This window comes from Quercus lobata, chromosome 8 (genome assembly GCF_001633185.2).
Source record: "Quercus lobata isolate SW786 chromosome 8, ValleyOak3.0 Primary Assembly, whole genome shotgun sequence".
Taxonomy (NCBI): Eukaryota; Viridiplantae; Streptophyta; class Magnoliopsida; order Fagales; family Fagaceae; genus Quercus; species Quercus lobata.
This window is the reverse complement of record NC_044911.1, coordinates 24,197,181-24,269,269: the sequence shown is the minus strand read 5'-3', so window position 1 is coordinate 24,269,269 and position 72,089 is coordinate 24,197,181. Positions and strand designations below refer to the sequence as shown.

The window sequence follows — 72,089 nt, the reverse complement described above, 5'->3', positions numbered from 1 at the left end:
TCATATTTATGAAATCTAATTTCATAAAATATGAACTTTAGTAACTCTTTACTAAAGTGGCCAGTCCTGAATAACCTGTTCCCATTAAACTTATCTCAAGGGGATATTTCATGTCTCTATAAAAAGATATTATGGATTCTATCTTGAAAATATGTGTTTTCTCAACACTACTTGTGATTGACCAACATATTGAGATTTTGACTGTTAAACTAGATCTCACTTCTGATATATCAAAGTAACCTACATTTTATGATCGAGTTTACTATCCTCTCAGGATTGAGAGTCTATAAAATTAGAAGTCGTGAGATTAATTATTCATGTGATAGTTGTTAATTGAATAATTAATCTCACAGCGGTTCAGTTCAATATGTCTTACACACTTAAGACATATCAACACATCAACCAGAAGTCTCCACTTTCATGATCAAGACAAACCATCTTAGTTGATGTATTATAGTCTTCACAAATGAAACACCCAATTTCATCACCGACTACGAACTATATTTTGAGTTTACAAGGAACTTGTAATTTATATCTTTTGTGACTAAATCATATAAATCACATACAATGCATTTCAAGGACTATGATAATGTCCCATTAGTTCATTTATAAATGGTCTCATATAATTAAACAATTTAATTATTTATAACATGCCAATAAATTGGATTTTATGGCACAAACCCGAACAGTCTTAATAAAATTTATTTTATAACTCAACTAAAATTCATACGAAGGATGATCTTAGTCAGATGATTTAACAATAAAAACTCAAGAATTAATTGTCTAAGATAGTTTCATGAAATTGATTGATTTTAGGCAAAACAAAACTAGTGAATTAGTTTGCAAGGAATACTAAGTATTTAACATGCCCGGAGCCTACGATAAACCAAAGAATTATACAAAACTAAACATTTTTCTAGATGAGTAAATCAATCAAAAACATAATAACATAAGCATTAAAACCATAAAATAATTATTAAGAACATACCAATAAACGATTGGGTTTCACCCCTTTCCTTAGCAAGGCCTCTAGGAAGACAACACAAATAAAACTCTAAAAATTGTAAAGACATTTTAAGAAAACCTAAATTACATTCTATGGAATCTCCCTCCTTAATTTTTCCCTAAAGAACCTTTAAATACATCAAGGGATCCTATTACAAGCTGAATTCCTGTTTGGAGAAAATCCCAGGTTTTTGGGCTTCACTTAACCGACGTTTTCGGCCCATTTCAAAATTCGGACTTTTGGTAAACTACAAAGTTGTATCCCTTTAAGTTAAATTTCTAGCCCAACTTGAATAATCTTGAGTGGATATCTGAGCCGAATGTTATGCTTCAAATACTAATTGGTGCACAGGCTGGAATCCTAATTTGAATTAGACTTAGATTTGGTGCAAATTTCCTTTGATTCCTTGCTCCAATTGGCCTCATATTTAATTGGGTTGGCCTTTTTGACATCATCATGGCCTTAGTAAAAGTAAAGTCCATTAGCTTTTTTCTTTGCACAAATCTACTTATTTAATTTCATTTTCCTACAAAAGACAAATTCACACATTAAAATTCAATTAATTACAAAATTGATTATTCAGTATTATTCCAAAACCAACTATAAAATGCATGAATTAACTCAAAATAAGTATGATAATTCTTTCTAATAATGATATAAATATGCAAAATTAAGCTATTATCCAAAAACTTGTTGTGACTTAAATAATGCTCCTAAGTGCAGGATTATCACGAAGTAATAACTCGGTAAGTTCAAGGTCAAATCCACAAGGAAAAGGGAATTGATTAGCAAACCACGAGAGAATAAAACTAAAATAATAAAGTTTAAATATTTTTGATGGTTTAGTAAAGTTAATTTAAATTGAGAGAAAATAACAATATATTAAGACGCTAAGGTTTAGGGATCCACATACAACACATCTATTAGTAGTCTTAACAATATTTATTTTATAACTCAACTAAATTTCATATGAAGGATGATCTAACTCGGGTAATTTAACAATAAAAACTCAAGAATTAATTGTCTAAGGTAGTTTCATGAAATTGATTGATTTTAGGCAAAACAAAACTAGTGAATTAGTTCGCAGGGAATACTAAGCATTTAACGTGCCCAGAGTCCATGATAAATCAAAGAATTATACAGAACTAAACACTTTTCTCTATGAGTAAATCAATTAAAAATAATAATAACATAAGCATTAAAACCATAAAATAATTGTTAAGAACATACCAATAAACGGTTGGGTTTCACTCCTTACCTTAGCAAGGCTTCTAGTAAGCCATAACACAAATAAAACTCTAAAAATTGTAAAGAATCTTTAAGAAAACCTAAATTACGTTCTACTGCCGATCGGCATTTCCTGAGTGCCAATTGGCACCTAGTCCCCCTGTGGGCATTTCATCTAATTTTGTATTTTGTGCACATTTTTGGTCCGTTTTGCCTCTATTTTTGCACTCCAAAAGGGAGTTGTGCAATGAAATTCCTCAGAAGTTCACATTGATTATCAAACTAGGGCATTTGGCAAAAAAAAAGAAAAGGAAATTAACCAACTCAAAATTTTTCAAAATTATGCATTCATTTTCTAAACTAGGGGCATTTGGCCATACCTGATCCCCTTTTCTAAAACAAATCAAATCAATCATCTCTTTTCCTTAAAAAAAAGAAAGAAAAAAAATTCAAAGAAATCATCATGCATAAATTTTCAAACTAGGGGCATTCAGTAATGCCTCATTCAGGTGGGCACAATCATATCAAAAGTGGTCAGATAAGTTCAAATTGTACACTATAGATCTTCATCAGGTGAATTCTAAACTTGTCTCATCTAAATCCTAGCAAGGCTAAAGTCATCTAAGGACAAGGAGCTAAAAGTGGAAATTAATTCAAATTATCTGACTAAGGAATATTTTGGTCTCTTGCAAGAAAATTAAAATATAAGTCAAGCATCATTCAGACTTCAAGTCTGCCTATGGGAAGATCTTCTAGACCAACCCCTAGTAGAACCACCCTCTGTGTCTCCTTCTCACTCTTGACTTGAATAAAATCAAGATTCTTGTTGCCTGTTCTGAAATTCAAGGTTTCTGATTCTTTCTTCCAAAGATTTTGTGTTGGCCTCAGCGTTCACAATTTGATTGCTCTACAAAATCATTAAATAAAGGTGTTCAGTTCATTACTATGAATTTCAAGCAAAAATTAGTAAGGGAGTGTCATCCTTTACCTAATTCACTTCATTAAGCACATATTGGGAAGACTGCGTGCATGCCACTAGCTACAAGCCTCCAATCATCTGAATGCTTTCTTCCACAAGATCAACACCCACCTGGATTAAAAGGCCACAAATTTAGAAACAACTGAATAGACAAAGAATGAGACAAGAGATTAAAGGATTTGGAAATGTACCAAGCCAGTCCAAGGGACTTTCGAGGTATACTCTAGCCAGTCTAGATCCACAAAGCTGAAAGATCCATCAGAATTCATTACCTTATATTACCATGTCAAGAAATGGGGATATGTCTCCATGAAAGAACTAGAAGGACCACCAACATTGCTAGAAGGAGGACTCTCACCTCTAGAAGATGAAGCCTAAAAATGCAACATTCAGAAATTTTCACAAAAGGAAAAACAAAGAAAATGAAAGTTGATGATGTGAGTCATGATGCAAATTGATTTGGAAAAGAAAGAAAGTCACTGATGCTCCTGAGATGTCAACTAAGCAACACTGCAAGTGAACCTGGACAAATTCAAGATAGTCTCTTGGTACCTTGGGAACAGTGCGGCCAATCTAAGCACGAGCAATTTCTTTATTAGTCAGAAGGCCTACTAGCCGAATAGAAGGACAAGGATGGCAGGAATCGTTTCAAGAGGGTATATGTGTTGAACCTGAACCAGTACCCGGTCAGCAAGATACCAATACCTCCCATGGCCACATTCGAACAACACCTGACATTTATTCAACACCTGAGCTCACGCACACTTATCATGCTCCTCACATCCAAGCCAAGGATTTAAGGACATCTAAACATCACAAAGAACCCAAAAAAGAAAAAAAAAAGTCATACCCAAACAAAGAAAAAAAAACAAAAAAAAATAAAATAAAAATAAAAAACTCACCTCATTGGCATCTAAGCCATCAATCACCATTCGCCAAGCCTGCAAAGAATGCTTGGGAGGTGTTGACAGACGATACTTAGGCATCTAGCAAAGAAACCTTAGAAACATATCATCAACATCTTCCAAAAGTTGTGGACTAACCCCAAAATATTCATACATCCAAACCTGCGGAAAAAAAAAATAGTACGCATCAATAATAACACAAATAATCTTTGCAAAAAAACACCTGACTAAGAATTTAAATCTCACCTGTCAAACAAATGGTGCCCCTCCTAAGCTTAAAAGACTACGCCGAGAAAGTTGAGTCATAAAGTGCAAAAGGGTCGCATAAGTCATGCCACCCCAATCATAATTTTTGATCCAACTAATATCCCTCAAACTCCACAAGTAACGTAAACTCACAGTGCTCCCAAGTCAGGACACAAGAACAGTTCCAATGAAAAGAAGCATAAACATCCAGGTGCCAGTTGCCACGGTCTCACATTTGTCAATATTGGAATACAGCCACACTAAGGACACATTGTTGTTGCTGACTCATGGAGGGATCACACCTAAAAAGCTCATAATCTCCACTAGTGAAATGGAATCATTACCCTCAATTCTCTCACTGCCTAGTTTCAAGCCAGTAATGGTTGAAAAGACATACGGTCTCAACATCACCTCACTAATTCGAGAAAAATGAAAGGTACAAGTGGTATCCCAGAATCACTCTGACAATGTGACAAGCAGCTGAACATCCTTGTACTCAGTGGTGTCATAATCCAACAGAGCTTGGAAGAAGGTTTTAAAGCTGGCTTCGTTGATGAAATTTCTAATGTATGGAGATAATGCCACCCACCTATGTTTTAGTAACCGTAGACTACCCTGACTCTTGAGATTCTACAATTAACCAAAATATCCCACATGAGAAACATAAACAAACAACAACAACAACACACACACACAAAAAGACAAAAGGAGCTTAGCCAATCGTCATCATGACTTCCACAAAAATACCCTGTTCCAAAAATACTTACCTCAAAATCCCAATAAACAAATAAAGATGCCCCTCAAAAAAATTAGCTGCAACACCCTAACAATACCCCAATCAACCAAAATAAAATCCTTCATCTCCATAAAATCATTCAAAAATCACTCAAACATATACCCATGAAAAACAATACCCAAAGAAAATTCCATACCCATGAAAACTAATACCCACAAAGAAAATTCCATACCCATGAAAAGTAATACCTAAAGAAAATTCCATACCTATGAAAAATAATACCTAAAGAAAATTTCATACCCATGAAATAATACCCACAAAAAATTGACATACCCATGAAAAATAATGCCCAAACATCCCAACAAAATTTTCATACCCATATAAAATGAGCTTTCCCAATTTTGTCTACATATCAAATTCACAATCAATCAAAAATTGTCCAAAAATCATATCCAACAAAAAATTCAACCAATGACCAACATTGTCCAAACTTCACAATACCCAACACCTTAACAATTCAAAAATATCCCAAAATCAGAAATGACCACACAATGATTTCCATCCAAATCATACAATATCCACACACACACACACACACACACACACACACACAAAATCCACAAGAGCAAATGACAACAAAGATAACAATGGCCACCATAAAGTTCCCAACAAAACAAGAGATCAACAAATTTACCAAAAAAAAACAAAAAATGAGCTCACCTTGTAAGAAAGGTGGTCTAGAAGGAAATGCCATGGAGATGCAAAGAGAAAAAAATGCAAATGGGTTTCAAAAATGGGTTTTTCAAGGATACTCAAAAGCTCAAAGATTTGAAGAAATATTCAAGGGAATGGTAGAAATAGAGCTTAGAAGCTTGAAGAAGTGATTTTCTAAGAAAAAATTGGTGTGGGAAAAGAGAAAATGCAAGGGGAATAGAGTTTGGAATAGTAACAATGGAGGAAGAGGAAGGAAGAAGAAGTAAAAAAGATGAAGGAGTAATGTTGATATCATATTTTGTCCGCCCTCGATTTGTGTGTTGGACCCCGAAAAATCCAAAAAATATTATTTTCTTCCCATGGGGCTGTGAGAACATCTAGAATGACGTGGCGCACCCCATTCGGACAACGAAGCACCCAAAGTGTCTTTTTTCAACTAAAATGACCAAAATGCCCCTAGTTAACCAAGGATTGAACGAAGGTCAAACAAGGTCAAAATCCACAAAAAATAACACCTTTCATATTTTTTTTCATCAAACTTGAGCTTCTCGGAGATTTTTAGCCACCTTGACCAAATTTGACCAAAAGTTGACTCCGAGTGGGCCCAAAAACCCTAATTTTGATCCGGCCGTCGGAATAGGTTGAAACCAATTTCATTAAGAATATTATCAAATTCTTATTCCAACGACTATTCATAGGTCAAAATCGGAGTTAGAACGGCCGAGATATCACGAAAGCTAGGTTAACACACCGATTGATGCACCACTAACTTTTCGGAGCCATAACTTTTGATCCGACTGTAGGCTTTTTGAGTTCCATACCTTTTTAGAAACTGAAAATAAAGATCTTTCCAAGGGTGTCAAGATCAACCTGATCAGATGACTTTTAAGGCCGGCAGTCCTTGAAGAGTCGCTAACAACCTTCCAAGGGCCGCCGCCTCGTAACGCATGCCGGGGCTATAAATAGCCTCAAGCACCACTCAGACCAAAAAAGGAACACATTTTCATAAATTTTTGCTCTCTGCCTGGTTTCCTTACATGTTTTTCTCTCTTCAAAACACCAAAAAACACCTGAAAAACACATCAAAGCTTATTGATTCTTCTCTCTTCACCAACAACACAAGGTATTGTTCTCATACCCAATCTTCCTTCCCTTGGTTCTACACTTTGGATTTGGGGTTTTGGGATGTGGGTGTAGCTTTTTTAGCTATCATCCACACCCCTAATCTTCTAAATCTTTTCCTAGCATTTATCTTGCTCTTTTTGCTTGAATAACATGATTTATTGCTTTTTTTAGCATGTTTCTTGCTTTATTTGTGTTTCAAGCTTAAATTTCTTTGTTGTTATGTCTTATGCCATGTTTTGTGCTTAGATCTATGTTCTCACATGTTCATATGTTTAGATCTACATGCTTAGGGTTTTATGCCATGTTTTTCTATGTTTTGTTCCTCTTTTTGCTCTATGTTGATGATAGGGTTACATGCTTACATGCTTGATATCATGTCTATGGTTATTTCTTGCTTAGATCTACATGTTTGTATGCATGCTCTATGCTCTTATGCCTATATCTGAGTCTTCGCATGCTTGTATGCTTGGATTCATGTCCTTCCATGTCTATATGCTAGATTTCTATATGTTTACATGCATGTTTCTATGCCTATATGCCTATATCTGTTCTTCCACATGCTTGTATGCTTGGATTCATGTCCTTCCATGTGCTTATGCGCTCCATGCCATGTTTGTGCACCTAGACCTAGGCTATGTTTGCCATGCTATGTGCTATTGTTGCCCTTTTGTTGCTTTATCTTTCTTTCTTGTATTTTGGCCTGATGGTTAGGACCTGATCTAGACCCTATGGTTTTTGTCATCGTCCATACACCTTGGCCCATATCAAAGGGTTTGGATCATCCTATTTTCACGTCTATGTTTGCTTGCTTTGATGCTTTATGCTTGTGTTGGCCTCTCTTGTTCTAGGCTTTGTCACACTCGACGCCCTTAGCAGGCATGTGGTTACATCCGACGCCCATGAGGCCTTGTTTGGATGCAACCACTTGGGATGCATTGCCATGATGTCGGTTGCTTCGTGCATAGCTTCCCCCTTTTCCACTTCGTGCAATGATATGTTTGTCATGCTTGTTTGTGCCACCCGTTGGCTTTATATGCATCTTTACACGCTTGCTTACATGTCCGTGCATGAGTCTTGCTTGCTAGTATGTCGTCCATGCTTCAACACAATGAAGTTATGGACATTCAATCCAAACCTACATTTGTCCTTTGCGGACACCACCTTTTGTTTGCTTTCCTACTTGTTTACGTTCTCGCTTATTTGCTTGCTTTCTTGTTTCTTTGCTTGCCATGTCTATCCTGCTTATCTACTTTATGCCTCTTTCATATGCTCTTTGCATCTTTTCCTTCCATTGCTCATTTGCTGGTTTCTTGTCTTTGCTTTTGCTTGTATACACATGGAGCGAGGATGCTTAGAGCTAGGGCATAGTCTCCCAAGCGCAAGTAAAAAGGGCGAGGACGCGAGCATGTAGAGATAAGTCAAGCGGCTATGTTCAGTAGGTTTAGGAGTTTAGCCTTTCCCTTTTGTTATGTACTCTTTTAAACCCCTTCCTTCCTCCTCCCTTACTCTTTTAGATGGTTTGTATTAGGTATATCATGCCTTGTACCATTCGTCCTCATCTCTAAAGTATAGTGACCCCTATTTACTTTCTTGCACTTATATTTTGGGCCATGCTTTAGGGATGTAGGCATTTACTTTCCTATCTGTGTGCTTGCATTGTGCATGATGTATGTATATATACCTGCTCCCCCCGTTTCGGTGTGATCGTCACAGTCCATGTCACCTAAGGCAAAGTGATACCTAATTTCCACTGTGAAAGTAAGGTGATACATCGCCGGATTTTCATCGTGGAAATCTAGTGCTCGGCTTAAATGCCACAGGAAAGCATAGATTGGGACCATGCCCTTTCAAAAGCCAAACGTTAAAGCCCCCATGTATGCAAAGCCCCAAAAGTCAATGCCAAAATCATGTTTTTACTACCAATTTCTGAAAATTAAGGTTTTATCAAAACAAATGACTGTTCTTGGACAGGCGTTGTGGGGTGCCTAGCACCTTCCCCACACATAACCAAACTTCCAGAACTAAGAATCCAGATTTTTTGCCATCCACATTAGATTAGGAAAAATGCCATTTTTCTTAACCTAGGATCGGTAATAAAATCAACTAGAAATAGGTGACCAATCACACCTTAGAAAAACCCAATGATTAGTGGCAACTCCACTTACCTTTAGTAATTCCTTAAAATTTGGCCTAGATTCCTGCCATAACGCCAAAGGTAGACTTACCTTCCTCCACCAAGAGAGAGAGCACCTGAAGCTCCGCACAAACCACGTCACACACTACACACACGCGGTACTTCGATAGAGAGAGGCCCTTCAATGGGGCCCCCGCGCACACGAGAGCGTCGCCATGGCGGGTGGTCGAATGAAGGCCCACGATGGCGGTTTTCCGCCCCAATTAAGGCCGAGCGTCGTCAAGTAAAACAATAAAAGGGGGCCAAAATTTAAGCCCCCCTTGACCCTTTTTACTTGAGTTCGTCAACTTAGGTTTGACCGAGTTGACTCGGTCAAACTTGAGTTAACTCATCCATTAAAAAATAAAAATGATAATGAAATGAAGAAAAATGAGTGAAAAAAAAATGATGAATGAAAACATGAGTGAAAAAAAAAAGATGAATGAAAAGATGAGTGAATAAAAATAAATAAATAAAAATGATGAATAAAAAAATGAATAAAATGAAATGAAAAATTGAAAAAGAAATTTTTTTGATAAAAGAGGAGGGAAAAATGGTCTTTAAAGTTTTTAAAAATGATTTCAAAATTTGTGAGATCAATTTTGTTGAAAAAAAAAAAGAATTTCATAAGGATAAAATTGATCATTTTCAGTGAAACAAAAGGAATGGAAAATTCCCTAAATTGAGCAGATAAAGTCTCAATCATCAAAATTCTATTTTGATTTTTTATTACAAATTTTCAAAACAAGACAAATATAGTTCTCAATCGCCTTTGGATTTTAGATTGAGCGGAATATAGTCGCCTCCAGATTTTTAGATTAAAGCGAATAAAGTTCTCAGTCACCTCCAGATTTTCAGACTGAGCCGAATATAGTCGCCTCTAGATTTTCAGATTAAAGCGAATAAAGTTCTCAGTCACCTTCAGATTTTTAGACCAAGCCGAAAATAGTTCTTAGTCGCTTTCAGATTTTTAGACCAAGTCGAATATAGTTCTCAGTCACCTCCAGATCTTCAGATTAGGCAAATATAATTCTTAGTCTACTTTCAAATTAGGCAAATATAGTTCTCAGTCTACTTCTAGATTGGGCGAATACAGCTCCTAGTTACCTTACTTCAAATTAAGCGAATATAGTTCTCAATCTACTTCCAGATTAGGCGAATATAATTCCTGGTCATCTCAATCCAGATTGGGCGAATATAGTTCCTAGTCATCTCATTCCAAATCGAGCTAATATAGTTCTCGATTGCCTCATCAACATTCAAGATTTTATTCAGGTTTATCAATTATCAAGTAGATTAGGTGTCCATAGTATTCATTTTTTGTAAAACAATAAAACACTAGTTCTACATCCAAAGGTTCTAGGTTCGAGGGCTAGGAAATCCTTGAAAAGTCAACCTTGATTATATCATTGTTGCTAAAATCAGTGTCTTTGTTTTACATTGACATTCACTTTTTAAGTTTTGTCAATGATGGGCATTCTGTAGACACTTGATTTTGCACCCATAATTTCATTTTGGAATATGACAAAAATGACCATTTCAAATACCCAAAAATCATAACTACATTACATGCATTAAATCATTCATTGCATATCATAAAAATGATTTAGAGATTCTAATGGTCACAACGGTATGCTTGATTCCTAAATTGGACCATCCGATTGAAAGATACCACAAGATCAAGTTTTCACAGTCTGCATGCATTGTCTAAGGGTGAAGCTGCTCACATGTGATTAATTGGAATTAATTTTGATTGGTTAAACAATTAAGATTAATTAAATAATCGTATGATTGGTTGTTGGTTTTTATCAGAAATAGGCTTGGTGGCATAGGAATAAAATGGATAATAAGATAACAACAAGAATTATTGATAATTAAGTCTTTTTAGAATATTTATCTATTAGATAATTATTGTTTTAAGGACTTGATTATCAAAATAAAAGGGATTTATTTGGGAATACGAGTTAAAAATACATCCAGGTGCAATTCCCGACTTATAAAATCCTAAAAAAAAAGTCCAAATCGAACCAAAGTTGGGAATTGGGCTCAGCACTTGAAAGTGCCAATTGGCACTCTTGGAGTGCCGATCGGCATTTTCCTTTTGAATTGGAGCATCTTAGGAAAGGAAGACATGTCCATTTCTACCAAAAAATTATGTCCAAGGAGATGGAACTGAAAATTTTCAATTCCATGTTTGACTGCAAGAATTTTTTTGAAAGTAGAGTGGTAGTGATCGGCACTTGCCATGTTCTGATCGGTACTCCAAGAGTGTGCCGATCAACACTTCCCTAGTGTCGATTCGCACAACTTCGAGGCCTAGCCTAGAAACATTCTAATCAATATAAAATACATCCAAGTCAAATTTTTAGGGATAAGAATTCGACCTAATTCGTATCTAATCCAACCTAGCTTATTTTCTAAGCACCAAACCTCTATAAATAGGAAACTAAAATTAGAAATTAGGACCCTTTTTTTTTTCTGACTCCTCTCTCCCTTTACGTTAAAGAAATTATGGAAGCTTTGCTTTAAGAATTTCTTTTCTGTTAAGAGGCTTCACTTAAATCCTTAGAAATTCATTCTCTTTGATCTCTAGGATAGTTCTCTATTTGTGGAATACGTTCATGCAAGTATGATTCTAACTTTACATTCCATAACATGATTTTATTTTAATTTCAAAAACATGCTCTTATCTATGCTTTATTTTCCATGAATGTGATGTTGTTTTTTGTGTTTAAATAACCGTGTAGGTCATATGTTATTGCATACTCTAATTCTTGCTTTTGAAAAATTCACACGAGTAGTTGATGAACATGCCTAGATCTAGGGTTAAATTTCTTCTTAAGAAATTAGATCCGCAAGAGAATCCGTGTTTCTTTAAAAACTAAAATCATATCCGCATTTTTCTCCATGTTTTTCAAAACTAAAATCAGATCTACATTTTTCTCCATGTTTCTTTTTCAAAACTAAAATCCGATCTGCATTTTTATCCGTGTTTCTTTTTCAAAACTAAAACCAGATCTGTATTTATAAAATCTTATCTTTATTGTATTTATAAAATCTAATCTGTATTTTGTTTCTAAAATCTTATCTGTATTTTGTTTATAAAATTTGGTCTGTTTTTTAATAAAAATCTTTTCTGTATTTTTTTACAAAATCTATTTTGCATTTTTCAAAACAAAATCTGACCTTTTTTTTTAAAAGTAAAAACCAGATTTCCATTTTTTCACATAAAATTGGTATATATATATATATATATATATATATTTACATTTAAAAAATCTAAACCAGATCTGAATTTTTATTAAAAAATCATTCTTTTTCTTTTATGGTAACTCAGTTTTGAATTTTTCCCCAAGCATTCTCATCAAACCTTTTTTACACAAAATAAAGTTGCAAATCTAAGGTTCTTAAATAGCATTTTAACCCTAGTTCTAGGATTTGACATGTCATTTTTTGTACATCATTTGACATTCTGAATATGGGTATTTAATGGTCATTTAAAGTCTAGAAGACCAGATTCTGTCTGGGCAAGGTGGGTGCCTAACACCTTCCATCCTGTAACTTAGCCCTTAAATCTTAGAATCTTAGGTTGGTGGATTTAGTGTCTTATTTTATTTTGGGTAGATTGTAACTAGGAAACAAGATTTTGTATTTTTCCTTTTTTTTACTAGATTCTACCTAGGAATCAAAGCAGTGTAAAGTTCTTTCTTCCAAGATGTAATTATTTCCAATTAATGAGACTGCATACTATTCAATATATATATATATATATATATATATATATTATAGTTTGTAAAGTTTTCTTATTTTGCTTATAAAATAAATGGCGACTCCATATAATTCTGAAAAGGGAAGGTGCCGATGCCTACACCCTTTTCAAAGAGCACCCAAAATTTTCCCGGTCTCTCACACCCCTATTTTGTGGTGAAGGTAGTCTTGGTCATATCCCTTGAAGCCATCTTGATTTGGTTGCATCCCGAGAAACCATCCATGAAAGACATTAAGGCATTACTAACTGTGTTGTCCACTAAGATATCAATGTGAGGAAGAGGGAAGTCATCCTTATGGCAAGCTTTGTTCAAATCCCTAAAATCCACACACATTCTTACCTTTCCTTCTTTCTTAGGTACAGGCACAACATTGGCTATCCACTCGGCTTGGTGTACTGGTTTGATGAACCCTACATTCAATTGCTTGGTGACCTCTTCTTTGATCTTTAGAAGCCATTCAGTTCTCATATGCCTACATTCAATTGCTTGGTGACCTCTTCTTTGATCTTTAGAAGCCATTCAGTTCTCATATGCCTCAAATTTTGTTTGACGAGCACCATGTAAGCGTGAGTGTCAATGTGATGTTGGGCTATCTCGAGATCAATGCTAGGCATATCATCATAGGACCATGCAAATACTTCTTGAAATTCTATGAGCAACTCCTTGAGATCTTTTCTTTCTTTTTCATTTAGGGTTGAGCCAATTTTAATTAAACGTGGATTCTCATCACTGCCCAAATTAAAAGTTTCAAAAATTTGTTCCATAGTTCAATTTTCTTTTCCAATTGTTTATTAATTTCATTTTCATTTTCAAATTCTTTTGAATCATTTAAATGCAGAATTTCAATATTATGGGACACATCAAAATAAGCAAAATTAGAATTCATCTTATCAAAAATGTTGAAAAGTACATTGAGACTTGTACTACACACTTTCTATCCCACATTTTTAGAAAACCCAACTCAAGTCCAATTATTAAGTTGCCCCACGACAGCATGATGAAGGTGGAAGGGTCACTTGGCTCATCGTTGGTGATGGCAAACACGTCCCCTTCCATCTTCAGCATAGCCTTCATTGCTTCAGTATCCATGTAATCCACTCAGTCAACTTCTTTTTGAACTTCCTTGATCACCATTGTAAGCTTTTCCTTGAAGGTGAGCTTTTCATTGAAGAATATCTCCCAACCCGAATACACCTTCCATCCTCACCTACCCAAAGTTCGGGAAAGACACAAAAAGGGAAGTTTCCCCTTTCCTTCACAAAGTTTCCATTAAGAGTACCAAGGTTCTTTAGCCACCCATTTTCCTTCTTTTCCAAGACCCATATTAGGCATATATCCCATGTTCTTCATCATTGCAATCACCTTATGGCTACAATATAGGACCAAATCCGAAGTATACCTTTTATCCTTCAATCCATAATCAGTCATGTTCACAAATTCAAAGCCACTTGTTTGGAGCTCACCTCCTCCTTCCTCAAGTCCATAAATCGGCGCTAGGATCTCACCATCACCGAGCATTATAGAAATTCCTGCCTTCCATGGGATCTTCATCTTTTGGTGTAGAGAAGTGAGAATAGCCCCAATAAGGTGAAGCCATGCCCTTCCTAAGAGAAGGTTGTAGTTAGGAGTTGTAAAGTTGTGATTTACAACTATGTTTCTAGTTGGCTTTTATTCCGTGCCAAATTTGATTGTAATTATATTCAATCTTTTGTACCCTGTATTTATTATGGGATTTGATTGTAAGGGTTGTGTGATAGAGAGAGAGAGTGTGAAGACTCAAGCAATTGAAGCCAGAAGATTTCTCGTGGGTAGCTCATGACTAAGCATCCTGCGAAGTGAAGCATGTGCTTTGCACATGACTGAAATGCGAAGAGTCAGTACAGATGGAGATAGCTGTGTTTCGCGAGTAGCTCGCAGGTAAGGCCTTCCCGCGAGACACCCGCGAAACACTCTGTTCTACCAGACTATGCTATTTGATACACACTTTCTGTACCCACACTATATATACCCTCATTACCCACAAATGTTACGGAGTGCTTCTGAGAAAAAACCCTAGCCTAAAACCTTGAGAGTTAAAGATTATCATACCCATATATCTCTACGCATAAGCTTGTGGATTTTCCTCAACTCCTACCTCTCCATTTCCATACCATTGAGAGGTTCATAGCCCAAACACTTAACACACCCTTTCAAAGTGTCAAGTGATCGTTTGGTGCTGCTGGGAAGCATTGGAAGTAGCCAAGGATGGCAGATGCAACATGGAGCTTGTTGCGGGATCCGGAGAGCTAGACAAGACACGGTTTTAAGAAGTCTTGTTGGAGTAGGAGCTTGGAGGGCTTAGGTACAACGGGTAGATTAGGCTTGGAGGGTCTCTTACTAACCCATGTATTCCAACTGATTGTCTAGTGGATCGATTACCGCTTGAAGGGCGGCAGAGAGGTTTTTCACCGAGTTCTTCGGTTTCCTCTTCGATAACATATCGGCATTTTATCTGTGTTTGCATTTTTCTTCCCTATCTTTTGCATTTCATTCTACTGCTGTGATTATTTGAATGTGTGTTAGAGTAGTTTGTTTGTTTATCTGCTCGCTTTTACACTATTATGTACTTAGAATTAAGTTAGTGTAAAATCTATAGAGTCGTAACTCTTATTTGGGGGTCTAAACAACTCTTGTGTTTTTAACACATTTTCAAGCTTTCAGGAGTGATGTCCATGACATGAAATTCCACAATTATTTCTATTGGGCCAATCTTGTGAGGAGCTTTGAAAGTACCTATAACCTTCCTTGAAGTATTTTCATATGCCTTAATGGTCAAAGGAGAGGGTATGATTGTTTCCAAATCTAATCTAGTGGTAAGGGCAGTCCTAAAAGGACATACATTCAATGTGGATCCATTATCAATCAACACCATAGGAACCTTGGCACCCATGCATTCGATGGTGATTTATAAAGGTCTAGTGTGAGTGGCCCCTTCGGGAGGAAGTTCCTCGTCAAAAAAAGCAAGAAGAGGATGAGATGGGGCCTCCACTTCCATGAGAGATAATACTTCTTGTGGTGTAGTTTCTATAGGCACCTCTTTCCCATTCAAAGCATCCAAGAAAGCACTACAATGCTTGTGAGAAGCCATAAGCAAGCCCCATACCGATACATGAGCTTGAGTCTTTTTTAATTGAGTCAAAACTTGATCTTCTTCCTCTTTCTCTTCCTTCCCTTTAGGTTCAATGGGCTTGGATCCTTCTCCTATGTCCCAACTAGGATGATCCTTCTCCAAAAAGGATGGTTTGTAGTGTTTCACACTTTTAGTAATATTGGCCATATTGTCTTCTATGACTCTTCTCTTTAGCTTAGCCATTCCTTTAGGAAGTATCCCCCACATAGCCACCGCATTCTTCAAAACCTCTTCTTCTTCATCCCATATTCCTTGGACTTCTATTATGTTAACTTCCACGGTCTCTATCAACTTTGAACAATCCCATTCAATCTCATCGATTTGCACCCAATTCTGATATGGAGGAGAAGCTTTATGATAATCAGGCAAAGGGTTCTTCCTCATTGTTAGGACATATGGGATTCACTTGTTAGAAACATATGTCACTATTTTATGTAATTGGCTAATCTTTTGACAAAATGCATTTTACTTGTATTTGGGTAGATCTAGGATGTGTTTAATACTTCAAGAAACTTTGTTTCAAGATCAAGTGTTGAAGCCATGCAAGTCTGTCCAAGATTCAAGCTGAAAAGTACTTGTCATTAAAGCTCGACAGCTAGCCATCTATCAAGCTATTCAGCCTCGTGGCTGGACAGCAGCTCAACAGATAAGGTATCTGTCGAGGTTTATGAAAAATATAATTTTAGTTCTGTTTTGACTCTAATCTGTGATTATGTGTTTGTGCTTTCTTCTCTCACAACCCTAGACATATAAACAGATTATTTTAAAGGCCGTCCAAGTGGACACAAGTTGCACAAGTGTTGAGCAAAGTTTGTTCAAGCAATTTATGACCAGAGACATAGTTTTACCCTAGTTCATCATTCTTGTGAAGAAGTTGCTGTGTTTGTGCATCGTAGGGTTTTGTGACTAAGCATCTTTTTGATATTCATCGTTGGGATGAAGTGAGAAACTTTGCAGCCAGCAACCTTCTCTAATTGGTGATTGAAGTCGCGTATTGAGATCCACGCAATTGGTTAGTCACATACTGGGAGTCGTGCATAAAAAGAGGAAATTATCACTACAAAACAAGTCCAATTGGGTATTGGCGTAAGGGTTCAACTGTAGGTTGGTATAAGGTACTAGGATTCCTTTACTTGTAAGCGCTTGTTGTGATAATAGTGGAATTTTGGGAGTGGTGACCTTAAAATTACCCGGTGGGATTTTTGCCTTGTAGGTTTTTCCCATTCGTAAACAAATCATTGTGTTAATTTAATTTCTGCTGCACTTAATTTAATTGGTGATTTGTTTGTGCTACCGCACATTTGCATGTTAATTTGATTAATTAATAAACTTAGCTAATTAATCAATTAATTCATCACAAGGGGTCAATACTTTTTTGGCCTATCAAGTGGTATCAGAGCAGGCACATTGTGAATAGGTTTTAATCTTTGCTATGTTTGATCCATTGACCCCTTGTTGTCATGGCTGCAACCGGTTTGAAGAGATCTTTTAATTCAAATACATCTTGTTTTTCTAATCTCTGCTTGTTTGAGTGTATCAGAAAATGCAAATCTAAAAGTTATTTGAATTCACTTGTGATGACCATTGTAAAAGATCTCAGTTTTCCTAAGAATAAACTAAACTGTCTCAGAATGAAAATGTGCAAAGGAGTTCGTCTGAGAAGAGTGAAAGTTAAAGGTTTAGCTCGTAAAAGGCATATGAGAGAAAGCACCATTCCTACTAATCTGTCATCTAAGCACGAAGTGTGTTTTATGATGAAATCCGCATTTAAAGTTACAGACATGTGTTGGTGGTACCTTGACAACGGTTGCTCAAGACACATGATTGGAGACCGATCTCTCTTCAAGGTTTTTGAGTCAAAGAAAGGTGGCAATGTCACTTTTGGTGATGGGAGCAAGTCACAGATTAAAGGAAAGGGAATCATCTCTCTACTTGGACTGCCGAACATTGCAAATGTTCTATATGTGGAAGGTCTGAGGGTGAACTTGTTGAGCATAAGTCAAATATGTGATCAAGAATTTATGGTGCTATTCTCAAAAGGAAAGTGTCTTGTCATGGATGAGTCTGGAAAGAAACTCATAAGTGGCATTTGCACTCTAAACAACTGTTATGGATTGGTTCCTAATACTAATATTGTGTGCAATAGCATTCGTTTGCCAAATGAGATCTATGGCATCAACGGATGGGACATGCTAGTTACAAACATCTTTCTATTGTATCTAAGCATGAATCAGTCTTGGGGATACTAAAGCTTAGTAGAATAAGCATGATTGGAGAGCTAACTCACTTCCTTGGATTGCAGATTCGTCAACTAGATTCAGGTATATTCCTATCTCAATCTAAATATGCTAAGAATCTTGTGAAAAAGTTTGGTTTGGAATTTTCTAGTTCTGTTAGAACCCCTATGAGCCCAAATGTTAAACTCACTGTGGACTTGTTAGGCAAAAGTGTAGATTCATCTCTATGAGAGATTTCACAATTCGCTCCAATACCAATGGGCTTGGTCTGCGATCAAATGCTATAAAAGATTTGTGCCCCCTCATTCTTCACCAATTGGTCATTGGATGGATCGATAAGGCACACGGTTTGACAAGTGGTATCAGAGCCTGGTCATAGGTTCGAGTTGTTGGAGCCGTATTGTGAGGGAGGGATTGTGAGTGATCTCACAATTCGCTCCAATACTAATGGTCTTGGTCTACGATTGAATGCTATAAAAGATTTGTGCCCCCTCATCGTTCACCAATTGGTCATTGGATGGATCGGTAAGGCATACGGTTCGACAATCTCTATATAGAAGCATGATAGGTAGTCTTCTTTACCTTATTGCTAGTAGACCTGACATTAGTTACAGTGTTGGAGTATGTGCTAGATATCAGGCTAATCCCAAAGAATCTCATATGACTACTTTAAAAAAAATTATATAGTATGTCAAAACCACTGCTGAGTTCAGTGTGTGGTACAGCAAGGACATAAATGATGTCTTAGCTGGGTATTATGATGTTGATTGGGCTGGGAATGCTGATGATAGAAAGAATACATCGGGGGGTTGTTTTTATGTGGGTAAACAATCTAGTCTCCTAGATGAGCAAAATGCAGAACTCCATCTCTTTATCCATTGCAGAAGCTGAGTACATCGCTGCCAGTAGTTGTTGCACCCAACTCCTATGGATGCAAAAACTCCTCCATGATTATGGTATTTTTCAAGAGCATCTCACCATCTATTGTGACAATACCAGTGCCATCAACATATCTAAGAATCCAGTTCAACATTCTCAAACCAAACACATAGAGATTCGACATCACTTCATTAGGGAGCTTGTCGAAGATGGTATTCTCTCTCTTGAGTTTATTCATACCGATGATCAGAAGGCTAACTTGTTCAGCAAACCTCTTGATAGCAAACGTTTTGAATTCCTTCGTCAAAACATTGGTGTTATCTCCATGGACTGATCTCTTTCTCTCCTCTTTCTTCCTCATGCATTTGCATCTAGTTTTTATGCTTTGCTTTGTTTAACATGTTTTTGTTTGTTTTCAGTTTTGTTATTGTTTTTTTTTTTTTTTTTTTTTTTTTTTTTTTTTTTTGATATAAAAATAAAAAATAAAAAATTGAAAAATCAGAAAAATACAAAAACAATGCGTGTTTTGTGTACATTGGTACTTGTGTACATTGGATGGCCATTGAAACAAAGTTTTTTAAACTTTGTATCTCTTGTAGCTTAGATAAGCATCTCTATGCATAACTAAGCAAGTGAGCTTTGTGGCTCTTGTTTGTGATGAATGTGGTTAAGTGATCTCTTGTACTTAACACTCGTATCACTCTTTTTGATTGGAAGGACTAGAAAATCCTAAGAGAAAGGCATAAATAACCATCTCACCACTGTTGCCCGCCAATCATGAAATAACATCTGTATGCTTCGGCATAGCAAAACTGCAATATCAATGACATTTGTGTGCTTCAGCATAGCAAAATTGGAATGTCAAATACTTAACATCATTGGGTATTTCTTTTCTCTCTCTTATATGCCCATGCATGATTTGCTTAAAAAGAAAAATATACAAAGAAAAATAAAAAAGCAAAAAGACCAAAATGCTTCAAATATGATTGCAAGCGTATATTCTAGGAGATGTGGGAGTTATAGGATGTATCTCGAAGGTGATAGTCCCCATCAAACATTTACGATTGTGTGTGAGTTAAAGTGATTTTCTCATATCTCAAATCGTCATAACATGTATACACTTATGCAATCTTACGATATTTTTCACACAAAACATGCAATATTCTTTGCTACTCTTGATACATGTGTAGGTACAATGTGATTTGCCCATCACAAGGTTTACATGTGTTAATGTATGCTCACTAAACTGTATTGACTTGTTTTTGAAATATAAAATTGATTAGACTTGTTTAGTGTGTGTGTGTGTGTATGTGTGTGTGTGTTTGGGATCTATGTGCTTAAAATTGTAGTTGAGAGATGATTTTGAGAACTTAAAATGCTGTTTGGATTCTTGGTTGAGTTGCATGCTTGATTGCATTCATATATGTGTTTTTCCCTTCTTGAAAAACTATTTTTAAGCAATCTCGACAGCTTCTTGACACCTCCTTGACACCTAGTTATCTATCGAGCTTTTCACCTTCCTCTTATCATAATCTCGATAGCTTTTCAACAGCTAGGTGGATTGATTGAGATTTCTTTTGGATCCTCGATAGCTTCTCGACAGCTGGTGGATCGATCGAGCTTCCTTTTTGTCCCTCAATAGATCCTCAACAGCTGTATCTGTCGATGTTTTGTTTTCTCGACACCTCTATCTGTCAAGATTTACTAAACCTCTATATATAGGTTCTGGGCAATCCGATTTTCATTTGTCTCGATCTCTCTCTCGACAGTTTCATCTTTTCACCTCCCAAACCTCTCTCACTTACTCCAAACTTCTTCCTCAAGGTTTCTTCAAGCTTTTACAAGTTTTTCTTCACTTGGTAAGCTTCAAATCTCTCATTTACATGCATTTCATGTTTTGAAACCTAGGTTTTAGGGTTTTTGAAAAATTTTGGGGTTTTTCAAAATTGATGAGTTTTTGTTGAAATTTTGGGATGGGTTTTTGCTTAAATGAGTTTAAAATCTCATACATTGCATCATATAAGTATTATAACAGTATTATCATGCATTTAGATGTGTGCAAATTGATTGTGTGCTGGTAGGATTGGATTGGGCTGAGCCCATGATGCCTTTTATATTGCATGTCACATGTTCATGCATTTCCTATGTATACGTACTCTCTTTTCAATATATTTTGATATATTTGAATTGCTTGGGACTTTTCTGATCATCTCTCTCTCTCTATCCCTCTCTTTTCATTTACGTTAGTCGTGTCTATGGCACCTAAAAGTAAGTCTACTCCGTTCCAGAACCCTCTTCGTTCTGGGGCATCCACTTCCTCTGATACTACTCCTTCACATATTCGGTTCCGTGATGAGGATGCCTATAAGGCCTTCTCGGAAGACTTTTCTCGACGAGGCATTCATTTTGAACGCTGAGTCATTTTGGCGGACTTCGCCGATACTGGCCTACCCGATGTCATTCACAGTCGGGGTTGAGAGTTACTGTGTGACGTCCCAGTCACATGTCCATTCGTGCTGATCCAGGAGTTTTACTCCAACATGCATGGATTTGATTTTTCTGTACCTCTCTTTCACACTCGTGTTCGAGGTACGTGCATTGCTGTCACATTGCGGCTTATTGCGGATGTGTTTCATGTCCTTAGGGTAGAGTTCCCTAACTACCCAGGTTGTGAGCGTCTAAGGACTGTGTCCAAAGATGAGCTCAAATCCGCTTTTTGTGAGCGCCCTTCTAATTGGGGTGAGCGTCAATTCACTTATTGTTCAGACTTTGCAAAAGGTCCTCAATTTTTGAACATGGTTATGACATTCATTCTTCACCCTCTTTCTCACTATAATTCTATCACAGAGCCTCATACTCGATTTTTGCTATCCCTTCTTGAGCATCTTACCATAGATTTCCCTTCTCACTTTATTTTATCTATTCTAGATGTCTATAAGGATTCGGCGTCCGGTGATAAACTCATCTTTCCTTCAACTATTATGAGGATCTTACTCTATTTTTTTTTTCCCTTTCCAGCATCCAACCACTTTCTTTCATGTGTACCATAGACTACACTACCGTTAAACGGAGCAAGGCGTAATTTAGGTCGAGGCAGTCTAGGTCAACAGCTCCTCCCTCCCGTTCGGCTCCATCTTAATCTGCTCCATCCACATCCGCTCCCTCATCTTCTACGAGCGATGTGTCACTTAGAGACATCATGGCGCAGTTTCAACGCATGGATGCTCACCTTGATACACTCTCTACTGAGTTGTATCAAGTGAACGTTCATGTCGGCCGTATAGCACGACTGTAGGCGATCATGGGTGGCTTTGCTCCTGAGGCTTCTCCTCCACCTCCTCCAGTAGCTTCTGATTCTAAGGATGAGGATGATGATGATGGTGATAACGATAATGCTTCTAATGATGATGATGATGGAGATGCTAGCTCTATCAATGATATGTCTACTTAACACTCTTTCCTTTGTCACTCGTGACAAAAAAAGTGAGTAGTTTTGGATATAAGAGTAGTCATTATTAGGGGGAGAGTTAGTATATGACATTTTTGTTAGGGAGAGTGTTGATATTTGAGAGATGTAGTGAGGATTACATGTATCTTTTTCTTTTCTCTATTTTAGATACATTTATTCTTGTACATGGGTCTTGTGACCATTATTGACATACATTGTACTTATCTTCTTTATATATGTTGATGTATGTTTCTTTCACCTACCCTTACATGTGTTGTTTCTTTTCTCTCTTTATGCACATGCTTCTTATTACTTGTATGCAATCTATTATTTCTGTTTCACACAAAGATGCCTTGCCATAAACTCTCTTCTTGCAAAGTTTTTTAAGAGTTTGTGTTAGGATAGATTTTATTGTATTCAACAAGTGAATATAAGTTGAGTGATTTATGACTTCTCTCATATGTTCATTTGTTTGTTGTGGTTTTGTCACGGATTGCCAAAAGGGTAGATTGTTAGGACATATTTGATTCACTTGTTAGGAACATATGTCACTATTTATGTAATTAGCTAATCCTTTGACAAAACGCACTTTAGTTATATTTGGGTAGATCTAGGATGTGTTTAATACTTCAAAAAACTTTGTTTCAAGATCAAGTGTTGAAGTCATGCAAGTCTGTCCAAGATTCAAGCTGAAAAGTGCTTGTCATTAAAACTCGATAACTAGCCATCTATCGAGCTGTTCAGCCCTGTGGCTCAACAGCAGCTCGACAGATAGGGTATATGTCGAGGTTTAGGAAAAACAGAATTTCAGTTCTGTTATGACTCTAATCCATGATTATGTGTTTGGGCTTTCTCCTCTCACAACCCTAGACATATAAAAGGATTATTTTAAGGGTCGTCAAAGTGGACACAAGTTGCACAAGTGTTGAGCAAAGTTTGTTCAAGCAATTTGTGATCGGAGACACAGTTTTGCCCTAGTTCATCATTTTTGTGAAGAAGTTGCTGTGTTTGTGCATCGTAGGGTTTTGTGACCAAGCATCTTCTTGATCTTCATTGTTGGGATGAACTGAGAAACTTTACAGCCAACAACCTTCTCTAGTTGGTGATTGAAGTCACGTACTAGGATCTGTGCAATTGGTTAGTCACGTACTGTGAGCCATGCATCAAAATGAGAAATTATCACTACAGAACAAGTCCAATTGGGTATTGGAGTAAGGGTTCAACTGTAAGTTGGTATATGGTACTGGAATTCTTTTACTTGTAACCGCTTGTTGTGATAATAGTGGAATTTTGGGAATGATGACCTTAAAATCACTCGGTGGGGTTTAGTTTCTGTCATGTAGGTTTTCTCCATTCTTAAACAAATCACCATGTCAATTTAATTTTCTCTACACTTAGTTAACTTGGCTAATTAATTAATTAATTCATCACAAGGGGTTAATACGTTTTTGGCCTTTGGCCTATCACTAAAGTTAGGCTTGGTGATGATATTGGGATTTGGGAGGGTTCCATTGTCTATGAGGTCTTGTATCTCCTTTTTAAGGCAGAAGAAATTGTCGATTTTATAGCCGAATTTCTAATGGAAGTGACAATACTCATTGAGGTTCCAAGTAAGAGGTACGGGGTTAGGCATAGGTGTGGGATCTAGAGGCTTGATGAATTCTTTGGAAGATAAATTCTCATATGCTTGGGCAAAGGTCATTCCTAGGTCGGAGAATTCTCAGCGGGCTTTCTTTGTGAAGCTTGGGTAGGCTAAGGTTTGTTGAGGTATGATGACACTTACATTCACGGGATGGGGAGCCTTAGAGGTAGTCACACCTTCTTGATTAGAGGTTTGCTCTCACCCTTCTCCAATTGTCCATTGTTGATGGCATCTTCTATCCTAGTTCCATAATCACACAATTCTCGAATAGAACTAATAAAGGATGACAAGAGCCTACTATTATACACCGGAAGTAAATTCTTGATAATCATGTTGATTTGATCTTTCTCATTTGGCCTATTAACCATCCAAGATGCCTTTCCCTTCCAGCTTGTCATGTATTCGAAGAATGTTTCCCCTACTCCTTACTTAGTGGTCTCCAAATCTCTCAAAGTCACATCAATCATGGTATTGAAGATGAATTGATCCACAAACAACTCCACTAGTTCATTTCACACCTTAGTCTTGCTAGGATCCAAACTATAGTACCATCTTTGAAAGCATAAAAAATACAAAAAAGAGGCTATACAAAACCATACATGTGAAAGTAGAAGCAAAAGCAAATACATAAAAATTAGGGTTTCTGGCCAAGTTCATGCGCACACATGAACTTCCCTACCGCATAATCAAGCCTACGTGCGTAGGCAAGATTATGCCTACGTAGGTTTTTGCCCATAAACCCTAGAAACACAGCAAATGCAATAAAACTTTAAATTGAGAAATCTAAAATCGTATCAGGCTCCCCAAACATACAATTACATAAACCTAAACTAGATAAAAATATTAAGGCATAAAACAACAAAAAATTAAAGTAGACAGAAAGATTAAAGAGCAGAAAAGAAAGGAAAAGAAAAAGAAAAGTTTGAAACTAATTCCTCAAAGAAAAGCTCTTCAAGCTTGATTTTTAACCGTTCCACTCAATCAAATCTATTCATAATTTAACAAAAGAGTGATTAGTAATCTTAAACTCAAAGATCAAGGCTAGAAAAGACCCTAATCAAAAGAAAATTGACTTAAGGATATTTGGTGAAAAACTCCCTCTTTGATTCACTATTTCTAATTATTCTTAGTGTTTTCCATGGGATTTCTGTGTTTTTTGAAAATATACCTTGTAAGGCTACTTATAGTGTGAAAAAAGGGGCTCAGAACGACTCTTAAACGATGTGAGATTCATTCCAAATCTCAACATTAATGCAGAAAACTTGCCTTGTTTAGTTTATGGAATTCGCTATGCGTGCGCAAGATCAGGCTTGCATGCGCAGGCCGATTCTTACGTACACATAGCAAGGGTTTTCTTGACTTTATTTTCCCAAAAATAGATTTATTTGCTCATTAAAATTTATATTTTTCATTTTAACATTTCTCAAGTCAATTTAACATCTGATTGGGTCCTAAACCAATCGTGGGTTTTAGAATTCAGCATCATTGGGGAACGGGGTCTAAGTCATAAGGGGTACAAAATGTAGTGTCTATAGGGGGCCTAAATCCCTAAAGGCTCAAGGGTTTTTGGAGGAAGGGCCGCCACAACATACCTGAACCATTTTTCTAAGAACTGGCCCCACATGAAAAACTATTTGCCCCCCCCCTCCCCCCATTTATCCACGTTAGTGTTCCTTCCAAACTTACTTTTCACCTTTTAATATTTTCACTCATTTATTATTAGTCTTTACTATTGAAACTCCTTTCACATATCAGGCCATTAGCTTAATTAGAAGTTTTACCTTTTCAATTCCCAAGCTTTAATATATTTTTTCTGATATGGTGTAAGTTGATACTACTTTTTTATTGTTGTTATATTACTCTCTGTTGTAAGCTGATATTGTTATCTGCATTTATTGCTAGTAAATATTGCTCTATGTTGCTGAATATATCTATTGCTGTTTTTCTAGCACTGTTTTTTCAACTCTATCTTTCTGTGGCCATTCTTTTAGCTTTGTATTCTTTCTTTTCTTTGCATAAAAGTTATAATTTTGTCTAAAAAAAGAGTGTTGAACTTATTTGAAACTAGCAAAAATGATTTTAAAATCTTGAGAGGTACTAAAGTATTCTTCTCCTTTTGTTAGATGTAGTTGTTATATTTATATATTTAATTTCTTGAATGGTTTGAACTTATGGTTGTTAAAAGGACTAAGGGTCCATTTGGTTGGAGGAGTGGAAAAGTGGGAGGATAGAAAATGGTGGGAGGGTGGAAAAGTGAGAGGATAGAAAAGATTTTAATTTCCCTCATTTTTGTTTGGTTAAGAGTTGTTGATACCATATTTTTTTCCACCCTCGATTTGCGTGCCAGACCCCAAAAATCCGAAAATATCATTTTCTCTCCATGGGTCTGCAAGAGCATCCAAGACAACGTGGCATAACCCGTTTGGGCACTAAAGCACTTGAAATGCCTTTTTTTCAACTAAAATGACCAAAATACCCCTAGTTAGCCCTAAGTTTGACCAAAGGCCAAATGAGGTTCAAACTCTCGCAAAACAACGTTTTTAACGGTTTTACATCAAACCCGAGCTTCTCGGATATTTTTAACAAGTTTGACTTGAAGTCAATCCTAGATGGGCCCAAAAACCCTAATTTTGATCCGGTTGTTAGAACAGGCTAAAACCAACACCATTGTGAAGATTATCAAATTCTCATTCCAATGACTATTCATGGGCTGAAATTGGAGTTAGAACGGTTGAGATATCACGGAAACCAAGGTGGCGTACTGATCGATGTACCATAAACTTCCGAGAGCCATAACTTTTGATCCGACCGTTGGATTTTCAAGTTCCATATCTTTTCAGAAATGGGAAGTGAAGACCTTTCAAAAAGTGTCAAGATCAACCCGATCAGATGAAGTTGAGGCTGAGGGCCGCCGCCTTGAAACGCATGTCGAGGCTATAAATAGCCATAGGCACCCCTCAGACCAGAAAAGGAATACATTTTTCTGAATTTCTACTCTCTGCCTGGTTTCCTTACACACTTTTCTCTCTTCAAAACACCAAAAAACACACAAAAAACACATCAAAGCCTCTTGATTCTTCTCTCTTCACCAACAACACAAGGTATTGTTCTTAAACCCAATCTTCCTTCCCTGAGTTCTACATTTGGGATTTGAGGTTTAGGGATGTGGATGAAGCTTTTTAGCTACCATCCACACCCCTAACCTTCTAAATCTTTTTCTAGCATTTATCTTTCTCTTTTTGCTTGAATAACATGATTTATCGCGTTCTTTAACATGTTTCTTGCTTTATTTGTGTTTCTAGCCTAAATCTCCTTGCTTTTATGCCTTATGCCATGTTTCATGCTTAAATCTACATTCTTACACGCTTATATGTTTAGATCTACATGCGAAGGGTTTTATGCCATGCTTTCCTTTGTTTCGTTCCTCTTTTTTGCTTCATGTTGATGTTAGGGTTACATGCTCACATGCTTGTATGATGTCGTTGGTTATGTTTTGATCGGATCAATGTGTTTGCGTGCCTTTGCCATGTTTTATGCTTAGATCTACATCTGTACATGGCTATATGCTTGGATCCATATTCTACCATGTCTATGTACTAGCTTTCTACATGTTTGCTTGCACGTTTTTATGCTTATATGTCTAGGTCTATATTTCCACATGCTTGTGTGCTTGGATCTATGCTCTTTACATGCTTTATGCCATCTTCCATGTGCTTGTGTGCTTCATGCCATGTATGTGTGCCTAGACCTAGGCCATGTATGTCTTGGAACGTGCTATTGTAGTCCTTTCATCGCTTTATCTTTCTTTCTTGTGTTTTGGCCTAATAGTTAGGACCCGATCTAGACCCTATGGTCTTTGTTATTGTCCACGTACCTCGGCCCATATCAAAGGGTTTAGATCACCCTATTTGCATGTCTATGCTTGTTTGCTTGCTTCTATGCTTTATGCCTGTGTTAGCCTTTCTTGTTCTAGGCTTTGCCATGCTTAATGCCCTCCATGTGTATATGGTTGTGTGGTTACGTCCAATGCTCATGAGGCCTTGTTTGGATGTAACCACTTGGGATGCATCGCTACGATGTCGATTGATTCTTGCATACCTTCTACCTTTTCTGCTCCGTGCGATGATATGCTTACCATGCTTGTCTATGCCACCCATTGGCTTTATTCACATCTTTACATGCTTGCTTACATGTCCATGCATGAGTCTTGCTTGCTAGTGTGTCGTCCATGTTTCAACACAATGAAGTCATGGACATTTGATCCAAAGCTACATTTGTCCCTCGTGGACGCCACCTTTTTGTGTGTTCTCTTGCTTGTTTGTCTTTTTGTTTGTTTGCTTCCTTGCTTATTTGCTTGCTATGCCTATCATGCTAAACCTACTTTATGCTTTTTCATATGCACTTCGCATCTTTTCCTTCCATTACTTGTCTGTTGGTTTCTTATCTTTGCCTTTGCATGTACACACATGGAGCGAGGATGAATGGATTCCCAGGTGTAAGCAGAAGGGCGCGGGCACAAGCGTGAGCCAAGCGGCTGCAGTCAGAAGGTCTAGGAGTTTAGCCTTTCCTTTTGGTTATGTACTCTTTTAAACCCCTTTCCTCCCTCTTCCCTTTCTCCCCTAAATGGTTTGTATTAGGTATATCATGCCGTGTACCATTCGTCCTCATCTCTAGAGTATGGCGACCCTTGTTTATTTTTTTGCACTCATATTTTGGCCATGCTCTAGGGATGTCGGCATTTACTTTCCTTCTCTGTGTGCTTGCATTGTGCATGATGTATGTATATATACTTGCTCGCCCCTTTTCAGTGTGATTGTCACAGTCCGTGTCACCTAAGGCAAGCGATGCCTAATTTCCTCCGCGAAAGTAAGGTGACATGTCGCTGGGTTTTTGCTGTGGAAATCTAGTACTTTGTCGAATGCCTTAGGAAAGCATAGATTGGGACCCCACTCATTTAAAAGCCAAATCTCAATACCCCTATGCATGCAAAGCCTCGAAAGCCAATGCTAAAATCATGTTTTTACTACCAATTTCTGAAAATTAAGGTTTTATCAAAACAAATAATTGTCCTCTGACACGCATTATGGGGTGCCTAACACATTCCCAACATGTAACCAAACTTCTGGACCTAAGAATCAAGATTTTTTGCCACCCACATTAGATTAGGAAAAATTCCATTTTTCTTAACCTAGGATCGGTAATAAAATCAACTAGAAACAGGTGACCAATCACACCTTAGAAAAACCCAATGATTGGTGGTGACTCCACTTACCTTTGGTAATCCCTTGAAATTTGGCCTAGATTCTTGCCCTAAAACCAAAGGTAGACCTACCTTCCTCCACCGAGAGAGAGAGCACTCGAAGCTCTGCACGAACAGACACCACCATATATACCGAGAGGGGCCCTCCAATGGGGCTCCGCATGTGCTGGAGTTGTCACCACAGCGGGTGGTCGAATGAGTGCCCGTGACGGCGGCGGCGGTTTTTCCAGTTCTGCCCCAATAGAGGTCGGGCATCAACGGGAGTGGAAAAGTGGAGAAATAGAAAAAATGTGTTTGTATAAATTTACTCATATACCTTTGTTAAAAAATAATGCACTATTAAAACAAAAACAAAAAAAGTGACAAAAACAAAAGCAATCACCCAAATTTATTAGGAAATAAAAATCATTTCTAGAAAAAAAGAATCACGTCTAAACAAAATAAAAAAATAAAAAACAAACAAACAAAAAATCACAAAAGAAAGCAAAAGAGAGAGAGAAAAAAAAAATAGTAAGAGACAACGTCCAAACTAGAAGAAAAAAAAAAGGAAAAGGCAATGTACAGAGTCTACAGACTAGACCAAAAAAATAAAAAAGAGCAACGAATTGGATAAGCTCATGTGCAAGTGCATATGGTCATTTTCATCATTTACCTATCAAATTCCTCCCACTTAGTTTTCTCTCCAAAATTGGGGAGAAAACACCCGGGTCCTACCAATTTTTTTCTCTCCTCTCCCTCCAACCAAACACCCACCAAAAAAGTTTTCCTTTCCATTTTCTCTCCAAAGTTTTCCATCCACCCTATTTCACCTTCAAACAAACATACCCTCATAGGCGGCTCCACGTTAGAGTTAGGGTGGTCACACCCTAGCTTGGAAAATAATCGTTATTATATATAAAATTTAAAAATTTTATGATTTTTCTTAACTTAAAAAAAATGTGTGACCACCCTAAATTTTTGTTAGGTCCAATATAATTAAACTTTGGACAAAATTTAGCAACAAACTTGGTTGTAGATTAAGGCTACAACTCTACTTAATATTTTTTTATTGGATATAAATTTTAACAGTTCCACAATTAGATTACATTTTTTTTCTTATATCCTCCATTCTTACAAAACTTCAAGAAAATTAAAGATAAATAGCTTATGTCATTAATAAAATGTTTCATTTTCGAGTTTTTGTAGTCAAATTATATGCAAAAAATAAGTTTATGGATCAAATAGTAAATAACATCCAATTGACATGAACTTGACATGTGTTTTAAGAACATAAAAAAAAAAAAAAAAAAATACAATTCGACGGTTAGATTTTCAAAATATGTAATCATGTTAAATTGTTTAGTGAAAATTGTAGTCTTAGGCTAAAATAAGTTTGTAGTCAAACTTTGGTTCTTTTTAACTATATATTGGGTCTTTACAAACAAAAAGAAAAATCCAAAAAAAAAAATTTATTTAACTAAAATTTTGAAAGAAATATTGCTTGCAGCATTGATAATGAGATATAGCTATCTTTTTTTTATTAAATATTGTATAATTTAAATTTCTAGAGCCGCCACTGCACACCCTAAGAGAAACTTAGAAGGGAAAATGAACTTAAGATACTTAATTGGTCATTTAGTTTTGTTAAGTGCTAATAAGAATTACATTGATTAAACCAATGCACACAAAAACATATATGCACGAACCAACCCCTCAATAGTTTTTTTTTTTTTTTTTAATTAGTGACTAAACAAAATAAACGAAAGAAACCGCATTCCTTTCGAGCAAAAGAAAAAGGACCCTTCCTAATTTGAATTTGAAATTACCATTTCTTTATCTTTAATATCTTTAATCAAAGGTTTTACTTTTTTTATTATTATTATTATTTTTTATTTTAGGTGAATTTAAAATTGTTCGAATTGTATAATCGTCAATTACTGACATCGGTAAACGACCCAAGGCAATTTGATTATAATTCAATTTGTGACGATCATAAGTAGAAAGCTCATATTCTTCAGTCATGGATAAACAATTTGTTGGACAATACTCAATGCAGTTATCACAAAATATACAGATTCCGAAATTAATACTACGTTTCTTTTGAATTTTGACTCACTATGAAATAGCCCGAGCCCCCAAACTAAAATTCCTAGCTCTGCCCTTGCCAGCATATCAATGAAGCTTGTGCACTGCTTTAAACTATTATGATTCCACAGTGGTACCGCTTGCCGTTGCTCTTCCAGTTTTGGACATAGATATAAGGCATGGACCATGGTGGACATCCTCTTTATGAGATTGACATAGTTCACAACTCTCTTCGGTGATAACCCTGCATTCCACCAAGTTCATCTTTGTTGGTAGGGAATTTCAGCATGCACGCCAAACCAAAATTTTGACTTTGCTCGACACTTCCAGTTTCCATATAGCTTGTTAGAGTGGTTTTAAGGCGTCAGGGTTAGAATGTTAGATGGTCCCTCATGATGCCAAAAAAATCACCAGTGAGCCAGACGGTTCTCGCATACTCGAAACAACACCTGCGCGACAAAAAGAGAAGACATTGCAAAGAGCACCGGTGTGGTGCTGGCCAAATACCCTCCGAAGGTCAAGTTAGAATTTCTCACAACTCTAAAGTGCTAGAGTGGGGTCAATTATGTGTACCTTGGTTTATGAGGGTATTGGGGCTTTTTATAGTAGTAAAGGGTTGACCTCTCTTCCTTGGTGTAGAGTTCTTTTCCTTATAGGAATTCTCATGAGCGTATTGTTCGGAATCTTTACCTTGTAGGAGTCTTTTCGATTAACACCAAGCATGGGGCGCAAGATATTTCTTTATATATGCAAACGTGGAGACCAAGCAAGGCCATGTCAGGGTCATCAGCTTCGCCTACTACCTCGTCAAGGTCGTCAGCTTCGCCTATTTCCTCGTCGGGGTCGTCAGCTTCGCCTATTCCCTTCAGCTTAGTAGTGTCAGCTTTCCATTTATGACATGTTAACCCCGTCTTCCTAAAGCTATAGACGTCCTAAAACTGTTTGACTGCCATTTATGACAAGTGAGGCCGACAGGTCTATTTTGAACGTCGCTTCATGATACTATATTCATGAGTATTCACATTCACAATTTTACCCTTATCAGTTCCGGTTGCTAAGTTAGATATTCAGTTTGCAAAAACCTGTATCCTAACTTAACCGTACTTTCACTATTTTTTGTTGCTCAAGCGTAAAAGCTCAATGGCTTTGTCCAACTTAAGTTTATGATAAACTACTTTAATCAAAAAGGTTATTTATTACCGAAATCATATACAAAAGGCAAAGTGATGAAAACCAATTTAACAAAATTGTGATGTAATGTCCTATTGACGTTGTGTTAAGCAGGGAAGCTAAGCTACCGATATCAACTCTGGTGACATTACGAGAACTCCAGTTGGGGGTGCAACTCTGCTAATGATCCAATATTTGTACAAAGGGTTGGGTTGTTTGTTTAGGGTAAAATTTATTGGTTAGGTTTAATTTTTTTAGTTTTGCTATTGGTAATTTTTGTTGTTGGGCTAATTTTTTTGAACTTGTATATTTTGTTTTAGATTTTAGATCTATACATTTTTTTATGGTCTTTAAAAGGAGAAAAATGTTAAAGATACAATTTTTTTTTATATAAATTAATGATGTGGTGTGTGGTATTAGTAAGTAAAAAAAGATATAAGTGGTAGACCTAGATACAAAACATAAAAATTTGCTATCTCAACTCTTTGTACAAATATTGTAGAAAAATTTATGACTATAGGATTACTGTTAAAAAAATCAATGATATTGTTAGGCGGCAAAGTATAATTTTATAAAATAAAATTGCTAAAATTAATACCCATATATATACAAATATTTTTATAAAAAAAAAAAATTAGGAGGGGCTGAAATATATATATATATATATATTAGAATTTTTTTTTTTTTTTGCTATATATATATATATATATATATAGACTTTTGGATCATTTGTCTCTTTCTGCAATTGTGGGCTTCACTAACTTTGTAATTGATGTTTATTAATTGAATTAATTTATTGTTTAAAAACTCTAGCGATATTATGAGAAGTTTATCAAGTGTTTGTTAAAATATTTATATGAACTTCTAGTCATTTGTGTCTCTTTTTTGTAAATAAATTTATTAAAAAAAAAACTAGCTTTTAAGCACGCACCCATACGCGTGTGTTTAAAAGCTCTTTTATTTTTATTTTTTCTTTTTAAAAGTTAATAATTTCTATTTATTATAATTTTTTTTTTGAGAACGTAAGAAGATATGATAGTGAATAATAATACTATCAAGAAACTCAAATTTTGTTCTCAGCTAGGTGAGCGTCTGACTCCCCTACTGTAGCTTAGTGTTTCCCTTCTCCCACTGAGAAGGAAGGTAAGGTCCCTTATAGTAACTCAGTTACTAGTAGGGTTGAAAGTCTCTCTTTTAGTGCTGAAGTATGGAGGACCTCGCACAGAGATGGCAAAAACTATCTTTGTTTGAGGACGAAGGAAAGTGGATTTAACAGTTAACAAGAAAGTGGGGAAGTGAGTTTTAGCGGCTAAATTCTATACTCGTCTTGCAGTGAACATTGAAGCAGTGGCTCGCACTTTCCGTCCACTGTGGAGAACAAGAAAAGAATTTGAGGTTAGTGACGCAGGGAATAATATAGTCATGTTCAAGTTCATGCTTGGTCCTTCGATAGACACTTGGTGGTGTCGGAACGCTATGATGGCTCTATTCTAGTCAACGATCTAAAGTTCAGTACTACGGCATTTTGGGTGCAAATCCATGATTTACCATATTCCTATATCAATACTGAGACGATGATTTGTCTCGGAAAGTCACTTGGAGAGGTGTACACATCGAAGGATACAAGTGAGATGAGAGGGGGTTCGTTCATGTGTGTTAGAGATATATTAAACATATTAGCCCAATGTAATAGGTCCAAGCCCAGTCCTGCTTGTACTAGTAGTCTAGGGTTTAGTCACCTATATATACTCATGTTATGGTTCATTATAACACAAGTTATTGTACTACACTCTTATACAATAAAGATGTAACTCTTAAGGGATTCCTTCGTGGATGTAAGCCGACAAGGCTGAACCACGTAACTCTCATGTTCTTGGTGTTCATATTCTATGCTTCTCCTTCCGCATCCACTCTAGTATACACAACATGGTATCAAACATCTCGCGATAATAATAATATATTTAACATGGTATCAGAGCCAAACTTCGTTCTTGGCATTAAACAAACATCTCTAGCAAGCAAAGAAAATTCTCACGTGCACACCACCATCAAAAGTCACACATGCTTCTCTACTGGATCTAGACTCCATGACATCTCGTAGTCGTCATGGCTCACTGCTGTGTCCAGATCCTCAAGCCCAAGCAATTCATGCCTCTCCCTATCAGATTTGTGCACATCATGCGTTCGCCTGATGAAACCAACAAGACAGACTTGCTCCACGGCATATCGTGACCAAAACCCAGGAACCTGACCTTCAACGGCAGTTGGATGCGCCACCATGCGCAGACAATGGCTCTTAGAACTCTCACACGCGTTGCCATGAAGGCGTTGCAGTCCGCCGATCTACACATGTCAAGAATCTAGGACTCATCCGACCTCGCACGCTCCTGCCACGCGTCGAAACTGTTGCTGATGTCATCACTCCATGTCATTAGACATGCAAGCCCTAGTACACGTCAGCGACACGTCATAGGATGACGTCAGTGGCTTTGCTACCCAATTTGTGACCCGACCCGGAAACCCAGAACCGACCCAAACCAATATACGTTGACTTTGACCCTGGACCAGTTGACTTTGACTTTTGCATTGACCTTTGACCAAAAGTCAAAATTTCCAAAAGGGCCTATCTTACTCCGTTTTTCACGTAGATTCCAATTTTGGACTCCGTTTCTTCGTTTAAAGCTCCAAAATTGGTCAATTGGCACATTCTTTATTGTGGTTTCTTTAAAGGCATTCTTCACGGCATCTCCAAGTGATCTTCTTATACTTATCCAACCTCAAGCCTTCATCGAGCTTCCACCTTGAGTTTGAGAGAGGGTATTAGAGATATATTAAACATATTAGCCCAATGTAATAGGCCCAAGCCCAGTCCTGCTTGTACTAGTAGTCTAGGGTTTAGTCGCTTATATATACTCATGTTATGGCTCATTGTAACACAAGTTATTGTACTACACTCTTATACAATAAAAATGTAACTCTTAAAGGATTCCTCCGTGGATGTAAGCTGACAAGGCTGAACCACGTAACTCTTATGTTCTCGGTGTTCCTATTTTATGCTTCTTCTCCTGCATCCACTCTAGCATACACAACATGGTATAACACATCTCACGTTGCTAATAATATATTTAACAATGCGGGTCCAAGTGATGGTGGACATTACAAAACCTTTAAGTAGAGGGAGAAGGGTGACATGGGATAATGACTCCGATGGGTGGATATCTTTTAAATATGAGAGGTTGCCAAATATATGTTATTGGTGTGGGCAATTGTCTCATGATGACAAGGACTATATTTTATGGCTTCAAAGCAAAGGTTCGTTGAAGATGGAGGATCAACAATTTGGAGCATGGATAAGGGCGGCACAGTACAACCCATCAAGGAAAGTTTTAATAAAAGTGCAAGGGTTTGAAGATCAGGGTGGTGGTAGAGAGAAGAGGAATACAGGGAGTTCACGATCTTTGTCAGCAGTAGTGACAGAGTTGGCTAGTGGACCGTTGGTCCACCTAGAATGCTCCAACCTGATGGAGGGGATAAGCATGGCTGAGGAAGAGTCTGGGCAGGTAGGGGAGTGTTCACCAGAGCAGGAGGAAGCAGTTACTATTTTCTAAAGATAACTAAGCCTAGTTTCGAGGAGATAATTCAAGAAATTGATAATGCCATCGTTGGAGGCTCGGGGCTTTTAAATTCAAATTTGGATAGTGCTAATCCATCATACGTGATAGATGCTGGGGTGGATAACTTGAATAAACTAGATAAGAAGGAGAGTTTAAAGGATGAAGATAAAGGGAATAGGATTGGAGAGGTGGGTCCGCATATTCAGCATGGGTTTCAAAATGAGTTTATCACGGATGTGGCTGTCACTATGGGTACTTCAATGAGGAAACAAGGCAGCAAAGTTAAGGGGTGTAGCCAAAACAAACATGTGGCAGTGACAGGGGTTAAGGAAAAGGAAAAGAAGGGCACATGGACAAGATTAATGGATAGACCTATGAGTCCTATTATTGTGGACCCCTTAGTTAATGACTATGAACCGAAAAGAAAAGGTGGAATATCAAGCATGGGAGAAGAGAATGAGAGACAGCAGCTCAAGAAACTCAAACTTGATGATGAGGCAAAGAAACTTAGCCAATTGTTGGCCACACACTTGGGATCGACGGAGGTTGCAATGCAACCCCGCCGGGAACGATGAGTCTTTTAAGCTGAAATTGTGGAGGCTTGGGAACCTCCAGATAGTTAAAGCCTTGGAAAAGGTTATAAAACAAGAAGAGCCCAAAATTGTCTTCCTTATGGAGACAAAGTCAGATCGAGATTGGATAGTGAAAGTACGTGACAAGTGTAATTTCAAGAATGGATTAATGGTAACAAGTAGAGGTAATAGTGGTGGCCTAGCTATGTACTACAAAGAAGATATAAAATTGGATATTCAGACATTTTCTCAAACTCATATTGATGCTTTGGTGGATGGAGTTGAAGAGATAGGATGGTGGCACTTGACTAGATTCTATGAGGAACTGGACACATCTAAAAGACCGGAATCTTGGGCAAAGCTCAGACATTTAAGGGTTACTTCCAATCTTCCCTGGCTAGTCATTAGGGATTTTAATGAGATTACAGGGCTATCTGAGAAAGAGGGAGGTAGAATTCAGCCTAGGCAATAGATGGAGAGATTTGTTGAGGCAATTAATTGGTGTGGATTGCAGGATATAGGCTTCACTAGACCAAAGTTCACTTGGTTATACCAAAGGGCTGATGGCATAAAAATAAGGGAGAGATTGGACCGTGCCTTAGCTACTCAAGAATGGAGAGTGAAATTTCCAAGAGCAAAGCTATTTCATCTAACATCAGTAGCATCAAATCACTCCCCTCTCTCTTTGCACATGGAGTCGAAATCCAATAGAAAAAAGGTGGGAAAAGTCTTCCGCTTTGAATCTATGTGGTTGAAAGACCCAAGGTGTAAGGAGGTAGTTCGAAATGCATGAGAGGAAGGTATAGTAGCCAATCAAGAGAATGCATTGAGCATATGCTTGGAGAAATGTCGAACTAGGTTGGAAGCATGGAACAAAGCCGAGTTTGGTCATGTTGGAAGAAGGATAGCGAATCTGCAAAAACACTTGGAATGGTTGGAGCTTCAATCAACCTCACCAGCAACAATCTGAGATATGAGAACCATAAGATTTGAATTGAATGATTGGTTAGATAAGGAGAATATGATGTGGCTTCAAAGATCTCGTATTGACTGGTTTCAACTGGGTGATAGGAATATAGGCTACTTCCATGCTAAGGCATCAACACGGTATACTAAGAATATTATTGATGGTTTGTTGGATTTTGAGGAGGTGTGGCATGAGGATGAAAGGAAAGTGGAGGAAATTGTGATAGGATACTACCAAAATCTCTTTAGTTCTAGCAATCCAAGAGAGTTTGATGAGCTTCTCCAAGCCATGCAGCCAAAAGTCACCCCAGCAATGAATCATAGCCTATCTCAGGAATTTACTCAAAATGAAGTCAGAACAGCCCTAAAGCAGATGTACCCGTTAAAAGCACCTGGCCCAAATGGCATGCCTCCATTATTCTTTCAGCACTTTTGGTCTACCATGGGTGATGTGATAACCAGAACTATCCTTGATTTCCTAAATTCAGGTATATCCCCCCAAAATTTCATGAGACTCATATTGTGCTTATCCCTAAATGCAAAGAGCCTAAAAAAGTTACAGATTATAGGACTATTAGCTTATGTAATGTACTTTACAAATTAGCATCTAAATCTATTGCTAATAGGCTAAAAAAGTTTTTACCTTCTATCATTAGTGAAACCCAATGTCTTTGTGCATGGACGGTTTATTATTGATAATATTCTTGTAGCTTTTGAATCTATGCACCACATTAGCCAGAAAAAAAAGGAGGAAGAATAGGGGAGATGGCTTTGAAGCTAGATATGAGCAAAGCATATGATAGAGTGGAGTGGGCTTGCTTGGAGAAAATTATGAAAAAACTGGGATTTGTGGAAAAAATGGAGGAACCTGATGATGAAGTGTGTCACTTCTATCACCTATTCAGTGAAGATTAATGGGAAGCCAAGAGGACATATTATGGCAAGTAGAGGGTTGCATCAGGGTGATCCTTTATCCCCTTACTTATTCCTCCTGTGTGCTGAAGGACTCTTAGCCTTGATAAAGTCTGCAATTGCCAATGGATAGATGGGTGAATTAGCGGTGTGTCAAAATGGCCCTAAACTATCCCACCTTTTCTTTACGGATAATAGTTTAATCTTCTGCAAAGCCACCATGGAGGAGTGCAATGCTTTACAACAAATCTTGTAGGTATATCAGAATGCTTCAGGTCAACAACTCAATCGGGCAAAGATTTCATTATACTTTAGCCGCAATACCTCAAGAGAGTTGAAGGAGGAAATCAAAACTAGATTTGGAGCTCAAGTGATTAAACAGCACGAAAAATATTTGGGTCTTCCATCTTTAGTAGGGAGAAGGAAAAGGAGTACCTTTAATGACATAAAGGAAAAGCTGAGTAAAAAGTTGGCAGAGTGGAAGGAAAAATTACTATCTAAAGCTGGGAAAGAAATGCTTATCAAGGCGGTGGCTCAAGCTATTCCTACGTACACTATAAGTTGTTTCAAAATCCCTAATGCCTTATGTGAGGAGCTGACAAGTATGATGAGGAATTTTTGATGGGGCCAAAAAAGAGATGAGAAAAAGATGGCATGGTTGAGTTGGGATAAGTTGTGTGAATTGAAGAACAAAGGGGGCATGGGTTTCAAATAGTTGAAGCAATTCAATTTGGCTTTACTAGCTAAGCAAGGGTGGAGGCTTCAAATGGGACAAAACTCTCTAGCTTACAAAGTTCTAAAAGCTAAATATTTCACTAGGTGTGATTACATTAATGCACCTCTAGGAAATAACCCATCATTCACATGGCGTAGTATTTGTGCAGCTCAAGATTTGGTGAAATATGGTCTGAGGTGGAGAATAGGGAATGGGGAGAGTGTGAAGGTCTGGGGTGACATGTGGTTGCCAAACCCAACTACTTTTAAAGTGGTATCACCAAAGGGGTTCATGCATCAGGACACAAGGGTGGGGGAGTTGATTAACAAGGAAGAAGCAAGCTGGAAGACGGAGGCACTAAATGCTCTGTTCTTGCCCTATGAAGCAAAGATAATCAGAAGTATACCATTAAGTCTTCGCCTACCTGAAGACAAACAAGTATGGGCTTTCAATCCTAAAGGAGTGTTTACAATGAAGAGCGCATACCATGAGGCCATGGATTTATCTCGAGCTCAAGTCAGGGCTAGCTGCTCAAATGCTAGCAATGAAAGTCGGTTTTGGAGGCAATTGTGGAACCTTCCGATCCCACATAAAATTCGTCATTTTACATGGAGAGCATGTAAGGATATCCTACCAACAAAGTCGAACTTGCTGCGACGTAAGGTAATACAAGACAGGACATGTGAAGAATGTGGGAGGGAAGCCGAAACCTTTGGTCATTTATTCTGGAACTGTCAGAGAGCTCGTGAAGTTTGGGGGTGCTCAAAGCTTGTTATTCCAGGTACAAGGGATCATGTTTAGTCTTTTAAAGACCTGCTTTAGAGGGTGTTAATGGTGGAAGATGCTCAAATAGAGGTGGCAGCAAAGATCGCAACTGGAGTGTGGTGTATATGGAATAATAGGAATGAGATGCGTGCTGGTGGAGTGAGGAAGGAGGGGTCGGTCCTAATGAGGGGGGCAACATAGCACTTGAACGAGTATAGGGAAGCATTGGTGATGGAATAGATCGAGGTGGGTCTAGAAATACTAGCAGCGTCGTGGCCCCCTCCAAGTGCACCTTCTTACAAGGTAAACGTGGATGGTGCAATATTCATAAAGCAAGGAATGGCTGGGTTAGGGGTACTTGTAGGGGATGAACTAGGCAGAGTCATTGTAGCCTTAAGTAAGAGAGTCTAGGCATCGTTGGGGGCAATTGAAGTAGAGGCGAAGGCTTTTGAAATGGGAATGCAGTTTGTAAAGGATATTGGGATCCAAGACTTTATACTGGAAGGTGACTCACTCACTATTTACCGGGCTCTATCTGGTCTCTCTGATGCTCCAACATCGATGGACTCTGTGGTACAAGGTTTATTGTCCTTCAGTGAAGAGTTCCGCAAGGTTTCATTTTCGCATGTGCGACGCCAAGGAAATAGGCCAAACCATCTTTTAGGAAAACATGCCAAGGGCATTGTTGATTTTTCCACTTGGTTAGAAGAGGATCCTTGCTTTCTTGGAGCAATCTCTTCACCATGATGTAATCTCTATTGATAATAATTAATAAAATGCGCAACCTTCTAATAAAAAAAAAAAAAAAAAACTCAAATTTTAGTTATACCTTAGCACTCTTTAACAAGAAAAACAAGATTAATTCATTATAATTTGGATTGCTGATTTTCTAATCATAAAAAAAAATATCTAAGAGTGTGAGGAGATTTATTTGGAAAAAAAATATTTGTGTTTAAGCAGAATTTTAAGGCCAAAATGGGTAATTAACCCTGATTTTCCAACTATTTAGTTAATAGGCCCTGTTCTCAAACTACATTATTTACTAGCATTTCGAGTCTATAAGACTCGATTTTGGCCTATAAATTGAGTCTCAAATACTCGATTTCCATGGTTTGATGTGGCATTTTTTTCCGACCTGGAAATCGAGTTTTTAAGGCTCGATTTATAAACCAAAAAAATTTAAAAAATTTTTAAGTCTCAAGTCTCTCGTACAAGCCGAAATACCCAAAAAAAATTTAAGAAATCCAGAAACATAACAATCCCAATCCCAATCCCCAATCCTAGTACAATCAGATCAGAGGGAGAAAGAATCTAGAGACTCAGATCAGATAGGAGAGAGAGAGCTCGGCCTAGGTCGTGCTCGGCCTGGGTCACGCGCGACCTGGGTCTCGCGTTGGGTCGTGCACGGTGGTGGCTCACCCACTCCAATCTCGATCTTCTCTCTCTTTCTGGGGTTTTTTTTTTTTCCCCTCTAGGTTCTTCTCTGATGTTCTGGGTTCTTTACGGTGTAAAGTTATAAGGGTTATAAATCGAGTCTTAAAGACTCGATTTCCATGTGGTCACCACGTGGAAAAATATGCCACATCAGACGTGATCAGACTATGAAAATCGAGTTTTTGAGACTCAATTTATAGGCCAAAATCGAGTCTTATAGACTCGAGATGCTAGTAAATAATATAGTTTGAGAACCGGGCCTATTAACTAAATAGTTAGGAAATTAGGGTTAATTACCCATTTTGGTCGAATTTTAATTATACCCCTCCTTTTTCTTTCCCATTGTACAGTGTGATATTATTTATGGCCTGTTTGGAAGTTTAGAGAGGGAAGAAAGTAGAGGGGAGGAGAGTAGTGGGGAGGAGAGTAGAGGCGAATGGTTCCCTTCCACCTTGTTTTAAAATTAGTAAGGGGGAAGGGAGTAATTAGCCCTTCCCCTTATTTGGATGTTTTAAAAATTAGTATGGAAAGGAGAGTAAATGATTAAAATAGACAAATTTACCCATATTTGAAAATAGACTTGCAACATTAATCTATTATTAATTTAAAAATGATAAATTAGGAAATTTATTTAGTCAATAATTTATTTACTTTACTCTCCCTCCAAATCTCTCCAATTTGGGGGAATTAAAAATGAAGGGTTAGAGGTGATTGAAACCCCTCCAAACTCCTCCCCCTCTTTCCTTAAAAAACTTCCAAATAAGGTAATTGAATTATTCTTCCTTTCTTTACTCTACTCTCCCTCATTTTTTAAACTTCCAAACAGGCCATTAATTAAATAAAGACTACTAATGTTTCATCTTTTTAAAAAAAAAAAAAAAAACCAGAATGCAGTAGCCCCCAGGTTCTTCACTTCATCTTATCAAAAAAAAAGAAAAAAAAGGTTCTTTACTTCATAAAAAAGACAAGACAACACAAAACATAAACTCGGGGAGAGAGAGAGAGAGAGAGAGAGATGAAGATACAGTGCAACGTGTGCGAAGCGGCAGAGGCGACAGTGCTATGCTGCGCGGACGAGGCGGCTCTGTGTTGGGCGTGTGACAAGAAAGTTCATGCGGCCAACAAACTCGCCAGCAAGCACCAGAGGGTTCCACTTTCTACTTCTCACATGCCCCCTAACTGTGACATCTGCCAGGTACTTTCTCCGTCTGTCCTTTGTTGCTTAGAGATATATGCAAGTTACTTAATATGTACGAACACTGGGTTTTTTTTATTTATTTTATGGGGTTTCTGGCAAATTGAGAATTCGACTCAAATAAAAATCTGGATATATAATAAACTCACCTCAGATGATGGTTTTTAGGCTTTATTAGGAGTGCTGTTTTGTGATTGAAACTCTACAGTGGTCGCAGGGTCTAATTAGCTATAAAAAAGAAAGTTTTGAGCATATAATTTAAGGTCACATTGGTAGTTGTACTTGTGGAATTGAAGTACAAAAAATTTAACTCAAGGAGTTTCGCCAAAAAGGATAGTGGATGCCATTCTTAAGTCAGGGCTATAGTATAGGTCAATTGCCCGGTGATTGCAAAATCCCCTCCCCAATTCTCCAGCACCTCACGCACTCTTCTTGGCATCACCCATTGCACCCTGAATAAACAGAAAATAAAGGACCACAACTCCCTAAGTTAGAGCAAGACAAGATTTTGTAGTGATAATCAACCTCGAGATGCTTCATATAAGCATGAAAATAGGATAAGAGCATAGGGAAATGGAGCTAATATTATCACACCTTAATGGAGGCTGAGGGAAAAAAAGGATGGAGATCTCAAAAGAGTTGGTAGAACCAAGATAGCTTAGTAGGCAGCAGCAGTATGAGCCAGTTGACGATACTCTGCTTTGGTGCTAGATTGTGAAACTGTGTCCTGTTTCTTGGCACTCCATGAGATATACAAGAACCCCAAATAAATGCAATGGCCTCCAGCAGAGTGATGATCAATAGGACAACTAGCGTAATTTGCATCGGAATAGGCCTCAAGGCGAAGAGGACCCGGCTAAATAGAATCTTGTAATCAAGTGTGCTCTAATACCATGTTAGATTACCGATATTTTCAAAAGTTTAAGTTATTAGGAAATTGTGAATTTAATCATTTGATTGTAATTCTAACACTCCTCCTCACATGGCGGCCTAGAATCTTCCTTAATAAATGGGGCCCAACATGTGGAATTTTAATATTTTAAATGTGAGGAGAGTGGATTCAGGGATTGAACTTTGGACCTGCTATTATTCCATGAAAGAAATCAAATAATGGTGGAAAATTATTCTATATTTCCTTTTATAATACAGGAAGTCTTATATCTCTACATAGTTAGAATTGTAAAAATATACAATTAATCATAAAAGAAAGTGATTATTTGAGGAGATCATGAGATTGCTTCCTTGTAGGGCTCCAATAGTAATGGTGGTTGACAAAGACCAGATTTTATATCAAGGGAGTGATTTCTTGGAATATTGTACTATTGTTTCCTTAGAAGATCCCAATATTACAGATTGTTGACTAGAGTCAGATATGATAATAATGGAATTTGCTAGATTTGGTATCTTGCCTTGATTTCCACTAGTAGTGATTGGGGTGGGTGATGTTTGAAGGGGGTCAAAGGAGGCTATGGAGTTTGCTTATGGAAACATATTCATTCGATGAATCATCTTGCTAGGTTCAGTGACATTTTTTGTTGGAAAAGGAACCAATGTTTGCTTTTGGTTTGATTGGTGGGGTGGGGATGGTGTTGTAAAGGATGTCTTCCCTGTCCTATATGTATTGCTCAGGATAAGGGGCTACTATGGTGGATATTTTGAGTTAGAGAGATTGTTCCATGCTTTAGAATGTGACCTTCACGTGGCTATTACATAATTGGGGGTTGGAAGCAATTACCACATTCATGGATCTTCTCTACTCAGCCAAGATTAAGAGGGATGTTGAAGATCAGATTTGTTGGCAGCTTACGAAGAGTGGATTATTTGTGCTTATGTCCTTTTACAGTATCCTTTCTGCTGAGGACGTACAGTCTTTTCCCTAGAAGAGTTTTTGGAGGTCAAAGTTCTGCTTAAGGTAGGGTTTTTATTTTATTTTATTTTTGACATGGACTGCTGCACTTGGTAAGATTTTCACTATTGATAATCTACACTGTTGTAATATATATGTGATGTGAGTGGTGTTACGTGTGTGAGAAGGTTGGGGAGTCGATTGAACATCTGTTCATCCATTGTTAATATGCTAGTGAGCTGTGGTCCATTGTTCTGTTTATTTGGGAGTATAGTGGGTTATGCCTCAAAGATTCCTTGATGTGTTGGCAATGTGGCAGTGGCATGTTGGAGGGGGAGATTTGTAGGACAGGGTATTGGTGATGTTTGATGTGTAGTACCTTTGTGTCTTATGCGGATGGTTTGGAAGGAGCATAATCGTGATGTGTTTGAAGGATTAGAAAGGCCTATGACGAAGTTGAAGCTGTTCCAATTATGTGCTTTGTATGATTGGCTGGCTGTGTTACCAAACCATTCCTCTTCTACTTTGTTTGATTTCATTGATGGTTGTTCCTTCTCTCGATGTTGATGCTCTCTTAGTTTTTATTACTCATTAAAAAAAAAAAAAAAAAAAAAATGCAAAGGGGAGGGATATCTACACCCCTCCCTCTACTTAATTTTAAAACATCCGATAAAGGGGAAGGGATAACCATTCTCCTCCCCTCTCCTTTACTTCCCCTTTATGCCCTCTTCTCTCTCCTCCCTCCAAAACTTCCAGACACTTGTAAGAGGAATGAGCAACTTGCAAAAATGCATTTAAGTTATTTGATATGCAAAATCAGAGTTATAACATGCATTTTATATTTCTGTGAATGTTATTAGTTTTTCAGATAACCTCATTCTGTTTGGTATCTTTTTTAAAAAACTATCCGATTTTTTATTTGTCTTTTTATCGCATCAATTTAGTAGAAGTTTTCTATTTATCAAAAATTTAGGCCCTGTTTGGATAAGCTTTTTCAAAATGTGCATTTTAAAAACACCATTTTAAAAACCACAAATAAGCATTTGGTAAAAATGTGAAAATATGCGTTTTCTATTTTTAAAGCCACAGTAAGTGTTTGGATAAGCTGTTTTAAAAATAACTGTTTTGGGTGTAAATTCCAAAAAAGGACTTAATTATTTTGTTAATGTTATACTGTCATTTTTCCTATAATCAGTGTTTTTTTATTATTGAAAATATGTAATTAAGCTTAACAATTACATTAATAATAACAACAATAATGATGTTGTCGTTGAAATTCATGGAGAGAAGCTTATCAAATTTAAAATATTAAAAAAAAAAAACTCATCAAGAGAAAGAATTGCATAATTTGTTAAGGTTAGGAAAATAATTATATTAAAATGTTCATGGCCAACAATATCAATACTAGACAATCCATAATTTTTTTTTAAAAAAAGTTCTTATACAAAACATTAAAAACCAAAATAGAAATAATAAAAATATTGTTTACAACCCACAAATGGACCGAGCTATTTTGTCATGAACAAATTTCATCTCTTCATCTTGTATATTCTCAATGTTTGCCTGTCTACTACTATCTTCTCTACTACTATTGCTTCTTGGTCTGTCCAAGTCATGCTCATCCCAATTGAATCCCTCATTCTCCCTATCATGTTTTCTAATAAAATTATGCAAAACACAAGTAGCAACTATAATGTTTCTTTGGTCTTTAATGTCATAAGATGGCATTTGCTTCAAAATTTTCCATCTATTATTCCACACTCCAAAAGTTCGCTCAATTGCACTTTGAAGTGATGAGTGAACATGGTTAAACCTCTCTTCTATGTGATTCCCTCGACCAACTCGTTGAAAATTAGAACGATGGTACCTATGTCCCTTATAAGGTGACAAATATCCTTTCCTTAAGAGGTATTCAACATCAACTAAATAATATTTTCCTAGTAAAAGAAAAAAAAATGTAAGATGTACATAAATAATATCCTTCATACATATTTAATATATAAAAATATTATATACTTGGTGGTGATTTTGGAAAGTTGACAGATTGTCGACGAATAGCATCTAAGAAAATACGTGTATCATGTGCTGCACCTTCCCATCCAGCCATAACAAATGTGAAAAGTAAATCAAAATTGCAAGCTGCCATCACATTAAAAGATGGCACACCCTTTCTATTATAATAAAGAGCTTTCTTGTCGTCTCCAAAAACAACTTGGATATGTGTACCGTTAATGGCACCAATACAGTCTTAAAATAGAATATAAATTTTAGGTACTTAGGAAATAATCCTAATAAATATTAGAAGCAAATTAGAATGTATGAAATGAATACCTGAAAGTGTGGCATGCATAATGGATTCTTTTGTATATGTCTTGGAACTGCACTAAATGTAGGGTCAGAAAGCTTGAGAATATCTATTGACATTATGTTAAGGCGTTTCAGAACTCTATGAAAATATCTATGTATAGTCTCACCAGAATGTTGGAATCTTTCTTAAACCAACCTGTTACATGCTCCTTGTCCAAGTATCATCAAACATATACCTACTGACTCTTCAAGCCTAATATGCCTTGCGTGTTGAAGTCCATATGTATTTGTAAAACATTACACAATTGAAGGAAAACATGTGGCTTCATTCTAAACATTTCATGACATTTTGTTTCATTACCCGTCAAACAATCCATCAACCACATGTAGCCAGTTTGTTCAGAATCTTTACAAGGTTGTTTATCAATATATTTCATATAATATGTCACTGCAACATGACATCCAGCAACAAGAAGATCATGTAATTCCTCATCATCATGCTCATCATTTTCCACATCATAAGAGTGATCATTATCATTATTATCAGTATAATCATTGTAATCCATAGGAATAACACCTAAAATATGATATTAATAAATTAGATTAATCACAATAAAGAAAATGATTAAACATTTAAAAGATGTTAACTAGATAAATCACAATAAGTATCTATTGCACAACAAAAGCCCAGTAAATATGATAGAGGGTGCTGAATTTTCTAATAAGAGAGCCATTTATATCAGTAATCATGCATCTCCTCTGGATGTTGTCCTTATAATTCTGTTTTGTATCATATAAAATATGAGATTGCCATATCAGGTTGAAGAATATGTGGCTTAAGGTGGAGGGATTTGTGGATCTTGTGCAAGGTTGGTGGAACGGATACCACTTTGTGGGGTCTCCTAGTTATGTTCTAGCTTGCAAATTGAAGGCTCTTAAGGGAGATTTGAAGCATTGGAATAAACATGTTTTTGGGGATGTGCCTTTTAGGAAAAAATGCTTGCTGTCTAAGCTTTTGGACTTAGATTTGAGAGAAAGGATGCAATCTTTGTCACCAGCAGATAGTGCAAGAAGAGCTGAGATAAAGGCTGATATTGAGTATTTAGCTTCTTTGGAGGAGATTTCTTGAAGGCAGAAATCGAAGGCTTTGTACTTAAAAGAAGGGGGTAATAATACTGGGTTTTTTTCATAGGTTTGCTAATTCTCATAGACGTACAAATACTATGAGAGCTGTGGAGGTTGAGGGCATTTTGTATGAGGATCTGTCTGCAATTCAGGATCAAGTGGTGGGTTTTTATAAGTCTTTGTACCAGGAGACCGAATCTTGGATGCCCACTATTGATGGTTTAGAGTTTGCAAATTTGGATGAAACTGATAGACTTACTTTAGAAAGGGAATTTGAGAAGGAAGAGATCATTGTAGCCCTACGAGAGGCTAAGGGTGATAAGGCTCCTGGTCCAGATGGCTTTACTATGGCTTTCTTTCTAAAATGCTGGTGTGTTCTTGAGAAGGATCTTGGTTTTTTTTTTCAGACTTCCACAAAGAATTTATCTTTGAAAAATCTCTCAATGCCACCTTTTTGTGTTTGATACCCAAGAAGCTTTAGTGCAGTCATCATTAGAGATTTTCGCCCTATCAGCCTTGTGGGTAGTTTGTACAAGCTACTTTCAAAGGTCTTGGCACATAGACTCCGTTGTGTTTTGTATAAACTTATTTCCAACTCCCGGAATTCTTTTGTTGGGTGAAGACAGATTCTTGACTCTGTTCTTATCACAAATGAATGCTTGGACAGTAGATTGAAGAGTGGTATTTCAGGTGTGATTACTAAATTGGATATTTAGAAGGCTTATGATCATGTGAGCTGAAGTGCCTTATTTTACCTTATGGAGAGGATGGGTTTTGGGGAGAAGTGGGGGAGATGGATGAAGATGTGTATTTCTACTGCCCGTTTTTCAGTGCTTATTAATGGGTTTCCAGCTGGCTTTTTTGGTAGCTCTCGTGGTCTTCTCCAAGGGGATCCTTTATCTCTACTCCAATTCTTATTGGTAATGGAGGTGTTGAGTAGGTTGTTGAAAAGGACAAAAGATGGAGGTTTTCTCAATGGATTCCAAGCAAGTCTCAATACAAGTGGAGGGTTGCATATCTCTCACCTTTTGTTTGCTGATGCTACTATTCTCTTTTGTGATACATCTGAGGAACAATTATTACATATTCGTATGGTTCTAATTTTCTTTGAAACTATCATAGGATTGAAAGTGAATGTTGGTAAGAGTGAGATTGTGCCGGTTGGTGAGGTTGGGAATTTGGATGCCTTAGCTCTTATTTTATGTTGTAAGGTAGGCTGTTTACCCATGTCTTATTTGGGTATGCCTTTGGGGGCACATTATAAGGATTCCTCAATATGGAACCCTATCATTGAATGGATGGAAAAAAAGCTCACAGGTTGGAAGCAGTTATATTTTTCAAAAGGGGGTAGACTTACTTTATTGAAGAGTACCTTATCAAGTCTCCCTACTTATTATTTATCTTTGTTCACTATTCCTCAACATGTGGCGGACAAATTAGAGAGGATTCAGAGGAATTTCATTTGAGAGAGATCTGATGATGTTTTTAAATTCTCACTTGTTGCTTGGGAGAAAATTGTGTGGCCAGTGGTGGCAGGTGGCTTGGGGATTTGGGAGATAGGGCTATTTAACCAAGTTTTGCTTGGGAAGTGGCTATGGCGATTTGGGAATGAGGTCACATGTTTATGGAGGCAGATTATAGCTTCCAAATATGGGGAGGCCAGTGGGGGATGGTGTATTAGAGTTGTTAGAGGGACGCATGAATGTGGTATGTGGAAGAACATTAGGAAAGGGGCTGAGAGTTTCTTTGGTCATGTGTTGTATGCGGCAGGTGAGGGTTTTCGTATCAGATTCTGGTATGACCCTTGGAGTAGCCCTATTGCCTTGAAAGATTTATATCTAGCAATGTTTGCTATTGTTGTGGATAAGGCAGCTATGATTTTTGATATGGTTGAGTTTGCATCGATGGGGGTGGTAGAAGCTGGAACTTACGCTTCCGTCATGCTTTTCAAGATTGGGAGATAGGGATCTTTTATGATTTTTTTGCACATATCTCATCCAAGTTAACTAGAGGGGCAAAATATGGTTGATAGGGGAGTGATAGGGGCAAAATATGGTTGAGCGACAGGCCTTGTGGAGGAGAGTGATAGGGGCAAAATATGGTTGTGAAGGGGAGGTTGGTGCTCTCTTCCCGTTATTGGCCCTCATGGTGTAAGCTTGTGGAAGTCTATTAGTCATGGTTGGCCATCTTTTGTTCATCACATCCAATTTGAGGTTGGGCCGGTTTTATTGTTAGATTTTGGCAGGATATTTGGTGTGGGGACTCTTCTTTGTGTGTGCTTTACCCAAGACTTTTTTTTGTTAAGTCGAAATAAGGAGGCCTCTTGTTGCAGGACAATCAGAACAAAACTGAAACAACAATAAAATAAAGGGATATGACCTAGGGGTCGGCACCTAGGCCTTACTTGGAGTCAGCACCAAACGGGAAAAACCATTAGGAGTCAGCACCTAGGGTAGACCTGGAGTTAGCACCAGACCAAAGAAAGACTAAACGACCATTTTTTCATTCATCAATATATCAACTATTTCTTAAGAAGTACAATAGGTTACTTATAAAGGATTGCTAAACCCTAGGTCTAATTGGTTAGGAAATCCTAATTACTTTATTACAAAAATAACCTTACTTCTAAATTAAAATACTAATAGCTCAATAAACTAATAGGACCTAAAACATAAAAATACAATTGACTTGCAAACATAAATAATACTAAACAATAATATTTTTGCATCTCTTGCATCATTCTCCTCTAGTTGGAGAAAACTCGACCTCGAGTTCTAAAGCGTTGAAGGATTAGGATGCGGACAAGTAACACTTGCTTCAAGTTTGGAATCACCCTATGGAGCATAGAGTAAAGAAAAATCTTGAATTCCATCATGTCAAACTTTTCTGGAATAACAAAATTAATGTGTGGAATCAACATAATCTTATCTTGAACCATTGGAAACACTATGTTATTCACTTTCTCCACTTTAGCAAATTGTTTGTCTTCATGCACCATGGAAGGTTGATCAAAAGCAGATTCATTAGATATCACATCATGTGCACCCTCTAACATGATACTCTTTGTAGACACCATCTCTTCACCTTGCTGCTTTTCAATAGATTCATTTCCTTGTACGCATGTTAAAGTAACACTTGTCGAGGCATGTACATCTGTGTCAACATTAGGCTTTGGTGTTGTTGGAGGATCCTCCAAGACCAAGATATTAGCATCATTGTTGTCTTCTATTAGGGCAGCAATAAGTTCATTGTGATTAAGTATCCTTGGTTTCTCAATTGAATCGGATTGAGTTTTCATTTGCTTCATCTGAGCAATCCTGTCTTGAACATCTTTCATGAGCTTTACAGATAATTCCTTTAATTCCTTGGTAGATAATTCTTTGATAGATTGTTCAAAAGTGCGTCGAGGACATGAAATGGGATGAGGATGAGGATTCATCGTATTTGCTTCAACTTGAAAAGTACCACATTGAGATTGGGGTAGATACTTAGCTCGATAGAATGGTGACAAATATTCATTACAAAGCTTTTCCTTCATATCTTCCCACACATTGATGGCAGGTTCATACCTCATATAGCAGAAATATTCAAGATTCTCCAAAAACCTTTGTGCTTTACCTCTTAACTTCAACCTGGCATACCGAACCTTTTTGTTATCTACAAAATTTGCTTGCTCAAAGAATTGCTCCATCCCATTCATCCAGTTGATAAAATCTCGTGGATATGTTTCACAACCATCAAAATAAGGTGCTTCTAATATTTCCATGATTCTCTAAAATGGTGCTTCAACAAATAGTTGCTGTGATTTTCTCTGGACAAATCGTTGGAATGGGCTTCTAAGACTGTTCTCCCAAATAGTTGTTGGCTTCAAGTGAATGGATCTTACTTGGACAAGTGGACCTGTGGATGAACAATTTAAAGGCCCAATGCATGCAATGGGCTGTCACAGCTAGAGTACTTTCTTTCTTTTCCTTCCTTTTGATTTTTTTGATTTTTTTATTTTTTATAATGTGAAGTACAATAAAGTATAAAACTAAAATCTGCCAGTACACAATAGCACTTCTAACATTAAACACCACGAAACTAATGACACTAGAAACAGAGGAAACAACTAAAAGAGAAAGAAACAGTAATGGTCACGAAGCGGTGCTGGACTCATCAGCTAAGACGTGGCGTGGCTCATCGGCGTTCACTATCGACAGTGCTATTGGTGATGATTTCGGTGGTGCGAAGACAGGGGAGACTGCGGCGGCACAAAACATGGAGTGGTAGCTGCTAGTCGCGGGTCTTGCATTGGCGGTGGTCGACATCCTAAGCGGCGGTGGTTGAGGGTGATAATGGGTTTCGGCGGCTGGTGGTTGATGGTTCTTGCGGTGGTGAGTGTTGATTTGTGGGTTTTGGCGGCTGGTGGCTGATGGGTCTCGCGTGTTTTTTTTTTTTTTTGGTTTTGGATTGACTTGCGATGATGCTTCAAACAGATCGGTGTTTGCTCTGATACCAAAATTGACGCAAGACAACTAGAACAAAACTGAAACAACAATAAAATAAAGAGATATAACCTAGGAGTCAGTACCAAGCAGGGAAAACCACTAGGAGTCAGCATCTAGGGTAGACCTGGAGTTAGCACCAGACTAAAAAAAGACTAAACGGGCATTTTTTCATTCATCAAAATATCAACTATCTCTCAAGGAATACAATAGGTTACTTATAAAGGATTGTTAAATTCTAGTTCTAATTGGCTAGGAAATCCTAATTGCTTTATTACAAAAATAACCTTGCTTCTAAATTAAAATACTAATAGCTCAATAAACTAATAGGACTTAAAACATAAAAATACAATTGACTTGCAAACATAAATAATACTAAACAATAATCTTCTTGCGTCTCCTGCATCATTCTCCTTTGGATCTGTTGGCTTGTTGGCAAGGAAAGTTGGGGAGGCATCGGAATTCGGCTATTTGGATGGCTGTGCCCCATTGTTTGATTTGGTGCATTTGGAGGGACAGGAATAATCGGCATTTTGAGGATTTAGAGAGATTAGTTGCAGATCTTAAACTCTTCTTCCTTAAGACTCTTTTGGATTGGGTTACAGTGTTTGGCTTTTGTTCTTTTTCTTCAGTCCATGGTTTCATGGACTTTTGTACTTTATGCACTTGATTTGTATTTGTCCTTGATATATACTTCTTGTATACTCAGGTGACACCCCTCTTCTTTTTAATATATTCTTATTACTTATCAAAAAAAATAAAAGTTACCTAGAGGGGGTGATGATACCATGATATGGCAATTGAATCGTAGTGGTGTTTTTGATGTGTGCTCTTTCTATTTTTCATTGCTAGTAGCCCCATTGGTGTCTTTTCCTTGGAAGAGCATTTGATGTGTTAAGGTACCTAAAAGGGTGGCTTTCTTTTTATGGACAGCTGTTAGGGGTGGAATTCTTACTATAGACAACTTCATTAAGAAGAATTTACCTCTTGTTAATTGGTGTTGCCTTTGTCGATGTGAAGAGGAAACTGTGGATCACTTATTGATCCATTGTAAGTATGCTCGTACCTTGTGGAGTGAAGTCCTTCGTTTGTTTGGGGTTTAGTGGGTGATGCCGAAGAATGTTGTTTTTCTTCTCTCGGCATGGTGGAATTGGTTGGGGAGTCACACTTCAAATGTGTGGAATATGGTTCCAGCGTGTCTTATGTGGTTAATTTGGAAGGAGCGCAATGCCTGAACTTTTTAGGAAACTGAGAGACCTGTAGACTGTGTGAAGTCTTTGCTACATAAGATTTTGTTTGAGTGGTCCCGTATTTGGGGGTTTACGCATTGTCATTCTTTGTTTGAATTCCTTAATTCTGTTAGTCTTTCTTTTTGATTGGTTTGTATTCTTTTCAGTGCAGTGAGTTTACTATCGTAAATTCATTGTAATTTTATTATCAATAAAGTTTGTTATTACCTATCACAAAAAACAATTACATGTTGATTAGTACTCATCTCTTTCCATCAACCAAGCTGGCTGTTCACAATGACATCATAGCCACTAATCCTATTCGTTTATCTTTTTTCATGCTCCTTTGCCTTGAACGTGCTCATTATTAGTGCCCCTCTTATTTTCCTTGGAAGAGTAAATGCATGAAACTAAAACTTACTTCAGAAACAAAAGGAGTCAATTAAATATGTGTGACTGGAGATGGCAGTCCTTTTGTCTTATCTCTTTCCAGTGAGCATTGCTTTTCTCTTATCACCAACATATAGCACAAAAGGAAAACAGGTCAGGATTAAAATTATCTGCAAGATTTTAAATTTCCTTCTCTCTCCTCTACCTTCAGAATCTCAGCCACCATACATAGCTTCAAAAAATAAACTTTAGCAAGGCATCATATTCAACTTTAGCCAATTACCATCTGTATTCACTTTGAGCCTAGCAAGTAATCACTTATAACAGCTAAGTGATTATTCAGTTATTCCTAGGATTGAACCTTGTAATCGGCTACAACACTCACACTCCTACAAGCATTCTAGACACTCATCATGACACATAACATGCTTCCTTGCAGCAGTAATGCAGCAAATTCGCTAATTACAGCAGCCACTGCACTACTCAATCAGTGCACAGAGATCCTAACATTGATACAATATGGTGCCACTGCATTACTCAATCACTAAGCAATATGATGCTAATATAGCACTGATTTAATTTTTTGTCAGGAAACCTAACAAACTCAACATTGGTGAAAAAATAAAGTTGATGTATTGGCAGAAAATTGTGAGAACAATGAAAAGAGGTCCCAACTCTTGATTTAATGGCTTTCTGTTCAAAGATACAGCCAAGCTTCTATCTTTGTAATTCAAACACCCTAACAGCCCAACAAGTTAAAACACCCTAACAGCCACATTATTCAAAGGATAAAACAATAAAACAATAAAACATTAAAATCATCATTCTCTTCTATAAAACATTATTCAAAGGGTAAAGCATAAAACATCCTAAGTGCCAAAGTAGTGCCCTCTTAACAATCTTGCCTCATCTTGCAGAAACTGAAGTTGTAAATATGGTTCTTCTATCACGACGAACATCTCTCTCTTTTCTCGTTTTGAAAAATACGTGCTACCATGAGGTAAAGTTTGGAGCCCTTCTCAATGCCATCTAAAGTGCACACATGTTCCATGACATTACAAATAGTACTACTTGGCTCCACTGAACAAGCTGAGTTCCTTAACTCCACAACATCATAGATACAACTAAGCTGTTGTGTCAACTGTAATGCTATTCCTCCTTTCTTCCCTTTACTTTGTGTGGATGATGGTAAAGCTTGCTTCTTTCCTTTGTTTTGTGTTGGGTTAGGTGGTTGTGTGAGGTTATGAGTCTCATCTTCGTGAACATCATCATTATCATTGGAAGAAGATGAGTCAGCAGAAGTATCACCTAACCCCTCCTTAGGTATCTCAAGATCATTAAGTAACACACCTGAAGTGGGGGCCCATGCTAAATCTCCTGTGGCTGCAATGTTCTTAAACATAATATCTAATAAGTCAACATTCTCCAAACCTTTCTCTCAAAATTTTGTAGCTTTAGGTACCTCCTACAAGTTTGAATATTTTCGTTAATAACTCAAATTAGCATGTTTTATCTACTAATACAACATACATACAATGGGTTATACAAAACATACCATTAGCTTTCTCTCCCACCACTCATTAGTTGCAGCTATTATTCCTTTGGCTGCATCCCATCCCAATCCAGTTTCACTTTCTTTCAACTTATTCCAAAGTACCAAATCTTTCTTCATTCCATCCCATTTATGCTTATACTTCACCCTAGAATATTCCTTTCCAGTTTTCTTTTCAAAAGCTGCTACAATATTTGTCTAACTCTTTTTACTAAAGTGGGTGTTAGGCCGATTACCCTTAAATACCTCATCCACACAAGCTTCACAAAAGATAGTTGTTACTCTTGATGGCCATTGAGCTCTAACATTTGAGCTATTTTGGGATGGCTTACCCATCTAAAAAAAAACATAAGTTTGTTAATATTAATGTTCAACCAAATATAGTAAGTTCTACAACCAAACCCATGAAAAAATTGCATAATAGGAGTAATTTTCCTAGGTAAGTTTTACAACCAAAAAGAATCAAACAGATTCAATCAAAGAATTGAACAAAAATTCCTAGATTTGAATGTAATCATGCAGTGGAAGAAAAAGAGCTGTTCTTGGAAATATTACTCATGGTGCCATGATTTTTCTGCAAAACCCAGCTACTTTAAACACCAATCCTTGTACAAAACCTTCGAACGATGTCATATAATCATATTGTAATTAAATTAATGCATAATAATATAAAAACACATATGTAATTAACCTACAACAGTAGCTAAAATGATTAATCATGGTTACATTAAAATTTGACATGAAACCAATTTGTATATAGATGTATCTCACGGACCCACATAAAAACTTTGCAAATTACCTTATTTTCATATAATCCCACCCAATTAGAGGTAAGTCAAATACTCATGGATGGCTGTTTGTGAGACAGAGAGAGCTCTTACCAGCAGCAGCAGCAACAATAACAAATCTCTAAGTTCTAATATTTTGAGTTCAAATAGTATAAACCAACATGCGAAAAGCCCAAATCTATATCATAAATTCAAAGATGGGTAATGGAGAATAGTTACCTGGATATTGCGATGAAGAACAACAATAAACGGAGCAGAGCAAAAACAGAGAAAAGAGAACCAATCCTTGTGAAACTGATGAATTTAGAGGCAGAGGACTGAGGATATATATATATATATATATATGGTGAAGGGAGAGGCTGGTATTTGGGTCATTAAGCATGGAGCCGGAGGCTATTTTCAATTTTCAGCCAAAAAAATTAGCGGTATCACGATTTGCAAATCGTGCGATATCAAAATTACAACGGGAAATTGCCTTTCCTAAAACGCGTAAATCTGCAGATTCAAAAACGCAATCCCACAAATTTTGCCTAGCCAAACATATCAAGATGTTTATGATTTGCTAAACGCCCATTTTTGTCTCTTAATACGCCTAAACAAACGGCTCTTACTTGAAATTCTCTTCATATGCAGTTTTTCAAAATTATGTGGTCAGGTTTTCATTTGCACATCTTAGAGTGCGTTTTGCATTGATTATATTTGCCAGTTTATTTTACTATTCAACTTATTTTTGATACTATTCATGGGTCTTACTGTACTTTTTGGTACTATTCATAGGTCTCACTATACTATTTCAGCTAACTTTTACCTTTATCTACAGTACTTTCAGTAAAAAAATTTTAGTTTTAGCTAAATAAGTTGTTCCCAAACGAACACTTAATTCACCTTTTTAGAAGTCAAACAGGAACATATGTTTGATTGCAATTGCACTGTTAGAAGATGCTGTTGCAAACATCTTTGATTTTTAGAAAGCTATTTCAGATGAGAGATTTATAAGGTGAGCATTTGGTGACTTATCATATTTTAATTTTCATCAGGTCTGCCTGTCAGAAATATCTATTTGCAGCTGCGTTCTGGAAATTGTGATCTTTTTTCCTAGGAAACTGACTTTTTTCTTCCCATTAATGTTAAAACTAGGCACTTGACAATTTCCAATTTAATGTGCATGTTTCCTCAATTATGCTCTCATCTTTTTCTTTTATTTTTTATTTTTATTTTTGATAATTGAGAATGCTATTACTTTTTTTTTTTAAGTAAAATGTAATGCATAAGTGAGAATGCTATTACTTCTTTATATTCTCCTTTTCTTGTGTCTTCGTGAATTTAAAATATACTTCTTTAGGATCAATTTCTGCTGATATTTGTCACACATTACAGGAGACAGTTGGCTATTTCTTTTGTCTAGAGGATCGAGCTTTACTCTGCAGAAAATGTGATGTTGCCATACATACAGCAAATATTTATGTGTCTGCTCATCAGAGATTTTTGCTTACTGGTGTGAAAGTTGGACTTGAACCTACTGATCCTGTTGCTTCCTCTTCCTCAGTGAAGTTGCATTCTGGCGAAGAAAACCTGGAAACAAAATCTCACTCTGTGTCTAGAAGAGATGCACCATTGCCAATGGCTGTTCAATGCAACAAAGTATTACCTATCCCTGTTGGTGGAGTTGGTGACTTTGCAGCACCGAAGGTGCCATATTCTGGGGGCTCTGTTGCTGGAAGTATTCTGCAGTGGCCTATAGATGAGTATCTTGGACTTCCTGAATTCAATCAGAGTTATGGCTACATGGATAACGGATCATCTAAGGTATGGTTGTAGCTATTCCATGCATGATAGATTGAAGGCTGTATTTTAGCATTTTAGAGTATTTGTTCTGTGTTACTTTGGGACTGAAAATTTCTTTCTGCTAGGATGACCATCAACTATTTCTATGTTTTACATTGCTCGACGTGCAAGTGGGTCTTGCTCCTAATACATAAAACAAGCAATTATCATCACAAGTTTCTTTGGTTTAATTTGGCCGCAAATGTAGATTGCATTATTGTGGTGAATTCGCTGACCATGAAGTTAGGCACAATGAGGATAATTTAGTTATAGTATAGAATAAGGATTAAAAAATTCTAACAGCATAAAAAAAAAAAAAAAATTTGTATTTCATAGTTTAGATAAGAAAGACTGCCTAGAATGACTGATTAACCAAAAGATTAAGCAATTAGAAAATGATGAATTCAATCATTTAACCTAATTCTAGCAATTCCAAAAAGACCCTTAATTGGCTATAATACCAATTTTGAGGGAAAATTACACTTTACTACCATAAACTATACCTTGTATTACATTTTGCATCCTAAATTATGACTCTTGTTACACTTTGTGCCCTAAACAATCTCCCTGATTGTGTAGACATGATGCAAAATCCCTGCTCTGATACCAAACTAATGTAGGACAAGGGGGAACAACAAAACCTGATTTAGAACACCAGGGCAGATCTATTATAGCTTGGGTTTTGAAGAATTACGGTTAGGTTTTGGTGGGGAATAGGCTAGAAAATAATAGGGATTATAGGGTTTTCAAAGGGGACAAGGATTAATAGGGTTTAGGAATGAAAACAAAGGTGAAAATCAAGATTTGGATTGCTGTGAACCGTAACCGTGAATAGTAAAATGAAAGAAAATAGATAAATTCTAGGAATCACACCTAGACTTCCTAAGCATCACACCTAGGGTTCCTTGGCATCACATTTCGGAGAAGGTTGCATAACACAAACCATAAAAGAAAGCAAAGCTCTTAAATTCTGAAAATATTCATTAATAATCAACTCAATAGAAAGTACTACAACTCTTTAAATAGAGGACTAATACCTAATCCTAGTTGAACTAGGATTTCTTAAAACTCTAATAAGACTTGACTTGGACTCCTTGGACTTTATTACTAAACCCAAACTAAATAACCAAGCTTAAAATAAAACTAAAGTAAGACCCAATAGACTATAAGCACAACCCATTCTAGAATATTAGGAAATTACAAAATTGCCCTTAATACATGAAATCAAATAAAATATAGGAAATTTGTCTTCTCATTGCCTCCTGCATCATCCGGGTTGTATACAGATGATGCGAGTTGCCCATATGGTTTTAAGCTTTGTCATAGATTTGGTTTTATTCGACCTAGTTCTTTCATCTAGGCATACAGTAAGGGCATGTTTGGTATGTTATAATAGATGCTGTAATGGAGTGGTTATTCATATGTAATAACTAATCACTTATTTGTTTGCATATTTCTTATAAGGAATGGTACTTCCTTAGCAAAAGCTATTTCTTAAATTGAGGAATAGCTATTCTTTTCTAAATAGCTATAGTAGCTTTTTTATTTATTTATTTATTTTATTTTATTTTATTTTTTTTGATATGTAACAAAAATTTTATTGATCAAAAAAGAAACAACCATGTACACCGGGGTGTACTTGCGGAGTACAATCAACCCCCCAAATTACAATGCTCAATCATATCTAAGAAAGAAGAACAAGGAAGAGATTGAAAAAAGCAACATTCCTATCTAGTAATGTAGTGTAAAAAAAAAATAAAAAAAAAAAAAGGAAGAAGAAGATTTAATCTCAAGAATAGACCAGTCTCCTCCAAAGCATCTCGCATTCCATTTCCCATCAAAGACACCACATTAAGCAATATGGCACAGCCCTCCATTAAGCTATATTTCGATGCCAACCAAAGGGACCTTGCCAAGCTTCTAGCAAATCACAAAGCCTTTGAAGCATATAACAGCTTTTAAAATAAATATATTTCCCAAAAACACAAACTTTCCATACATAACAACTAAACTTATGAATATGAATAGTTATTTCATTACAACACTCAGTAATAAAGATTACTATTCCTAACGTAATTTCCATTTAGTCTAAATCTGCCCTAAGTACAATCCATATGTTTCCCCTTTTTTTTCCCCAATTGATGATTAATTGCAACAGGCTGATAGTAGCAAGCTTGGAGAGACAGATTCGCCGATTTTAAGAGGTGCTGAGGAAGAACTGGATGATGATGAGTGCTTGGGCCAGGTACCAGAGGCCTCGTGGACAGTACCACAGATTACTTCTCCACCTACTGCCTCAGGCCTATACTGGCCAAAAAATTATCAGAACTCATTGGATGGTGCAGTTTTTGTTCCTGACATATGTCACTTGCATGTGCAAAACCCCCAGCATTGTCAACACAATGGTACTATTTCAAAACGATGGAGGCAAATTTAATCCCTTGTCCCAAAGTTCCATAATTTGGATGTCTCAGGGTTTTGACAGCACCTAGTTTGGGCAGTGTTCTGATAGCCTTTTTAAGTATCTTCTGTCTCCTTCAGGTATCTTCCCCCTCCATTAGAGTATAATAAGTGGTTTAAACCATATGTTTGTGATTTGAACTGTCACTTTTCACTGTAAGTAGATCTCTCTAAGGAGGTATATTTCGTATCTGAGGAGGATTGCTGTGTTATCGTGAACATCCAAATATATAACAAAGACAAATGTGTTTGGTGTAAGAGTATGGATGAAAGTAATTGTATACTAAGGCAAATTAGCTCAGCCAACAAATAGAACCACACACCACCAACCCCCCCCCCCCCCGCCTCTCTTCTTTTGTCTGGGTCTAATGTTTCCTTACACCTTCGAACCATGCTCTGCTTTTCTAGATGTTTAGTTTGCTATTGCTAATAATGCAGTAGGCAGTGCACCACATCATATACATTGTGAGCAACAATTGACCTGGAATTAATTTTTACATCTCTTGGTATAAAAGATGACTTTCTTCTGAACTAGCTTGGCACAGGGCTTACAAGAAGCGTAGCTAAGTTGCTAGATGATTTAGATCCTCCTCATCCCAATATGATGGTAAGTTATTCATTTGTTTGTGTTGGTCATATTATACATCTAAAAAAGGCAAATACTCGTTGAGTCCTCACTCTTCAGTGAGGGATGGAATTGACATTTGACACTTGACACGAGCGAAATTTGGCTTAGATCTTCTGCTGCCAACAATATGTCGGGATTTTGGAAAACACCTGTCCAGCCAAGTTTTTGTGTTACTTTGATTGTTACTTCAAGTAATATTTTGGGGTTAATTTAAAGTCGCTGCTTTCCATTCCCTTTGGATTTTCTATTTCTTTATTTTTTTGCTGTATACATAATTATATTATGCGTAGTTATTCCTAGTTTTTTATTTTTATTATATATATATATAGGAATTAAAAAAGTTGATTCCTGTGATAGGCAAGACCCATGGGGCTCTCGTATGTGCTCCGTAGTTGGCAAATTATTAATGAGAACGTCTGTGGTCACAATTTTTTGTCGACCCCAAAATGGTTGATTATGATTTGTGAAGAAAAGTGATTGGTTTATATGAAACATTGTTGTGAAACCTAGATTGGACTGGATGGTCTAACTGCCAAGGAGGTTATTTTAACCCAAAAACCGGCCTATGAAAAAATGTCAATAAATCGTGCGAATTGTAGTCTTATTGCCTGAGTTTGAAAACCATGGATAGTTCTCACGGTTCGTATCAGATTTTTAATTTTTTTTTTATTAAAAAGAAAATAGTAATTGGCTTATAACTATAGCCGTAGTTAAATTGAACTGTTCAAAATAAGGAAGTGGTTTTTGGTTTTATAGTCTGATTGGGGTCAAACTGATGGTTGAACCAATGACCTCATTAATAATTATTAATTTTAAATTATAAAAAATAAAATAAAATATGTAAGAAGTTTAGAAATAATAATATTTAGTTAAAAAATATATAACAAATTTATTTTAAAGAATTTTGTAAGTTTTAACATCTTATATTTAGAAAATAAAAATAACTAAATGTTACTAAACATATAGCATTCCAAATCATTTTCAAAATAGAATGATTAATGGCATACCCTTCCTCTAGGTGTATTACACGGCCATCAATATAAGCTAAAAACTCACCAATAAATTAATAAGGGATGATATGTGTTAAAAAATCATTTAAGATTAAAAAAATAGAGTCTCATATTTCACATCTCTATTAACTAAAGAATTGTATGTATTTTTCAACACAAATTATTCAGAAGTACTAATTATTATATATTAATTTTATATTATTATTCAGGTAATAGTATATAACTTTTTTGGTTATTTACAATTATATATTTAATTGTATATATTCTCTTAAAAAAACTGTAAATATTAATTTAATGTTTTGTTAACTAAACATACTTTAATTGTTGAGCATTATGTTACTTGGATTGATGAGAGTTCTTGTTTCTTAGATTATGCTTTGTCTCAAATGATGAATATCTTTTATTTCAAATTAATAAAATGGTGTGTCTTTATAAAAGAAAAAAAAATGATTACAACAACAACAACAAAAAAGAAATTAAAAAAAAAAAATTGTATATATGATATATAAAAAATGTATATATGATCATATTTGTGTTTTTTTTTTTTTTTTTTTTTTGGTAAATAAGGATGCATAGAAAACTAAGAAATGTAAACAAGCGAGTACAAGACACCACTAAATTATCTGTTACAAAAAAACCCCTAACATGTTTGGGGGGGATTAAGGAAAATAGCAAAATTAGCGTACATAGATTTTCCCAAACTGGTGTTGATACCCATTTTCGCGACACATTTTATACAAGCCCAATTTGGTCGAGCCTGACTTTCTTATGGGCTTAATATGATATGATATTATATTTTGTTCTTTTAAGCATGACCTAAGCCCATGTGACATATTAAGGAAATTGAGAAAGTGTGATTTAGAGGGTATAGGTCGATTTTTGTCGGACCTTTTGCATGAGTCCAGCATGCGTGCTACCAAGTGGGCAAGGGACATTGGTAACACCTGAAGCTCATGGAAGAGGTTTTGTATCCCAAATTTGAACCCCAAAAGAGCTTGGATGTGGAAATATAGGTAGAAGAGAACCTTTCCTCTCTTCCTTACAAGCTCTTTCAATTTCCTCTTCTTGCTAACTGTGGATTGAAGTTTCGGACCTGCTATATTTCTATGCATTTTCAGCATTTTTGTTATTGGCATTTTGATTTCTCTCTTGTTAAAGAACCATTAGCCTTTGTTTGCTATACATTGTGAATTTTGGGCTTGACACTTTCCACAAATAATCACTTCTAAAGAACCTAAGGGGAGATTTGGGCCATTCTTGCATTTTTGGGCCTTATTGCAAAAACGTCCTTGACATCTTGGCGACTTCATTGGGGAGTCAAGCAGTAGGAACAAGAGAAATGATGCCTCCAACTATGTGAAACTAGTAAAGAGATGGTGTTTCTCACACCAACTTGCCATTCCTAGGAAAAACATATGATGCTTTGCCATGCTAGATTGTGAAGTTGAGCTGAAAAAAGGTCTATCCTTAGCCCATTGAGCCCCTGGAGATGCTTCAAAACGTGTGAGTGCTTGAAAATGGGTGACGAAATCGCTCCAACCTCTAGAAGCCATCCAAGAAGTGAAGGATTTTGAGGACATATGGAAATCAACTTTCTTATTGAAGGGAAGAATTTTCTTCCACTCATTTATATTCTCTTTTAGCTATTATTCTTATGGATGAATATCCTACATCCCTTGCTTTACATAATATTTGTGAACATTTTTGTTGTAGCTTGAAAATCCAAAAGTGGTGAGCTGCTAGTCCAACCGTGAAGGGAAGGAAGGCTCTGGCCAATAATCAACAAAGCAAAGCTCTAAACATAAATTTCAGCCCAAGAACCCCAAAGACTGGCTAAAATCTCTTCCTCAACATCTCCAACATATGTCTCCTTTATTGTTGAGTTGTATTGTTGTTGGGTTAGCACTAAGCGTATTGGGTTGCCGTAGGTGATTGACTCATTTTGGGACGAGTATAATTGCCACTATGTGTGACCCTTCGCAGCTGAATAATTTTGGCATCATTGCTAAATGAAGTCTTCACCAAATAGTTAAAGGCCATATCTATATGGCCCACCGCAAGTCATTAGATATCCCATATACCAAGCCTTGAGGTAGTGACATTCCATACGCTAAGTCTTGAAGTCATACAAGCAATATACTAGCACCAACGCATGCTTATTTTCTATAATTCATGTATGCTACTCCGCTTTGCCGTGACTTTTGTTTACTAATGTAAATCGCATTTGCACTAGGGGCAAAATGAAAACCTTCTTGAAGCACCCAACAATGAAGGAGATCCAAAATCAATGCCCCTCACCAAAGCCTTGAAATACTCATTCACTCCAAGCCATGACATGCTCACACATCCAAAGATCCACGCACATCAAGCCGTGACATGTTCATACATTTGATGCCGTGACATTAGCATGCATTCCAAGTCATGCCAACGCCTTTGCCATACTCGAATTCGAGATTATACTTGAAAAGGGAAGTGCCATGTTGCCATCCTCAAGAAAATTGTTATTGTCACTCAACTCTAGCAATTGAAATCCGCAACTAAGCCCGCTAATAAGGAAGGTTTGCACACGCCTTTGAAGAATGCTTTGCTAGACCTTATTCTAGATGTTGTGCTAGGGATGCAACACCCCTATACCGACATCTTTAAAGTCTAGTCTATCATTGCCTCAAAGTTAAAAGCCAAGCAAGAAAAGTGTTAAGACATATGTGAATCATGTTTGGAACATGTGTCATTTAGAATTGACTAATCTTTTGACAAAACGCACTTTACTTGTAATTGGGTAGATATAGGATGTGTTTAATACTTTAAGGAACAAGAGTTCAAATCTAAGTGTTAAAGCCATGCAAATCTATCCAAGAATCGAGTAAAGAAGTGCTGTATTTTAAAACTCAACAGCTAGCTCGACAGATAATATCTATTGAGGTTTAAAAGGGATCTTCAGCCCGATGCTCGACAGCTGCTCGATAGATAACCTATCTATTGAGATTTACAAAAATCAGTTTTTCAGATTTGATTTCACACATATCCGTATATACATGTTTAGGCTTTCTTTTCTCACAAACCTAAACATATATAAGGATTATTTTAAGGGTCATCACAGCTGATGAAAGTGGATGCAACTTAATGCAAAAGTTTTTCACAAGCATATTGTGACTAGAGACATATGCCCTAGTTCATCTTTCTTTTGAAGAAGCTGCTGTGTTTGTACGCCGTAGGTTTTGTAACCAAGGAACTTTGTGATCTTCATCGTGTTGATGAATTGAAGAACTTTGCAACCAACATCCTTCTCAAGTTGGTGGTTAGTCACGTACTTGGATCGGTGCATTGATTGGTTAGTCACGTACTGGGAGTCGTGTATTGAAAATGAAAAATTGTCATTATAGAACGGTCCAATTGGATATTAGGGTAAGGGTTCTTTAAGTGAGTGGAAGCAATTACACTCAAGAAAGCATGGGAGTGACCATAGCCAACTCCATCAAGGAGCATATCATTCGTCACTTCGACATCTTGCAAAAGGTCATAAGCGACAACATTACATCTTGCTTATACCAATTTTTGGAGGCATGCCTTATGAAACATTAGGAAGTCGATGAACTATCATGTTATCCAAGCATGGTGAGTCCCCTACATGTGAAGGTGCAATACCTTTAATAAAGTAGGGAAAACCAATGCTTTCTCCTAATGGAAAACCTTACGAAGAGGCAAGAAATCCTATAAATTTTTTTATGGTAAAACCTCTACATGCAAGGGTGAAAATACTCTTAAGAAGGTAGGGAAAGCCAAGCACATACTCTTTCAATGGTACGCCTATCAAATGGTTTGGAAGCCAATGAGACGTTTCACTATGGTGATACCCCTACTTGCGAGGGCATAATTAGCCCTTAACAAGGTAGGAAAGCCAATGCATCCTCAAAGATAAGCCCTACCGAATGATTAAGAAGTCAATAAGATGTCATATTATTCATACATGGCAAAACCGCTATTTGTGAGGGTGCAATGCCCTTAACAAGGTAGGGAAAGCCAAAAGTTTCTTATAGTTCAAGCACGATGATCCACTACATGTAGGGACATAACCATCCTTAAAAAATATAGGAAAGTCAACGCAACAAATCACTACCTCATTGCCACATGATAATTCACTATACACAAGGATAAAACTTCTCCTCAAGAAAATAGCAAGCCTATGCATTCTATGAGTCATTGTGTGTGAGAATGCAATCGCCCTATGAAACGGTGACAAACAAGTGCACCATGAGCCACAATGCCTTTAAAATGCAGACCATATGTGGGGACTTCTTGAAACTAACGAAGTAGCAATCTAATACATGTTGAGTATAAGTCAACTACCAAGCAGCAAGTCAAGTTTCAATATATATGAGTTACTGTTTGTGAAACCAAATTTGCCCGTCAATATAACACTGAAAAATGGTGCACAAACAGCAAGACGTGCGCTTAGCCAAAACCTATCCACAAAGGCATGACAACCCAAGCAACATGTCTACTAATCCTTGCAAAGGCAAAGTCATATTCACAACATATCCAATCAAACACGAGTTATTCTCAAGAGACTAAGTGTGTACAATTTATCAAAGCTATGCTACTCAGTCACAAGGTGCACATGACCTTTTCAAGCAAGCTTTCTTCAACATATCAAAGCATTCATGACCATATTGGGGTTGTTTTCACAACAAAAACATATTCATAGCTTATCAAAGAAAGGTACTAAGTCATTCTCATGGTACAAATTATAAACCATATACATCCTTGAGGTACAAATCTTTTTTTCATTCTAAAATACAAAATTTACATCCAAATGTCATATATGTTTGTTTTGTACAAAATGCAAATTGTGTCAACTAACCATGATAGTACAAACTCAAAGTGGCCCCAATACAACTAAATAGCAGCTGTTCTATACACAAGTGGGTTGTCCACGAAGGCGAAATACAAGAGAAAGTGTCTCCAAGGCAACAACCCCTATTACACACTAAAACTAGTTCAAACTTTCAAAGCTTGAAGCTCAATACAAGACAATCAGATAAAAAAAGAAAACAAGAAAGGAGGTGAAGGAAAAAGTCGAAGCAATGTCATATTCCCCATCCAATATCACCATCTTTGGGACATTGGCTTGCAATCGATCTCTTCTTTACTTCAAAGCCGTAAGTAAGAGAGAGACCAAAAAAGGTTTAAAGTTACTAGCGGCAACCATGGTACCATCTATTGTAGCTCTATGTTGCTATTTGTAGTAGCTTCAACCTTAGAAAATGATGCATTGGCCATGTGAATGAAAGTCCCAATGACGGCACCCCAATTGTTTAAGCCAAAGTCATCCTACAAGAAACCATAGTACATTGCACTCAATATACTACTATATGCAATCAAGAAAAGAGAACGAAGAAGATGTGTGACTTAACAAGTGAGTTACAGGTTCATGCTTAACAATGGCATAGTCTCCCAAAGTACATTTATTCTATGTAAAAGTAAGAAGCATCACACTCAGCAATTACTATTGGCATGACAAGAAGGGGTGGCAGCGTCATGCCACAGCAGTTTTTGACTTGCCAAAGAAAAGGCAGCTTCATTCTCAAACAAATGGAGCTGTTGTATGTGCACCGTCTTCAATATGCTAACAATTATATAAAAAGAATAGTGGCTTCTCACCATAAGCAAAAGCATCTCGGCACAACGACATTTCTTTGAACAAGATCTTTTATAGCCACATAGCAAAGAAGAACCTCCCACTTGCAAGTTGCGCCGTTCATCAATTTTAGCATACACAGTGGCAGTTGGCGTCTTCTCTTGCTATTATCGTCTATTTTGCCATATCAAGGCCTAAGTCACGAGGGCTATTTTGGATGAGCAATACCATGATAAAAAAAGAGATACACTCTATATGGAATCACCAATCTCAGTTTCACCTACTACCTCCTTGTCATTACAAAAACCAAGAAGCAGTAACTTGTGACCCTTACTTTCAACCTCATCGCAAGGACATGACATTAGGGGCTGTCAACTCACTCAGCAACTTTATCACATCTCTTTTCTACATAGCCAATTGATATTTTCACTATTTTCCATCTCAAATTTGCTAAACCAAGGTAGCCAGTAGTATTGCTCATCGCTCGTGATTATGGCTTCATCATAAATATTCTTGGCAAACACAATGTCGCCGGATTAGCCAACAAGCAAGCAATTCTCAAGTTAAAGCATCCTCAAAGTGGTCTTCAAGATAGCCTCCCAATTATCATTATATTCTCATGTGGAATCAAGTCAAACTTTGGCTTCACTTCTTTGAATTTAAGACCAAGTATGCGTTTATCAAAAAAAAAAAGACCAAGTATGCTATGCATTCTACTTACAATACAATGGCCAACTCAAAGTCAATCATAGTTGCACTATGAATTGATTTCCATGCCTTGCAACTGTCGAAATCAATGCGGAGGTGACTTCAATATAAAATTTGGCTTCAATTACAACAATAGTTCAACCTCATTAATCGGTGCAATAGGTCTATCACTTTCCAAAAAAAAAAAAAAGAGCTCACCAAGATGGGAGTCGCATTCATGTTTTTTAAGTTTGCTCGAAGAACGAGTTCAGCACCTTGACGCCATGTTTGGCATCATCCTCCAACAACAAAATTTTGTTCCTCACTAACGAGGGTACCTTTCTCTCCGCCATCGGCATTGCTTAGCCAAGATTGGTGCAAACGAGTTCCACAACCATGGTTGGCGAGATGTCGCAAACCTCCATTATCATCACTGACGGAACAAAGGGATCATCATCCTCCAACAACAAAACTTTGTTCCTCACTAACGAGGGTACCTTTCTCTCCGCCATCGGCATTGCTTAGCCAAGATTGGTACAAACGAGTCCCACAACCATGGTTGGCGAGATGTCGCAAACCTCCATTATCATCACTGACGGAACAACCCTGATCCTTGCTAATGGGTTTCCTCTTTTCTTAGGTGAACGCTTCATCCCATCTAAATCTCAACTTTGTAGATGGTGGGCGGCACCAAGCTCTTTAAATTCTTTTCTGTTAGAACTGCATTGCTTCTCAACCATAAGGATCTCCACCATCTCAACACCCACCTTGAGTTTCAACGATATGGGTGGAGGATTGAAGTATGGTGTTGCAAGATTTGATGAAGCTTGGGTTTTTCAAAAAAAAAAAAAAAAAAAAAAAAAAAAAAACAACAACAACAACAACGGATGAAGAAGGAGAAACGCATTTGAGATCAAAGAAATAAGTTTAAATAGCTCTACAAGTCTTGAATCGTTGCTCCCAAAAGACTCTTGAAGGAAATTTAAAGAAAAAAGACAAAAAGAAAGAAAGGAGAAAGAGAGCTGCTGAAGAAAAGAGAAAGCTAGCAGCATGGGGTTCAAGACAAATGGTATGTCAATATGTTATAAGAGAAAACTAAAGCCACTGCAAGACTGACACTTAAAAAATTACCATGGGGACCCACCATACATGATTCAAGACTTGAGGCCTTAATTATTTCTCATGGCATATGAGCTTCTGTCTAAGTTAGTCCACATGTCTTTGTACAAGCCTACCAATATCTTTTCTTTTGGCATTGAAGTCATGCAAATATTAGCACCTAGCAACCATCTTTTGGTCTATGCCATGATGAAGGTTTGAAATCTTTCAAGGGTACATTTCTTCACGCATTAAGAGAGTGAAGCTTCAAGACACACAGCTTGGGTTCACTCATCCAAGATTTATATTAGGAGTATCGTTCCTAAAATATAATCATAGAAAGCCAAAAATATGGGAGAAAGCATCACGAAATTGAAGGTGCCTAAACCTTTCTATGAAGAAAATTATAAAGCTACATGTGGACACAAAAAACAAAGAGCATTCTAGATTGGACCTATCATTTGGTTACAACTCGACTTTCTTGGACTCATGACCACAATGTTTCGACAAGTGGGCTCTGCAACTTATGATATTTATCCACTTCATCAACCGGTATCTTCCCAACAAAAAAAATAAAACATTTGGGTAAACTAATTCCCAAACTCGCAACATTTTCAAGCAATGGAAAACATTAACTACTCACACGTATGCCGCAAAAGCCATGCGTACTTGGGGGCTAATGTTGATACACATTTTTGTGATACATTTTTTACAAGCCCAATTCGGCCAAGCTCGAATTTCTTATGGGCTCAATTTTATATTATATTTTATTATTTTAAGCATGACCTAAACCCATGTGACATGTTGGGGAAATTGAGGAAGTGTGGTTTAGAGAGTATGAGTCAGTTTCTTTCGAACATTTTGCATGAGCCTAGCACGCGTGCTACCAAGTGGGCATAGGACACTGGTAGCACCACAAGCTCATGGAGGAGGTCTTGTACCCCAAATTTCCACCCCAAAAGAGCTTTTATGCTTTGGCTGATGGTGGCCCAACTTTTTTTCTATACACTTTTTTTGCCTAAAACACATAGTTGACCTTAAGTGGCTAGCCTTATTTGCTACAACAACCAAATGCAGACTCCAAGGGCCTACAATTTCTAGGAAACATCAGCTCATGAATTTAAGCCACTTCATTTCCCAAATTATGCATAAAGCAAGCCAACCTTCTTATCCAATTAAAAGCAAATCTGACCATAACCTTTTTTATTGAAACCTTGGGGGTTCAAAACCTCTTTTGTTGACCAAAAACCAGTCACTTAGAGCACCCCAAATTCAATACAAAAGGCCCCAATCAGATTCAAAAGCAACCATGTTTTACCCTTAGAGCTGAAACTCTTAAGCGAAAGCTCATTCAACCAGCAATGATTCTCACAATTTCGAAGTTTGGGTGTGGAAATACGGGTACAAGGGAACCTTTCCTCTCTTCCTCACAACCTCTCTCAATTTCTTCTTTTCGCTAACTATAGATCAGAGTTTTGGACTTGCTATGTTTTTGTGTATTTTTCAGCATTTTTTTTTATTATTGCCATTTTGATTTATCTCTTGTTAAAGTAACACTAGCCTTTGTTTACTATACACTGTGAATTTTGGGCTTGACACTCTCCATAAATAATCACCTCTAAAGAATCTAAAGGGAGATTTTGGTAATTCTTGCTTTTTTGGCCCCTGTCATAAAAACGTCCTTGACAACTAGCAAGAGCATTAGCACTCCCATTAGCCTTATTGAAATCATTGATGGACTTGCGTATTAGGGATGGTCCGCAAGAGCCACATGCAATCATCAACTATTGGTCTGTTTGGATGGAGGAGTGGAAAATTGGGAGGATAGAAAATGAGGAAGGAATAGGAAAATGAGAGGATAGCAAATATTTAGTTTTCTTTCATATGTGTTTGGTTGGGAGAATGGAAAAGTGGAGAGAAAAAACTCATTTGTTTGGTTGAGCATACAAACGAGAGGATAGAAAATGTAGTTTGTACAAATTTCAACTCATATCTTTAGCACAATCCATAACTCAGAATAGATCTAAAATTGAATTATTGTAGAGATGTATCTAGGGAATAGTCGCTACAGACTTATAATACTTCAGGTGTTAATGA

At 37.0% G+C, this 72,089-nt stretch overlaps 1 protein-coding gene across 2 annotated transcripts; it reads left to right on the top strand.

Annotated features, from left to right (window-relative positions):
• Positions 1-42,650: 42,650 nt before the first annotated feature.
• Positions 42,651-61,189, top strand: LOC115955788 (B-box zinc finger protein 22). 2 transcript variants are annotated; one of them, XM_031074125.1, is made up of 4 exons: positions 42,651-42,923; positions 58,025-58,079; positions 58,194-58,453; positions 60,630-61,189. In XM_031074125.1, exons 1-4 carry the CDS (start codon positions 42,744-42,746, stop codon positions 60,906-60,908), a joined length of 774 nt encoding a protein of 257 aa, XP_030929985.1. In that variant the 5' UTR covers positions 42,651-42,743; the 3' UTR covers positions 60,909-61,189. The 2 variants fall into 2 exon arrangements, with proteins under 2 accessions (XP_030929985.1, XP_030929984.1); XM_031074124.1 differs by having other exon boundaries at positions 42,652-42,923; positions 58,025-58,453.
• The last annotated feature ends 10,900 nt before the right edge of the window (positions 61,190-72,089 follow it).

What these genes read in the sequence shown, in the direction of transcription:
- LOC115955788 (XM_031074124.1), top strand. Translation starts at nt 42,744, where the DNA reads ATGAAGATACAGTGCAACGTGTGCGAAGCGGCAGAGGCGACAGTGCTA. An exon ending in CTAACTGTGACATCTGCCAG is followed by an intron (nt 42,924 to 58,024) that starts GTACTTTCTCCG and finishes CACACATTACAG; the next exon opens with GAGACAGTTGGCTATTTCTT. An exon ending in TGGATAACGGATCATCTAAG is followed by an intron (nt 58,454 to 60,629) that starts GTATGGTTGTAG and finishes TAATTGCAACAG; the next exon opens with GCTGATAGTAGCAAGCTTGG.